Source organism: Tenebrio molitor, unplaced genomic scaffold (genome assembly GCF_963966145.1).
Source record: "Tenebrio molitor unplaced genomic scaffold, icTenMoli1.1 SCAFFOLD_50, whole genome shotgun sequence".
Lineage (NCBI taxonomy): Eukaryota > Metazoa > Arthropoda > Insecta > Coleoptera > Tenebrionidae > Tenebrio > Tenebrio molitor.
This window is the reverse complement of record NW_027184158.1, coordinates 95,993-168,081: the sequence shown is the minus strand read 5'-3', so window position 1 is coordinate 168,081 and position 72,089 is coordinate 95,993. Positions and strand designations below refer to the sequence as shown.

Sequence of the window (72,089 nt, the reverse complement as noted above, 5' to 3'; positions counted from 1 at the left end):
CTACTATCCAGACAGGCGAGGAGACCAAACATAGATCCGACAGACAAAGGTCATCTATAATTAACATACCAAGAGGCCCGCAAAGCTCTTAAGCGGGAGATCAAAGTTGCCAAGGCAAAGGCCTTTGAAAAAATACGGCAGGAAGTTGAGAAGGACGTCTGGGGTAAGGGCAATAAAATATTCATGAGAAAAATGGTAGGGACTCTACCTCCGACGGAAAACGAAGAGATGGCGGCCGTAAGTACTATCGCGGCCATCCAAAAGTGAACGTTTTTATTATAGTTTGATTTCTACTTTAAATCATAGGCGTCCTAAAATGTCAAAGTTTGACACTAGCGTTAAAAAAATTATTGAAACATTTTTTTTAAATGCTACATCTTACTCCGATTCAGACAGCTAAGGCTATTGAAAAGGTAGAAGAAAATTGGTCGTTGGCTGCTGTGGCGAGAGAATTACATTGCAGTAAGACTTGCATCTTCAATATAAAGAGTTGTTGGCAAGAAAACAGGCTTGAGAGGCCAATACGAATAGGTGTTGGAAAGATTTCTTTACTAAAGTTTACTTTCATTTTAATAATGTATTAATTACTTCTCAGCCTCATTTTTATTAAACATTATTTATTACAACTTTTTATTATTAAAATAGTAACGTCTGTTGCACGAACGTCAATGAATACAGCCTGATTTAATCTAATGAAAAATACGGAAAATTTCGCAAGCTATCGTTCACTTTTGGATGGCCGCGATTGTACCTTGTTTCCACAGGCTTCGGCGAATAAGTGGCGAACGATGGGCGGCGAGGATGGACCCAATTTCTCGGCAGAGGAATTGCTCGAGGCGACGGGTAAAATCCGAACTGGGAAAGCGGCCGGTCCGGATGGAGTGGGGCCGGAGATAGTGAGGGCGGTGTTGAGTGCGGTAACGCAGGTTGCCCTGGGTGTGATAAACGGCCTCTTGAAAGCGAGAGCATTCCCAAGGGAGTGGAAGACAGCCAAGCTCGTCCTGAAACCAAAGGGCATGGTTACCTCGGACGGGATGAGGAAATTTCGTCCGATATGCTTGTTAGAATCTCTGGGAAAGCTGTATGAAAAGCTCATCAAGAACAGGCTCATAAAAGAGTTGGATGAAAAAGGAGGGCTCTCGGACGATCAATATGGCTTCCGGAAGGGGCGGTCGACGTCAGGTGCCATAAAAGAATTATGGAAAATGGCAAAGTTTGCCAACGAAGGCTCCTGGGGACGGAAAGATTTCTGCGCCCTGACAACTCTGGATGTACGAAATGCCTTCAATACGGCATCGTGGAGGGAAATTGTGGAAGCCCTAGAAGGAAAAGAAATCTCGAAATATCTGGTGGACCTGGTCAAGAGCTACCTCTCGGACAGGAAACTTATCGTAGGAGAGGGTAGGGTTGTATACGTGACGTGCGGCGTCCCCCAGGGGTCGGTCCTGGGACCTACGCTGTGGAACGTCATGTACGATGCCGTCCTTAGAAGTGAGCTCCCGGTGGGTGCGAGGACCATAGCCTTTGCCGATGACCTCGCCCTCGAGATCATGGCGAGGAAGGAGGAAGAGCTGATGCACCTAACCAACGAGGCACTGAAGAAGATCAAAAAATGGATGGAGAGGGTAGGCCTAGAACTTGCCTCGCAGAAAACGGAGTCGGTGCTCCTGGTGGGCCGAAGGAGACCCGGTGAAGTAAGCTTTTGTCTGGGAGGAGAAACAATCGTCCCCTCGACATGCATCAGATACCTCGGGGTGTGGATGCGGGATGACCTTCCGACCGCATGTCCTGAAAACAGCCGAGAAATCAGAGAGAATTGTGGCGATGCTGCGTTGCCTTATGCCGAATTTAAGAGGCGCGTCCAGCGCAAAAAGAAAGATCTTAGGGACGGTGGCGTACTCCACGCTTTTGTACGCGTCGAACGTATGCGCCGATGCGCTCAAACGGAAGAATAACACAAACTCGTTGGCGACAGTTCAGAGGCGAATCACACTGCGGGTGGTCAGCGCATAGAGAACGGTCTCCACAGAGGTCCTGCAGGTTCTATCGTCGAGCGTCCCTATTGCTCTCATGGTAGAGGAACGGACAAACATCTTTGAATGCAAACAGGCCAAAAATGAGATCAAGCAGCGGACCATGCAGAAACGGCAAGAAAGATGGAGCAACGCCACGAAAGGTGGCTGGACTCGGAAACTAATCCCACACATAGAACCGTGGCTAACGCGAAAACACGGACAAATGGATTTCTACACAACGCAAGCTTTAACGGGACATGGATGTTTCGTCGCATACTTGCACAGGATATGCAAGGCGGACACACCCGCGTGCTGGTACTGTGCGGAAGCCAATGATGACGCGGAGCACACACTGTTCTTCGGTCCGAAATGGGAAAAATGGAGGGAAACTTTTCTGAAGAACGTCTCGTCAGAACCGAAGGAGCTAATAGCGGCCATGCTGGAGAGCGCCTCAAATTGGGAAGAAATGCCAGAAAGCAATAAAAACATCCTGAAAGAAAAAGAGGAATTAGAGAGGCAGCTGGAGAAACAAAAATGAAGGGAAATATCGGTTCAGCTCGCAAGGAATGCTTTACGGCGAGTTCTCGGGTTGAAGACCGTATAGATGAGGAGGGGTTTTTAGTGGGTAGTGTCGCCCCGAACACCACGGCGAGGGGTCCCATACTCCCTAGGGCAACTTGGTGACCTGAGGATTGTACGTAAACGTATTTCCCCCTCCTCTCGAAAAAAAGTCAGATCAGGTCAGGTCAGGTCAGGTCTGGGACTGGGCCAAACTAGCAAACAAGGACTGGCCCCAAAAATATATTTAAAAACACAAACAGGTAACCCTTTCAGGGAAGATAGTGAAGGGGAAACTGCTCTGATTGCAAACCCGAGCGGGGACGTCGAAAAGGGAATTCTTAAGATCCTACTGGAGGCAGAGGAACTGATTACGGCTAGGGATAATGAGGCCAAAGTTGAATACGTGGTCAGGACGACGGAGACCATCACTAGGAGGGGTGGAAACAAAGCAGAAGAAAATATGTATACATACTACCGTACGATGCGAAGGCGGAACCGTATAAGGACACGGAGGAGCTTTAAAAACTAGTTATGCCCTTTAAGGATTTAGTGACACAGCATAATCAAGGAATAGGACCCACTTTAATGCGAGGTAACAGCCACTCATACATAGATGTTACAATTTCTAATGGAAAGTCGGCGAAAAAAATCCAAAGGTGGCAGGTAATGGAGACCGAGACATTCTCGGATCAGCAGTATATTGGCTTCGAAATTGAGGATAAACTTAATAAACAAACACAAATAAGAGCTGAGACCGTAACGGGATGGGGGGTGAAACGACTGAACTCGCAGTCGATGGCCCTAGCCATACGGAAAAAAATCACGCAAAGTAACATAGACCCGGAAAGATATATGGAAACCCTCACAAGGGCATGTAATGTCCTCCTCCCAAAGAAGAAGCAGGGGCGAAGAAGAGAGGTATACTGGTGGTGTGAAAGCATTGCTGAACTAAGACGGAAATGTCTGAAGAAAAAAAGACAAATGCTAAGGAAAAACCGTTGCCACGTTACATCCGACCAAAAGAAAAAACAAGCACATGAATTGTACAAGCTCGGAAGAAACTGCAACTGGAGATTGTCAGAGCTAAAGAAAAGGCCTGGAAAGATGTATGCAAAAGAGGTTGAAGAAGATCCATGGGGACTAGGATATAAAATAGTCACCAAAAAAATAGGCGGCCAGCCCCGCCCTTTATTAAGTGTAACAGAGCACCATGCTGTGGAAAGAGTTTACAAGACTGCAAGACGAGAAATGCAAAGGACCCTCAAGACCAGAAGCCTTTGTGCCATGCTGACGTAAAAACGCATTCAACTCGGCATCATGGCAGGTGATTATAGAGGAGCTCAGAAGAAAGGAAATATCCCACTACCTTGTAGAGGTAATCAAGAGCTACATCAGTAACAGATACGTCCAAATAGATCAAACTCGCAAGATAGAAATGACAAGGGGTGTCCCACAGGGATCAGTGCTGAGCCCAGTCCTCTGGAATTGTTCTGTACAACAAAGGCACGAAGAGCTAATGGAACTGGGAAATGAGGCACTAGAAAAAGTAGCACAAGGCCTGAATCAATGTAGACTTCGAATGGCGCCGGAAAATACTACAGCTATTATGCTTAGCGGAAGGAAAAAGCACAAAACCATAAGATTCGTGCTGAATGCCCGAAAAATCGAAGTAGGCAACAGCGGAAAATATCTAGGAGTTACTCTGGACAGTTGCCTTAGCTTCAGGAGACACCTAGAGGACGTTACAACAAGGGCGATAAGAAGAATGGGAGCTCTCTCAAGATTGATGCCCAGAACCTCGGGTCCGAAAGAGGGAAAGCGAAGGCTTTTGTGTGCGGTCGCTCAGTCGACGGTGTTGTACGCATAGAAGGTGTGGGTGAGTGCCCTAAAAGTTGAAAGATACAGGCAGATGATGGACAAGGTCCAGAGAAGAATGGCACTGTCCATTTGCGGGGCCTATAAAACGACTGCAACAGAGACTGCCAGCGTGCTGAGCAGTTTGATCCCCCTGGATCTGCTCGCAGAAGAGAGGGGTAGAATTAAGAGGAAACCCACCGAACACGAACGAGCCTTGGAGCGCCAAATTACGATCAATAAATGGCAGGCCCGATGGGAGCAACAAACAACGAGCCTCTGGACATACGTAAACTTGTTCGAAGCAAATCAAAAACAGCTAAATGATGCTATTTTTGCTGCATTAAAGGCAGCACATCAAGAGAAAAAAAAGAAGAATGGTATTAAACCATCACGTATAATAAAAATTCCAAAATCTGGTGGTATTTTACCATTAATTCCAATATTTGCTGGATTGAGTGCACTTGGTGCACTTAGTGGAGGTGTTGGTGGAATTGCTAAAGCAATAAATTCAGCCAAAGAAGCACGTAAACAATTAGAAGAATCTCAACGTCACAATAAAACCATGGAAGCTATTGCAATGGGAAAAGGTTTATTTTTGAAACCGTACAAAAAAGGATTGGGTCTTTTTTTAGATTAAAGGATTTTCAACAACATTCAAAGACAATAATGAATTTACCAACCAAACCACTATCAAATGTTGATATAGAATCATTTGTAAAATGGAATAAAATTCCATATTTTCGAGGTGTATTTTCTCGTGACATTCTACCTAAAAAAATACACAAGAATGAAAGTGGTGTGATTAATTTGGATAAAAACAGCGGACGAGGAACTCATTGGGTTGCTTATAAAAAAATTGGAAATGTTGTGAAATATTTTGATAGTTTTGGAAATTTGCAACCACCCCAGGAAGCAGTACAATATTTTACTTCGAATGGTCCATGTAGAATATTTTATAATCATGAACGTTTTCAAAAATTTAATACATTTAATTGTGGCCATCTTTGTTTAACCTTCTTACAAAAAAATAAATAAATTGTTCACCAATTCGAAAAACAACAGTTCTTTTTTAATCCTATAGTCTACAACATGTCTTATTACTTTTTCTTTAGTGATCAAGAAACATCAGAATTATCTGAAGATTCTAATCCTCCTATTATCTTAGAAAACGATGGTTTTTACGAAATTGGTTTGACTAATTTTAGTGTTAACAATGCAATACCGAATGTTGATGAGAAAAATAATACATTCCATTATGGTGATAAGGACGATGTGATCGAAATACCTGTTGGTAGTTATGAAATAGCCGATATAAACAAGTATTTAAAGACTATTCTTACAAATAAAACATCTAAAGAAGAGAAGGAGAAAATATTTTTACATTTGCAAGCAAATTTTAATACTTTAAAATGTGAAATTAAATGTAATAAAACTATAGATTTCTCAAAACCCAATTCTATAGGGCAACTATTGGGTTTTGAACCCCGAAAATTGACAAGTAACAAATTACATACATCAGATTTTCCTGTTGATATTATGCGCGTAAATATAATTAGAATTGAATGTAATATTGCAACTAATTCATATAGAAATGGTGAGCCCGTTCACATCATTCATTCTTTCTATCCAACCGATCCACCTGGTTATAAGATAGTTGAAAATCCTCGAAATGTTATATTTTTACCAATAATACACGCATAATACATAACATTTCTCTTAAAATAATCGATCAGAACGGTTTTCCAGTTAATTTTCGAAAAGAAGTTGTCACGGTAACATTGCATTTGAGAAAAGTGTAAAGTGTAGTGAAGGTTTTTAGATTCAACACACCTTATCAGTATTTTTCACAAGATATAAGAACGTTTCCTGCCAGAAAAAAGAATATTAACGAAAGAAAATTGATCAAGTTAACATCACAGAATATTTTATTTTTGAAATCGATCGGTTTACAACCTAAATAAGAGAAATAATGGCATCCATCAGTTTGTTGAATGTGAATGAAAAAGTGATGTTCGATAATGCAATCACGAATGTTGAGTATCATTCATATCAATCATATATACCAGGTGAATTAAAATACAACGATGAGTGTCGAATTGTTATTCAACAACAAGAATTACTAACTGTTCCAGGATTAAGTCAATTACACATACAAGGAAGGATATTGAAACATGATCAGTCAGCCGTTTCAACTAAAGTTCTACCAATTAATAATTTCATTGCTCATCTTTTCGATGAGATTCGTTTGGAATTGGGAGGTGTTATCGTAGATCGTATAAAAAATCCAGGTATTACAACAACAATGAAAGGATATGTATCACATACACCTAATGAGAGTACAGCATTAATAAATGCCGGTTGGAGTCCCCTCGAAGATACTTATACAAATTTTGATGCACAAACAGGTGCTTTTGATGTATGTTGGCCACTTTCGAATATATTAGGCTTTGCTGAAGATTATAAAAAGGTTGTGTTGAATTTGCGTCAAAAACTCATACTGCTTCGTTCAAGTACTGATTTAAATGCTACTCTCGAAGCAACAGGATTAGAAAAAGCATATATAAGAATTACAAAAATTGTCTGGCAAGTTCCACACTTCACCGTTTCCGATGAAGAAAAATTAAAATTGTTCTTTTTGGTTTGTAGCAAAGCTAGACGTTTGAAGGAATTTTGGGGAACCTTCAGGACTTTCGAGGAGTTTCGCAGCAAAATTGGTTGCCTAAAATTTCAGAACTTTTTATATTCCATTGGGACTTTCGAAGAACTTAAGTTTAAGCCTAGCTTATGCAGTCTTAACTTCAAGAAAAAAATCAGCAGTATTAATTAGCCTCTGAATTAATTAAAAATACGTCAGGCAATTCTCTGCCTATACCGCATTACATTTCGGCCAACTTTATAAAAAAATATTCCTCTTTGTGAATTCACTTTAAAAAAAGATACTTTTGGGGAATTCGTGTTTTTCAAAAGCACCCCTTCGTGATATCAATTTTAAGGTTATATTCTATTGGAAATGATGTTACAGACTATGCTGGCCTATCTGAGATTTTTAAAAGGATCTAATTATTTTGGAGACAAAGCTGATATTAAATTGCTATCCACTGGAATCCCGCTGCAACCCCATTCTTAAAAATGTTAAATATGAAACGGAAACGGGTGACCCTTCTAGTACAATTTGGCGAAATATTTTTTACAACCGATTTTACTTGATTGGTTATTAAAAAATACTCAGAATTCCTTGCAATTGTCCCAAACACAAACAAATAAAAAAGCCGGATTCCGAATCATTTTTCAATTCCCGCAAAGGTACCTTTGGGGAATTCGTGTTCTTCAAAAGAACCTTTACGTGATATCAATTTTCAGGTTATGTTCTATTGGAAATTGTGTAACAGACTATGCTGGCCTTTCTGAACCTTTTTAAAAAGACCTAATTATTTTGAAGTCAAAGTTAACATTGAATTGTTATCAACAGGAATCCTGCTGCTACCCCACTCCTAAAAATGTAAAATATGAAACGGAATCGGGTGGCCCCTCTAGTATTTGGCGAAATATTTTTACAACTGATTTTACTTGATTGATGATTAAAAAATACTCAAAATTCCTTGAAATTATCCCAATCACAAACAAATAAACAAGCCGGATTCCGAATCATTCTTCAATTCCCGCAAAGGTACTTTTGGGGAATTCGTGTTCCTCAAAAGTACCTTTACGTGATATCAATTTTAAGGTTATGTTCTATTGGAAATTATGTTACAGACAATGCTGGCCTTTCTGAGCCTTTTTAAAAAGACCTAATTATTTTGAAGACAAAGTCGTCATTAAATTATTATCAATAGGAATCCCGCTGCAACCCCATTCGTAAATATGTAAAATATGAAACGGAATCGGATGACCCCTCTAGTTTTTGGCGAAATATTTTTATAACCGATTTTACTTGATTGGTGATTAAAAAATACTCAAAATTCCTTGAAATTATCCCAAACACAAATAAATAAAAAAGCCGGATTCCGAATCATTCTCCAATTCCCGCAAAGGTACTTTTGGGGAATTTGTGTTCCTCAAAAGTACCTTTACGTGATATGCCTTTTAGGAGTATGTTCAATTGGAAATGATGTTACAGACTATGCTGGCTTTTCTGAACCTTTTTAAAAAGACCTAATTATTTTGAAGTCAAAGTTAACATTGAATTGTTATCAACAGGAATCCTGCTGCAACCCCACTCTTAAAAATGTAAAATATGAGACGGAATCGGGTGACCCCTCTAGTATTTGGCGAAATATTTTTACAACCGATTTTACTTGATTGGTGATTAAAAAATACTCAAAATTCCTTGAAATTATCCCAAACACAAATAAATAAAAAAGCAGGATTCCGAATCATTCTCCAATTCCCGCAAAGGTACTTTTGGGGAATTTGTGTTCCTCAAAAGTACCTTTACGTGATATGCGTTTTAGGAGTATGTTCAATTGGAAATGATGTTACAGACTATGCTGGCCTTTCTGAACCTTTTTAAAAAGACCTAATTATTTTGAAGTCAAAGTTAACATTGAATTGTTATCAACAGGAATCCTGCTGCAACCCCACTCTTAAAAATGTAAAATATGAGACGGAATCGGGTGACCCCTCTAGTATTTGGCGAAATATTTTTACAACCGATTTTACTTGATTGGTGATTAAAAAATACTCAAAATTCCTTGAAATTATCCCAAACACAAATAAATAAAAAAGCCGGATTCCGAATCATTCTCCAATTCCCGCAAAGGTACTTTTGGGGAATTTGTGTTCCTCAAAAGTACCTTTACGTGATATGCCTTTTAGGAGTATGTTCAATTGGAAATGATGTTACAGACTATGCTGGCTTTTCTGAACCTTTTTAAAAAGACCTAATTATTTTGAAGTCAAAGTTAACATTGAATTGTTATCAACAGGAATCCTGCTGCAACCCCACTCTTAAAAATGTAAAATATGAGACGGAATCGGGTGACCCCTCTAGTATTTGGCGAAATATTTTTACAACCGATTTTACTTGATTGGTGATTAAAAAATACTCAAAATTCCTTGAAATTATCCCAAACACAAATAAATAAAAAAGCAGGATTCCGAATCATTCTCCAATTCCCGCAAAGGTACTTTTGGGGAATTTGTGTTCCTCAAAAGTACCTTTACGTGATATGCGTTTTAGGAGTATGTTCAATTGGAAATGATGTTACAGACTATGCTGGCCTTTCTGAACCTTTTTAAAAAGACCTAATTATTTTGAAGTCAAAGTTAACATTGAATTGTTATCAACAGGAATCCTGCTGCAACCCCACTCTTAAAAATGTAAAATATGAGACGGAATCGGGTGACCCCTCTAGTATTTGGCGAAATATTTTTACAACCGATTTTACTTGATTGGTGATTAAAAAATAATCAAAATTCCTTGAAATTATCCCAAACACAAATAAATAAAAAAGCCGGATTCCGAATCATTCTCCAATTCCCGCAAAGGTACTTTTAGGGAATTTGTGTTCCTCAAAAGTACCTTTACGTGATATGCGTTTTAGGAGTATGTTCAATTGGAAATGATGTTACAGACTATGCTGGCCTTTCTGAACCTTTTTAAAAAGACCTAATTATTTTGAAGTCAAAGTTAACATTGAATTGTTATCAACAGGAATCCTGCTGCAACCCCACTCTTAAAAATGTAAAATATGAGACGGAATCGGGTGACCCCTCTAGTATTTGGCGAAATATTTTTACAACCGATTTTACTTGATTGGTGATTAAAAAATACTCAAAATTCCTTGAAATTATCCCAAACAAAAATAAATAAAAAAGCCGGATTCCGAATCATTCTCCAATTCCCGCAAAGGTACTTTTGGGGAATTTGTGTTCCTCAAAAGTACCTTTACGTGATATGCCTTTTAGGAGTATGTTCAATTGGAAATGATGTTACAGACTATGCTGGCTTTTCTGAACCTTTTTAAAAAGACCTAATTATTTTGAAGTCAAAGTTAACATTGAATTGTTATCAACAGGAATCCTGCTGCAACCCCACTCTTAAAAATGTAAAATATGAGACGGAATCGGGTGACCCCTCTAGTATTTGGCGAAATATTTTTACAACCGATTTTACTTGATTGGTGATTAAAAAATACTCAAAATTCCTTGAAATTTTCCCAAACACAAATAAATAAAAAAGCCGGATTCCGAATCATTCTCCAATTCCCGCAAAGGTACTTTTGGGGAATTTGTGTTCCTCAAAAGTACCTTTACGTGATATGCGTTTTAGGAGTATGTTCAATTGGAAATGATGTTACAGACTATGCTGGCCTTTCTGAACCTTTTTAAAAAGACCTAATTATTTTGAAGTCAAAGTTAACATTGAATTGTTATCAACAGGAATCCTGCTGCAACCCCACTCTTAAAAATGTAAAATATGAGACGGAATCGGGTGACCCCTCTAGTATTTGGCGAAATATTTTTACAACCGAATTTACTTGATTGGTGATTAAAAAATACTCAAAATTCCTTGAAATTATCCCAAACACAAATAAATAAAAAAGCCGGATTCCGAATCATTCTCCAATTCCCGCAAAGGTACTTTTGGGGAATTTGTGTTCCTCAAAAGTACCTTTACGTGATATGCGTTTTAGGAGTATGTTCAATTGGAAATGATGTCACAGATTATCCTGGCCCTTCTGAGCCTTTTTAAAAAGACCTAACTATTTTGAAGACAAAGTTGTCATTAAATTATTATCAATAGGAATCCCGCTGCAACCCCATTCGTAAATATGTGAAATATGAAACAGAATCGGATGACCCCTCTAGTTTTTGGCGAAATATTTTTATAACCGATTTTACTTGATTGGTGATTAAAAAATACTCAAAATTCCTTGAAATTATCCCAAACACAAATAAATAAAAAAGCCGGATTCCGAATCATTCTCCAATTCCCGCAAAGGTACTTTTGGGGAATTTGTGTTCCTCAAAAGTACCTTTACGTGATATGCGTTTTAGGGGTATGTTCAATTGGAAATGATGTTACAGACTATGCTGGCCTTTCAGAGCCTTTTTAATAAGACCTAATTATTTTGAAGACAAATTTGTCATTAAATTATTACCAATAGGAATCCCGCTGCAACCCCACTCGTAAAAATGTAAAATATGAAACGGAATCGGGTGACCCATCTAGTATTTGTGGAAATATTTTTATAACCGATTTTACTTGATTGGTGATTAAAAAATACTCAAAATTTCTTAAAATTATCCCATTCACAAACGAATAAAAAAGTCGGATTCCGAATCATTCTTCAATTCCCGCAAAGGTACTTTTGGGGAATTCGTGTTCCTCAAAAGTACCTTTACGTGATATCAATTTTAAGGTTACGTTCTATTTAAAATGATGTTACAGACAATGCTGGCTTTTCTGAACCTTTTTAAAAAGACCTAATTATTTTGAAGACAAGTTTGTCATTAAATTATTATCAATAGGAATCCCACTGCAACCTCATTCGTAAAAATGTAAAATATGAAACGGAATCGGGTGACCCCTTTAGTATTTGTCGAAATATTTTTATAACCGATTTTACTTGATTGGTGATTAAAAAATACTCAAAATTCCTGGAAATTATCCCAAACACGAATAAATAAAAAAGCCGGATTCCGAATCATTCTCCAATTCCCGCAAAGGAACTTTTGGGGAATTTGTGTTCCTCAAAAGTACCTTTACGTGATATGCGTTTTAGGAGTATGTTCAATTGGAAATGATGTTACAGATTATCCTGGCCCTTCTGAGCCTTTTTAAAAAGACCTACTTATTTTGAAGACAAAGTTATCATTAAATTATTATCAATAGGAATCCCGCTGCAACCCCATTCGTAAATATGTAAAATATGAAACGGAATCGGATGACCCCTCTAGTTTTTGGCGAAATATTTTTATAACCGATTTTACTTGATTGGTGATTAAAAAATACTCAAAATTCCTTGAAATTATCCCAAAAACAAATAAATAAAGAAGCCGGATTCCGAATCATTCTCCAATTCCCGCAAAGGTACTTTTGGGGAATTTGTGTTCCTCAAAAGTACCTTTACGTGATATGCGTTTTAGGAGTATGTTCAATTGGAAATGATGTTACAGACTATGCTGGCCTTTCTGAACCTTTTTAAAAAGACCTAATTATTTTGAAGTCAAAGTTAACATTGAATTGTTATCAACAGGAATCCTGCTGCAACCCCACTCCTAAAAATGTAAAATATGAAACGGAATCGGGTGACCCCACTAGTATTTGGCGAAATATTGTTACAACCCATTTTTCTTGATTGATGATTAAAAAATACTCAAAATTCCTTAAATTCTCCCAATCACAAACGAGTAAAGAAGCCGGATTCCGAATCATTCTTCAATTCCCGCAAAGGTACTTTTGGGGAATTCGTGTTCCTCAAAAGTACCTTTACGTGATATCAATTTTAAGGTTATGTTCTATTGGAAATGATGTTACAGACAATGCTGCCCTTTCTGAGCCTTTTTAAAAAGACCTAATTATTTTGAAGACAAAGTTGTCATTAAATTATTATCAATAGAAATCCCGCTGCAACCCCATTCGTAAATATGTAAAATATGAAACGGAATCGGATGACCCCTCTAGTATTTGGTGAAATATTTTTATAACCGATTTTACTTGATTGGTGTTTAAAAAATACTCAAAATCCCTTAAAATTATCCCAGTCACAAACGAATAAACAAGCCGGATTCCGAATCATTCTTCAATTCCCGCAAAGGTACTTTTAGGGAATTCGTGTTCCTCAAAAGTACCTTTACGTGATATCAGTTTTAAGGTTATGTTCTATTGGAATTGATGTTACAGACAATGCTGGCCTTTCTGAGCCTTTTTAAAAAGACCTAATTATTTTGTAGACAAAGTTGTCATTAAATGACAATAGGAATCCCGCTGCAACCCCATTTGTAAAAATGTAAAATATGAAACGGAATCGGGAGACCCCTCTAGTATTTGGCGAAATATTTTTATAACCGATTTTACTTGATTGGTGATTAAAAAATACTCAAAATTCCTTGAAATTATCCCAATCACAAACGAAATAAAAAAGCCGGATTCCGAATCATTCTTCAATTCCCGCAAAGGTACTTTTGGGGAATTCGTGTTCCTCAAAAGTACCTTTACGTGATATCAATTTTAAGGTTATGTTCTATTGGAAATGGTGTTACAGACAATGCTGGCCTTTCTGAGCCTTTTTAAAAAGAACTAATTATTTTGAAGACAAAGTTGTCATTCAATGACAATAGGAATCCCGCTGCAACCCCGTTCGTAAAAATGTAAAATATGAAACAGAATCGAGTTACCCCTCTAGTATTTGGCGAAATATTTTTATAACGGATTTTACTTGATTGGTGATTAAAAATTTTTTAAAATTCCTTGAAATTATCCCAATCACAAACGAATAAACAAGCCGGATTCCGAATCATTCTTCAATTCACGCAAAGGTACTTTTAGGGAATTCGTGTTCCTCAAAAGTACCTTTACGTGATATCAATTTTAAGGTTATGTTCTATTTAAAATGATGTTAAAGACAATGCTGGCTGTTCTGAGCCTTTTTAAAAAGACCTAATTATTTTGAAGACAAATTTGTCATTAAATTATTATCAATAGGAATCCCGCTGCAACCCCATTCGTAAAAATGTAAAATATGAAACGGAATCGTGTGACCCCTCTAGTATTTGGCGAAATATTTGTACAACCGATTTTACTTGATTGGTGATTAAAAAATACTCAAAATTCCTTGAAATTATCGCAATCACAAACGGATAAACCATTCTTCAATTCTCGCAAAGGTACTTTTGGGGAATTCGTGTTCTTCGAATGTACCTTTACGTGATATCAAATTTGAGGTTATGTTGTAATGGAAATGATGTTACAGAGTATGTTGCCCTTTCTGACCCTTTTTATAAAGACCTAATTATCTTGAAGGCATAGTTGACAATAAATTATTATCAGCATGAATCCCGCTGCAGCCCCATTCTTAAAAATGAATGAACGAATGGAAATCTGATTGAAATAGCATAAACATAACCGACATAACCAAAAATCTTTTTGATGTCATCTCAAGTTAAAAAATTCGGTCATTGCCAATTACGAGACAAAAAACCACAAGTGCTTTTCAATTGTTTTATTGCCAACAGACTCTGTCATTGTTCATCACGTGAAAATAGAAATTGATGTGTCTGAAGATTTTTTTCACAAATTGTTTGTTTACAATTTATGAAATTTAATCCACGGTTAATGGGTGCAGTTTACGTCCAAAGGAGTCCAGGGGTTCTTTTTTCTCAACAGTACCAGTCTGAATGTGCATTTCAACACCTTACTGTACATTATATAAAATAACACACCGATACGTTTTAATTATTATTATTTAAATAAAACAAAATGCATATTTTATTTTCAGTAAACAATCAACTGCTTGTTAGAAATACTGCTCAAAACCTAAAAAATTAACATTTATTTCATCAAAGTACAAGATCGTTCCTAAAAATCTTGCCCGACTTACTCCTCCTTACAACACCTAATTAGGCCCCACATTTTAAACAAAGGATACATTACATTTCGATTCTACATCTATAAATAGTTCATTCTCTGGAAATCAGGATCAAGCACCGATCAGGTGTTCAACATCGCCGTCCTTGCAATGGCTTGCAATAAAAAATATTATGGTTATTTACAAATTACTACAGCTAAAATATACAGCGTGTTTGTTAAATATTCCGCCACATTATGTTAATGCAAAGTACAATCAATTTTCCCTCAATCATTTTTGCCTTAAACCTGAATTTCATTCTCTATTAAAAAAATGTTTGCAAACAACTGATTTTTTTTGCTTATGACTCACATTAAGCCGGAAGCCAAGTATCAGTTTTACAATTCTTGAGGTTATATAGGTATGTTCTACTGGAAATGATGTTACAGACTAGGCTGGCCTTTCTGAGCCATTTTAAAAAGACCTAATTATTTTGAAGACAAAGTTGACATTAAATTGTTATCAACAGTAATCCCGCTGCAACCCCATTCTATAAAATGTTAAATGTGAAACGGAATCGGGTGACCCTTCTAGTATTTGGGGAAATATTTTTTTCAACCGATTTTACTTGATTGGTGATTAAAAAATACTCAAAATTCTTTGAAATTATCCCAATCAGAAACGAATAAAAAGCCGGATTCCGGATCATTCTTCAATTCCCGCAAAGGTACTTTTGGGGAATTCGTGTTCTTCAAAAGTACCTTTACGTGATATCACTTTTAAGGTTATGTTCTATTGGAAATGATGTTACAGAGAATGCTGGCATTTCTGAGCTTTCTAAAAAAAGCCTAATATATTGTAATTAGCATGTACAACATCTCTTCGGTGCAGGCGACTTTTTTTTTTTTTTTATTGTGTGGATGACAGACAATCCTTTTTTTTTCTTTATCCTCGAACGCTACACTTCCGGATTTGCAATTTTTCAAGTTCGTACATTGTCAAAGTGAAATCCGTTAATTCGGTAATTAAATACATAGGATGCTGCAGTTCCGGATATTTTAATCATTTTACGGAAATATTCAATAAAATTCTGGAAGTGCCGCGTTCACGAAGACAAAGTTAACATTAAATTATTATCAACAAGAATTTCGCTGAAACCCCATTCTTAAAATTATTAAATATGAAAGAAAATCGGGTGACCCCTAATTTAAAATATCCTTTTCAGACGACCACTGTGAAATATGACACATTTTACACGGTTTCTCCTTAGTGAAAATTTAAAATTGCAAACGATTTCAACACGAACACGAACGAACAGCCTAACCGTGTACAATGAAAAATTTGAGAAATCTGATTGGCCGACAGCTGTGTGTTTTTATATTGTACACAGGCCGATGATTAACGATGTCTATCTCCCCGCAACGGCATAATTATTTTGTCCGCAGCTCTGTCGAATGATATTTGAAGTTTGAAGGGATGCCGAATATTAGCGTGTTTTTTTTTGTGGTCGTCGGAAAAATATCGTATATACCACGTGTTGAAAATTCGATTTCACACTCGTTTGCTTAAGCCACGCGCCTACGGCTTGTGGCTCAATTCTGCAAACTCGTGTGAAATCTTTCATTTTCAACTCTTGATATACAATATACTATTCAATGGTTAATTATAAGAGAATGCATGTTTTTTGTAACAGCTATTGGCTCCCATTTGCTATTTAAATTCTTTAAAATGAGGGTTGCCAATTGCTTCCTAATGACATTTTAAGGTCAACTTTCTCATTACAATATGTCTTCTAGAAAATAGAATTTGATCTGTCCGAAGATTGTTTTTCAAAAATTGTTTGTTTGCATTTTTTCGAAATTAATCCACCTTTTATGGGCGCACTATACATCCAACGATACTTTCAAGGAGTTCTTGTTTCTCAACAGTACCAATCTGTATCTAGAAGTTGCGCAACAAATTTCGAAAATATAATTTTATGTAAAATTTAATATTTTATAAATTGACGCGGGATGGGGTGTGGAACGTGTGCGGTGGAAGTCCTAAAATACTTTTCATTTTGTTCGTGTCATCTCCAATTAGACAGTTTATAAGCGTAGTACAAAAATAAATCAAAAATGCTACATCAACGGGAGTGGTAAGAATAGCGTAAACATCGGGAAAGGCTCCATTTCAAGCGTTCCCACAGCGAAACAAAAAAATCGAGCGGGAAAGTTTTACAACTTCGGCGAAAACTGATCGTTTGATTTAATGACGCCGGCTATACAATATGTACTTATCAGGCCTGGAATGAAGATTACGTTTTTAAGATAAACAGAAAACACGATCTTAATATTACTTGAAGAGCCGATTCTATGCACTAATATTTTTGTTGAATTAATTTAATTAAAAATAAATAAATTAATCCAAACACATTAAAACACAATCTTGTCCGGGTTAATTATACAACTAGTAATACTTCTTATAATAATGAATTAATAATTAATTGAGAACGAAAGACCAACAATTCCACAATTTCAGAAGAATTGGGATAATATCAATACCAAACGAATAATTGCCAATAACTTAATCTTTAAATCACCTAGAGACTTGGCTCGTTATAAAGGCGGCCTTACACCAAGGCAACAATTGGCAACATGTTGCCTGCAACATTTTTTATTAATGTTGCCGGTCATTACTGAAAAATGTTGCGGGCAACATGTTGCCAATTGTTGCCTTGGTGTAAGGCCGCCTTTAGGCTTTGCAATGCCGAAAATCTTGGTTACATGCAATACCTTCTCCTAATATTGGTACTCTTTTAGGTAACACTTCCTTCCAAGTTTGTATTCGTTTAATATTGGGTTGTAATCTTTGTACACCTCATATTTGCAAATGCAATACGAAAGTTGACTAAATTGGCATCCACGGTCTAAGTTGTTCAAAAAGCAGTGGTAGATTTTCCAGACACACTGAAATTAATTCTATTATCAACCGGGCTTTGACTTCTATTCATGTTAATTCAACTTTAGAACCAAACGGACTGTCTCGGGATGACGGAAAACGCCCAGATGGGATTAAAGGTCAACCTTTGGTTTGGGACGTTACTGTTGTAGATACACTTGCAGATAGTTACGTTTTGAAAACTTCTGAAGTTTGCAAACGCAAACATAGCAAATATAGTTCAATTATTTCATCAAATTACGTATTTAAAGGTTTAGCCTTTGAAACCTTAGACCCTTGGTGCAAAGAAGCCATCGATTTCGTTAATGTCATCGGAATCCGCAAAGGTACTTTTGGGGAATTCGTATTCTTCAAAAGTACCTTTACGAGATATCAATTTTAAGGTTATGTTCTATTGGAAATGATGTTACAGAGTATGTTGGCCTTTCTGAACCTTTTTATAAAGACCTAATTATCTTGAAGACAAAGTTGACATTAAATTATTATCAACAGGAATCCCGCTTCAACCTCTCTAGTATTTGACGAAGTATTGCTTACAACCGATCCTACTTGATTAGTGATTAAAAAATACTAAAAATCCCTTGAAATTATCCCAATCACAAACAAATAAATCATTCTTCAGTTCTCGCAAAGGTACTTTTGGGGAATTCGTGTTCTTCAAAAGTACCTTTACGTGATATCAAATTTGAGGTTATGTTCTATTGGAAATGATGTTACAGAGTATGTTGCCCTTTGTGAGCCTTTTTAAAAAGACCTAATTATCTTGAAGGCAAAGTTGACATTAAATTATTATCAACATGAATCCCGCTGCAGCCCCATTCTTAAAAATGAATGAATGAAAGGGAATCTGATTGGAATAGCATAAACATAACCGGCATAACCAAAAATCTATTTAATGTCATCTCAAGTTAAAAAATCCGGTCAGTGCCAATTACGAGACAAAAAACCACCAGTACTTTTCAACTGTTTCATTGCCAACAGACTAAGAGGTCGATTTCAAGTTGACTTGCAACTTGTATTGTCATGGTAACGGCACAAAATTGCAAATTTGAAAAAGATGACGCATATTAGTAATTAATGTGTACGACAAAGATAGCTACACATTTGCGCTGCGCCACCTATTTGTCACCCTGACTTGAAATCGGGCTCTCAGTCATTGTTCATCACGTGAAAATAGAAATTGATCTGTCCAAAGATGATTTTTTTTACAAATTGTTTGTTTGCATTTTATCAAATTTAATCCACGGTTTATGGGTGCACTTTACATCGAAAGGAGTCCAGGGGTTCTTTTTTCTCAACAGTACCAGTCTGAATGTGCATTTCAACACCTTACTGTACATTATATAAAATAACACACCGAGACGTTTTAATAAAAAAATAAAATAAAAATAACACCCTGTATAAAATAACACACCGATACGTTTTAATTGTTATTATTTAAATAAAACAAAATGCAAATTTTATTTTCAGTAAACAATCAACTGCTTGTAAGAAATACTGCTCAAAACCTAAAAAATTAACATTTATTTCGTCTGAGTACAAGATCGTTCCTAAAAATCTTGCCCGACTTACTCCTTACAACACCTAATTAGGCCCCACATTTTAAACAAAGGCTACATTAAATTTCGATTCTAAATCTATAAATAGTTCATTCTCTCGAAACCAGGGTCAAGCACCGATCAGGTGTTCAACATCGCCGTCCTTGCAATGGCTCGCAAGGTACTTTTGGGGAATTCGTGTTCCTTAAAAGTACCTTCACGTGATATGCGTTTTAGGAATATGTTCAATTGGAAATGATGTTACAGACTGTGCTGGCCTTTTTGATCCTTTTTAAAAATACCTAATTATCTTGAAGACAAAGTTGACATTAAATTATTATCAACAGGAATCCCGCTGCAATCTCATTCTTACAAGTGTTAAATATGAAAGGGAATCGGGTGACCCCTCTAGTATTTGGCGACAATTTTTTACAACTGATATTACTTGATTAGTGATAAAAAAAACTAAAAATGCTTGAAGTTATCCCAATCACAAACGAATAAGTAAGCTGGATTCCGAATCATTCTTCAATTCTCGCAAAGGTACTTTTGGGGAATTTACGTTCTTCAAAAGTACCTTTACGTGATATCAATTTTATCGTAATCACAAACGAACAAAAAAGCCGGATTCCGAATCATTCTTCAATTCTCGCAAAGGTACTTTTGGGGAATTCGTGTTTTTCAAAAGTACCTTTACGTGGTGTCAATTTTGAGGTTATATAAGTATGTTCTACTGGAAATGATGTTACAGAGTAGGTATGTCCGCCTCGCTGAGTTTTTTATAAAGACCTAATTATTTTGAAGACCAAGTTGACATTAAATTATTATCAGCAGGAATGCCGCTGCAACCCCATTCTTAAAAATATTAAATATGACAGGGAATCGGGTGACCCTCTAGTATTTGGGAAATGTTTTTTTACAACGGATGTTAATTGATTAGTGAAAAGAAAAATACTTGAAATTATCCCAATCACAAACGAATTAAAAAGCCGGATTCCGAATCATTCTTCAATTCTCGCAAAGGTACTTTTGGGGAATTTATGTTCTTCAAAAGTACCTTTACGTCATATCAATTTTGAGGTTATATAGGTATGTTCTACTGGAAATGATGTTATAGAGTATGTCGGCCTCTCTGAGCCTTTTTAAAAAGACCTAATTATCTTGAAGGCAAAGTTGACATTAAATTATTATCAACAGGAATCCCGCAGTAACCCCATTTAAAAAAAAATATTAAATATGAAATGGAATCGAGTGACTCTTCTAGTATTTGGCGAAATATTTTTTACATCCGATTTTACTTCATTAGTGATTATTAAACAGTACTAAAAATACTTGCAATTGTCCAAATCACAAACGAATTAAAAAGCACTGATTCCGAATATACCTTCGATTCTCGTAGGTACTTTTGGGGAATTCGTGTTCTTCAAAAGTATCTTTACGTGATATCAATTTTTTAAGGTTATGTTCTATTCGAAATGATGTTACATAAACATGAATTTATATTATTAAAAAAACAAATCTTGAAGACAAAATTGACCCTAAAATGATATTAGAAACTAAAAATTATAAATAGAAAATGGAGTCGACTAACCTTTCGTTTAAAAAGTCTTTTCAAAGTTTTTGATTCAAATCTTTTTTGTAAGTATAGACCACCTGGAGTCTCCTTGACATAGATTAAAGATTGCAAAAGTGGATAAAGTGTCTCTCAATAATTGAAATTTATTTTAATTCTTTACTTGCATTTTTTATTTTCTTAACAGTTTTTACAATAGTTATTTTTGTATTAAGTGCGCAAAGTGATTGTTTTTTGTTGGGGCATGAGAATGAGTTTTTGGTCGAGACCGTCAGGTCGAGACTTCAAACTCATTCGAATGCGCCAACAAAACAATCATCTTGCGCACGAAATACAAACACTATTTTTTCTACAACAGCATTTTAAAATTTTTGAATTTTTTTATTTTTGTAAAATTTTCCTTGGATGCTAAAATATTCGTCAAAAAGTTTCCTTGGGTGCTAAAATATAACTATTTTAGCATCCAAGGAAACTTTTTGACAAATATTTTTTCACTATCAAAAATGACATACTTTGCGACTTGATAACGATGCATAAATGTCACGTTTTTTTGACAGTTGTAGAAAAAAATAATTTTTAATTTTACAAAATTTACAAAAGGAGTAGTTTTTCAAATGGTTGAACGCAAAACGACAAAAAAATATCCTTTCCCGTAAGGGAACAGAAACTCCTTGAAAGTATCATTAGATACAGTCAATGAAGATTATGTACCTAATGAAACTTTCAGGGAGTTTCTGTTTCTCAAAAGTGCCAATTCGTATGTAGGAGGTTGCGGCACAGATTAGTAAGCCAGTTATGAGGAAAACAAAATTTTTGATTAGCCATTAATGTTGTGACAGTTTTTAAGATGATCGCATCATTTTAAAAAACTTCTACGAGATTTTGGATTTTGAAAAAAAAAGTGGAGGGTGAAACTTGAAAAAAAGTTACTGTTTGTTCGTCATCTGAAATTAGACAGTTAAGGTTTGTAGTATTTTCCTTTTTTGTACATAAAAAAGTTTGGGGGTTGAAAGGGGGTGGGAGGGTATTTTCTTGTCACACTGTTAACATTAAAACTAAGAATTCTTAGTGTGAACAATCAATGCTAAAAACAAAAAAATTATGGGAGCAAATTTACAAAAGGGGGTAGTTTTTCAAAGGGTTGAGCGTAAAACAACAAAAAAATATAATTGCCCTTGATAATAGAGTTTATGTATCTAATGATACTTTCAAGGAGTTACGGTTTCTCAAAAGTACCAATTCGTGTGTAGGGGGTTGCGGCACAGATTTGTAAAGAAGCCAGTTATGAGCAAAACAAAATTTTTGATTAGCCATTAGTATTGTGACAGTTTTTAAGATCATCACAACACTTTAAAAAACTTTTACGACATTTAGGAATTGTGTAAGTTAACGCAGGGGGTGAAAATTAAAAAAAATACCGTTGATCATTATCCGAAATTAGACAGTTAACGTTTGTGGTATTTTGCTTTCACAAACATAAAAAAAGGTTGGAGGGTAACTTCTTATCAAAATTGTTAACATTAGAACTAAAAATTCTTGGGGTTAACGAAAAATATTGCTTATTCATTGGATTTATTTCACAAAAAGAGATAGTTTTACAAATTGTTGATTAAAACGGGATGAAGGATATGATTGATCATGTGGAAGAACTTATTTAAAGGCAGATTTTTATGATGCCAAAATAAGAATAATAATAATAATTTATAAACATTTTGTCAATTAAAATAAGGGTTGAAAACCAGTTTTATGGCAATGAAATAGCTGTCCAAATTTGAAAATAATTTCGCAATGTATTTCACCACCTAGGGGACAATAGTCTAGTTAAACTCATTACAGTGTCGATACAGTGTTAGTTCGTGTAGTGGGCAGCACATCCCAATGAGATCTTGATACCTCAAAGGTACCTTTCCGTTGCATGGAATTTCGAGGAGCTCCTCGAAATTCCCAAATTCTCCTCGAAAGTACCATTCCGTGCTACAAATCTCCTCAAAAGTATCTTTCCCCATACATATATATATATATAATGTAATAAAACAATGTATGTAATAATTAATGTTTTCTTATGTATAGAATAAAAGTATTATAAAAAATTAAGTATGTTTCATTTGAACATAATTAATAATAAAATTTAATGTCGTAAAGAGTAGAAAAGGCAGAGGAGGAAATTATAAGAATATAAAGACATAAAGCTGGATAATTTAAAAACATTTGTTACCAAACCAATATTCAGTGTAGTGTGTCCATCTAGAGTACGACTTGTGATAGAGTGCGAAAAAAAGTTGTATTATGGATCAAAGAAATATGGTACTAATAGATATTCAAGGATTTAAAATTACCAATAATAAATTTATACCGAAAGAATTGGCAATTTTAAAAAATAATAAAATGGCTCATTACGTTTTTGCTCCTCCATTCCCATCTACATTACTACCAGATGATGTTCAATATCAAATAAAGTGGTTATCAAAAAATCATCATTGTATAAAATGGGATACTGGATTTGTACCGCATTGGAAATTTCAACAAATCTTAAAGAAAGTAATAAGCGATGGTGATTCAGTCCATGTCAAGGGTAAAGAAAAAGCAAAATTTATCGAAAAGTGTATTAAGATGCCGGTAATAGAATTACCAGAAACTCCTCGATTAGAATCATCCAAACCGATGTGTTTATTTCATATAAGCGAGAATTGTTACTGCAGCATGCAAATTGTTACAATGTTATATAATAAATTGAAACAATAATATAAAAAATGTTTGTTATTTTCATTTTTCAATTATTCAATTATCACCAGTACGGGCGTAGCGGGCGTGTTGCAATACAACGGTAAGGATGATTATGCAACCAACACAACAACTGACCGTTCCACTTCACTTGACCTATATTTGATTTTCCCCACCACATTCATTCCGCATTGTAAGGTAAAACAATTCTTTTATTTTATTTTAAAAAAATAATATAAAAAATGGTTTTTTTTTGAAAAAAAAAAAATTTTTTTTGCTCTTTTTGCTTTTTTTTGCAAAAAAAAACACTTTTTTATATTATTTTTTTAAAATAATAAAAAATTTTACCTTGACCTATAGAATGATTGTGGTGGGGAAAATCAAATATATGTGAACAAACTCGATGGATGGTCAGTTGTTGGTGTAATCTTGGTTGCAGCTGTTAACATGTATTTTCAACAAGAATATGACGGTGGTGATGATATTGTGCAGTGTCCCTACGATAAGTTCCACCGTTGTTTACGTCATAGAATGACGAAACATATGTGGAAATGCCATCGAAGGGAGTACGAAAGGGATCGGAATATTCGATATTTCGAATTGAAGCATAAAATCGAGCATCAACGATCCCAACAACTTCGCCCGGTGCAGCAACTCCCCCAACAGCCGCAGCAACTACCACAACAACCGCAGTAACTCCCACAACAACCGCAGCAACTCCCACAACAATCGCAGCAACCCCAGCAAATTCAGGGGCAAGGGTTACAACCCCCTCATCAAGAACAACAGCAGCAGCAGCAAGAAGAATTCCAGCAGGTGCTACAACAACTGCAGCAGTTGCTACCCAAAGAAGAGGAGGAATCTTGGGATAATTTAAATTATGCTACTTATATCCCACCATGCAAATGTAGATTTGTTAATAAATTATTATAATTATATATTTTAATTTTTTTAATTAATCCGACAATGCATAGATGAATTTATTTCCAACTAATAAACGTGACTGGTTAATTTGATCGTGGTGTTCAAAACGCATAGTTGAAAGTAAAAACAATTTTTACTTCATGTTCATTAATGAACACTAACATATTTTAGAATACATTTTAACATAATGTATCATAAAAAAAAATGTAAACAAACAAGGTAAGTAATTCTGAAATTATGAAATTATAAAAAAAATATAAAAGCGCTAGAGTTAGAAAATAATATAACATGATATATTTAAAATTTCAGAAATGTAATTTCAGATCATCAACCATTAGAGTTTTCAACAGATTTTCTCAAGATTCACGAAAAAGTTACAAGTTTAAAAAAAACCACAAAAAATCTAAATACATATCTCGGAAATGTTTGATGTGAGGAAATGTTTAAAGTATGGTTGGTAATTGTTCACTTTAACTACTTCTGGAATTTTCGCGTTTTTTCTGGCTAGACAGCCTCAGGACGTCCTCCTAGATCGTTTCCCACCAGTCAAACCTTGTGCAAATGAAAATTTTCCTTACCCTTTAGTTATACTAAGACTTGGCGCGACCTTGAAACATAACAAGAGAGAAAAAAAGGCATTTGCACAAGGTTTGAATGGTGGGACGCCCTGAGACTGTCTAGCCAGAAAAAACGCGAAAATTCCAGAAGTAGTTAAAGTGAACAATTACCGTATGGTTAAACATGTAAAACAAAACAAAAAAATCTAAATACATATCTCGGAAATGCTTGATGTAAGAAAATGTTTAAACATGTAAAACAAAACTTTACTTAACCTAACCCGACCTGACCTGACCTGACCTGACCTGACCTTGACCTTTGACACGACCTTGACCTCTGACCTCTGACCTTTGACCCGACCTTGACCTTTGACCTTTGACCCAACCTTTGACCTTTGGCCTTTGACCTGGCCTTGACCTCTCCCCCACTCCACTCCCCACCCAATTCGTTTTCCCTTAAAAATCATGAGCATTCGTGGGGAGCTTCATTCGTGTGGTGTGCTTCATCGTGTTAGTAAAAATGAAACGTGCGTTTGCTGATTTCTGTGGGTGCAGTGGTGACCAGGAGTGTAATAGTTGTGCTCGTCCTGGTACATCTCGCATCCGTAGTCCACCTGCAAATGTAAGTACGAATGATTCTCCACTTTTAAGAAGTCTTTTACATCCCAAAGGACTTTCTAAAATTATTATCCATTCTGACAAACTCATAAAGAAACCGCGAATTGAAACAATTATTATTGAAGACACTCAACCGGAAATTATTGAAATTCCGGATACACAACCCCAAATAATTGAAATTCCTGATACACAACCCCAAATAATTGAAATTCCTGATACACAACCCCAAATAATTGAAATTCCTGATACACAACCGCAAACAATTGAAATTCTCGATACACAGCCGATAGAAACTATCGAAATTCCGAATACACAACAAATTTTAGATTCGGTGTTAGAAAACAATTTTGGAATGGGTAATGAATTTGGGGATATATCCCTACTCAATTTTTTCTCTAATAAAAGTGGAGAAAGTGAGAATGTTGATGTAGATGTGAATGATTATCGTGATGAAAATCTCGATCATTATTCCGAAGTTGTCATCAATGATCTTTACAATCAATGTCAACTCGGCAATAATGATCAGGGTGTTCATGATGATGATTATGGTGATTTGGTACCTACTTTCGATGAAAATCTTTTAAATTCTCAGCAATTAATCGACAGACACCAGATGCGTGACAATAACTACGATTGTCAACGTTTGGTGGATGTGGAAAATAAGAGAAGCCAGATGCGTGATAACGACCAAGGTTATCAACGTTTGGTGGAGGTTGGTGAGGAGTTGGAAGATGTCGACGATATAGGTTCAAATTCACCAGCACCAATCATCGATAACATATTAGAGATTCAATCTGTCGCTGACGGTGTAAATCAGAGGGGTGGTGATGGTGAACTGCATCACCCTTTGATACAAACCGTCGAGATGGATGAGATCAATATGGATGTCGATGATGGTGTTTCGGAAGCATCAAGTATAGCTTCTGATAGATTAGGAGATGTAAACGTCGACAATGATACTGATGATGAAATTCTTGAAGAGTTTTTCAGTATTATTATCGACGCTTATGAAGAACTTAATCGTGAAGAATCTGATCATGAAGAATCTGATCGTGAAGAATAAGTTCTTGAAGATCATGTTCACACTGTTCTGATTCAAAATGTTAGAAATGTATCTCATGAATGAATGAGTAGTGAGAAAGAGTGAGAGAGAGAGTTTAAATAAAAAAAGCACACCCGCGATGGCAAGCGTGACTGTTCCTCCACGTGGTCTTGCTGGATATCTATTGTTTATCAATTATTTTTTTATTATTTTTTTAATTTGATAAATAATAGTAACTAAAGACAGTCTAAATGTAAACCGCGCAACTAAATATGTATATTTTTTCTTTTGTTTATAATATTTAGCAAACCGTTCAATGTGGAAATTGTTTGACACATTTCACTACCAATCGAGCATTTCTGAGACATGAAAAGGAGAGTTGTTCGAGAAGAAAACGTATACGTTCGATGATCACATATGTTACATGTGCAACATGTGATATTCAAATTCCCGCGACAACACTACATTCCCACCGAAAATCTGCACAACATAAAAACAAATCTTTGAAAAAACTCGAAGAGGATGGTGTTCATCAAATGCAACAGCATTCGAATCAAATGTTACAAGTTATAGGATAACCGGTGAAAGAACTTGTGTTGATTTGAATGAATTTATCGAAGAAATCAGGGAGAAAATGATAAATCTCATTCAGGAAAACGTTGAGAAACATACAACTGTAAAATTAAACTTGGAGCTGTTCGGACTGTACACATTGGAATCGCAAAATCTTTTTGACATAAAATCTTTCAACACTAGAAACATCATTATAACATTGGGTTCTAATTGGAGTAATATTATTGAGGATTTTAAGGGGGTTATTGAGAACAAAATGAGCGAATTCTTGGAGAAAGATTCAGGTAAATAAATTTATACATGTATTATTATTTACATTATATTAATGTATTTTTTTTTGTTTTAGGATGGAGTCTAGTAAGCATCATATACATGGAATTAAATTTTAGCAAGTACAACCCACTCAGAGTTTCATCATTTATTCATTTACCTGCATCTATAAAAAAAAGAAATGCTGTAGTCAACGTTCGCAATCAAGATTATTACTGCTTCGCTTGGAGTGCGGTAGCTGCAGTCTGCAAACCGGAAGGACCGGAATGGGATCCGAGATCTTATCCACACTTTACTCAAATTTTCAACTTTGACGGTATCGAATTTCCAGTAAGGTTAGATAGTTTAAATATTTTCGAACAATTAAATAATGCTTCTGTTAACGTTTATGGTATTGAAAAGTTATATCAGAATGGGCAACAAAATTATGAAATTGTCGGACCGTTATACTAAACGCGATGTAAAAAACCGATACACATAAATTTATTATTAATTAGTGATGAATCCTATCAGGTACCTTTTACGGTCGGCTTGGTTTCTCATTTTTTCCTTTGTGGTGCGGCGGGGCTCCGGGGTACTTTCCCCGGCTACCCACGCCCACCCTCTCTCCTCTCCTTTTTCTGGACGACACAACACGAATACCACAACACACAACATCCATGGGAGGCCCATCCGGCCTGGGATTTGAACCCTGCTGACCTCGCTGTGGTGTCGGGAGAGTGTCGCTCTTCCCTCCACCACCCTACCGTCAGCCCCTACTAGACATACACACACATCCATGGCCCGGCGGAGTTTCCTTCCTTTGAAAAAATCCTCCCCCTTCGGTGGGATTCGAACCCACTAACGCCGGGACCGCGACCTCGGAGCACTGTCTCCGACAGCCATGCGGCCACCGAGCTACCTTTTTATTACTTAGTAAGTTAATTTTGTCACTTTTGTTTTTTTTTTTTTTTTAATTTTATTCTTTTTCCCCATAATGGCAAAACTGTATTTATGAATACAGAAAGATACGCTTGTTTGAAAATCACACAAAAAATGTATAGGTGCTATTTAAAAAACCAAAGTTGGTTGCCATAGCAGCGAAACAAAAGAAGATAGGAACAAACTGGAAAGACCGGATGATGCAGGATAAAACACCAATCAACTTTTATATTAAACATTTTTTAATAAATTGTCAAATTAAAAAGTTACAGCCAATATTTGATACTTTTGTTCCACCCTGTATGTATCCTTTCAGAATAAAAATCTTTATCAGAATTGTAAAAAAAATATGTTTTCGCATTTGAAAAAGAATATTTTGACACCTTATCCTTAAAGCCCTTAGGGCTATATGTGAATTTAGGGCCTTTTGTAGACTATTCACAACCATTTCATTTGGTGTATAAATAACTAAAATCCTCCGATAAATAAGGGAGAAATGGACTCGTCTTTTTTTTTTGGCACACCCTGTATATTGTACAGAAATGTTTATCTTTCTGCACTGCTTCTCCATATAAACTTTAACCATGCCAAATCTCACACTCCTCCGTGCGCACAATTTGCTTAAAAAGGGGTACAAAATTTTTCCTTCACGTATTAATATACCGGGTGTTCACTCTCAAAGTCGAACATAGTCAACTAATATTGTGCATTCAGTTTATAGATATTATGCCACTATTTCTATACATCAAAATGTTGTTACACAGTCTGAGACTGGTTTACAAATCTATGAGGGGCATGATGACCAACTCAGTAGACCGGGACCAATGGCTTAACGTGACTTCCGAATCACGAGATAGAATATAGCCTTTTTTTTTTATTATTTTAAATTTCGCCCTGGGTCGGAATCGAACCCGCGACCCTCGCGTCCCTGAGCCGAAACGGACTCCCTTAGGCTATATTCTGCCTAAGAATTAATAGAAAGAAAGAAATAATATTGAAGTAATTAACAGTTTATAAGCAGTTTTTGTTATAATTCTTTGAAAAATTTACAATAAGTACCCAAGAAAGATAAAATTAGAATAAATATTCATATTCGTTTTGAAATACACAATACCCAACAATCCCCAAAACTCAGTCTGTTGTAAAAAGCACTTCTTACACTGGTCAACTGCCTCTCAGTAATTAACGCGTAATTTATAGCACCACCTCTACCAGTCCAATAATCTGGAAATGAATCGTTTAAAAAATTTCTAACTTCTAAGCTGAAATGCTGATTTCCTGAATTTCTCTTGCAACTTCTTCCAATGCAGTTCCTAACTTAGTTACTAATAAATCTAAATAAGTTGCTGAATTAAAATTTTCATCTAAACAAGTCTCCGCGAACTAACACAACTGTCAAAGGCTTTTACCATAAAAATTCATTCTTCATTGGAGTAACTATTCATTTTTCCGTAAATAATTTTGACAGTAATTTACCGAAACCCGCTGACGAGTACAAATTACCAAATGCTGTCCAAATTGGAAATCATGGCATGTCATATTTAAAAACCGCCAAGTTTTATAGTATATTATTATATGAGCGATTATGATAGCCATTATTCACGAAGATTAAGTTTACGAAACGAGCCGTAGGCGATCGAATTGCTGCTTTATCTACACCTAATACATTTTTTGCTTCAATTTTTTTATTTTTTCATTTTTTAAAGTAATACATTTTTTTACGAGAGCGCAAATCCGCCGAGTAAAAGAAAGTACGAGTTGCATACAAAATTTTTTTTGGCGCCCATAAGTTTGAATTACAATTTTTTCTCGACACTGTCAAAAATTTTTCTTTTGTGTGAATTCGTGGGCATTTAAAACGCTCATTTACTCGCGTTTTAAACTGGCCCATTCATGCCAAAAAAAAAACCAATTTACATACGAACTCGTTAAATAAACTACTGTTATGAACGCAAATGAATGAAAAAACTTGCATTTTTTTTGACGGACGTTAAAAACAATAAATCAAATTCAAACTTGATCACTTTAATAAGTACATAGAAGTCTATATACAGGTGTACATTTTATAAAACATGATATACATGGTGTATTTTTAAAATGTGCCGAAATTTTACCTACGAGGTTATTTGGGGTCCCGTTTCACACTGGGCATTATATTCTGCGCAAGCCTTTGCCCAAGTTGCGGTTTTTGAAGATGTCACACAATTTTTCGTAGACTGGTCTTCAATTATTTTTGCATATCTACGCATGGATAAGAAAATGTTACATTAGGATAAGTTTGGATTTAAGTCGATTAGATGGTTAATTGGTGGTAGGTAGATGTATGTAGTATGATACACAGGTATTGGTTATGCAAGAATATTAATAAATTATATATGTAGGTACTTACTTTCCAACAATGGCCAGCAATAACTGCTTATCCAGCTCCGTAAAATTAACCCTTTTTTGAGAACACGAACTCATTATTTAATACGCAGAAAAAACGAAACGAATGGACAACACAACAGTCACTATCAAACGTCAAACGGAGATACTTTTTTAACATTTGACATTAGCGAATACATACGCGATTTTAAATAATTTTCAATGTTGCCAAGAGTACTATTCGTCAACACATCAATTGACGAATCGTTAATTATTTGTAGGGCCCGGATTTTAGGCAATTAAAAAGTCGGAAATAGGTGCCTAAAATAGTCCCTTAAACTACTGCAAATAGTCCCTTAAAAACTGAAAATAAGCCATACTAGGTCCTTAAAGTTGTGGTTAATTAAATTAAAAAATGTGTTTTTAAAGTTTTAAGTAGGTACACACAACAAGATATTTACTAATTATTTTTTATTAATTAATATACAATACTACAAGTTTGTTAGTTATTTACATTGTTACGTATTTACATTGCATACAAGATATTGCTCTAAATTTTCTACTTTAAAACATTGTCGGTTATCCACCAAAATGGACTTATATTTTGAAAAACTTCTTTCTACCTCGCAAGAGGTAATGGGCGCAAATTTGTAATAAATTTCTTCCATTTTGGTGTCATGTTCCGGCACATCTTCACCTCTAAAAATTCTTGCCAATTCCAGAAGAAATTTGTATCCAGGATTTTTTTCAGTAACATCTTCAAGTTTTTTTAATGCTACTGCTGCTACAGGGCCTGGAGATTTTTTTAGGGAGGTAAATACGTTTTCAACAATTTTGATTGAATCGGTTAAAGGTAACCCATTTTTTTCCAATTGAGTAATACTTTCGCAGATTATTTTAAAATTACTGCGAACATAAATTAATTGGTTTTTTATTCCGGGTTTCTTCATTATAGACTGTGCTTTTTGAATAGCAACAGCAGAACTTCCATCAAAGGACATGACAACCTGTGAGTAGTTAAAAACAGTTTAACAATCAATTAATTTGCTTATCTTTTATATACTTACTTCTTTAATGGAATCAAAGTGTTCGCTGTAAAACATAGCAGCCTGAAGCCATGTTCCCCATCGTGTTAAAATTGGCTGTGGAGGCAGTGGCATTTCTTTTAGTTTTTCTTTGTACATTTCAACTCTCAAAGGTGCCTTAACGAAAATTTTTTTCACGTTCGAAATTAAATTATCCACATCTTCATATTGATAGCGAATTTTTTCAGCCACTAGATTTAAAGCATGCGCTAAGCATGTAACATGCACAATTTTTGGATAAAACACCTTAAGGTGTCTACCAGATTTTATCATATATGGTGCTCCATCCGTTACAAACAAAAGAAACTTTTCAGCAACAACTCTGGTACTCCACAAGATTTCTACGCATAGAAATTTTAAATCAAAATAAATTTAAAAAAGTGAAAAACCCTTACCTAAAGATTGATTTACGAATCTAGCTATTGTCTCATGATTTGTTCTTTCTAATTGTTTAGACGCCAAAAGATAAGATTTTCCAGGTTCATCTTCTGAAAGTTTCCCAACCAGACAATTCGCCACATATCGCCCAAGTGCATCTGTTGTTTCGTCAACTGAAACCCATATGTTAAAAGGATCCAGCTCATTCCGAATGCGGTCAATAGTCTAAAAGTGAAAATAATTTTAAATTAAATATTAAAAGATAGTATGTTCATACATCTTTGTAGCATTTTGGTAAATAATTTTTCCGTAAAGTAGACTCATCCGGAATTTTTCTACCACAATATTTTGTCAGAAAATTCTGAAACGCAGGATTTTGTAGTTTGTGCCATGGTATATTGGCAGCTAAAAAGACGTTACAAAGTTCCATATTGAATGTACTATTTGCCGATTCCTCCAAGTTCTGTGTCAGCAACGTTTGCCGAAGCGGTGTCATAATGTTCTCTTTATGGATGGCCGTTTGCTCATGCTGTTGCAAGTGACATTTTTTTTCGCATATAAACTACAAAAAATAAAATTTTCAAATAAGTAAAAAATATAAAATGACATATTTTTAATTATGCTTAACTTACCAGTTTACCACAAGCTTTACAAAACATTTCTCGGGTTGATTTTATTTCATATAAATCTTTCTTGCTTGTCCACTGTAATATTTTTTCGCGTAAACTAATTTTTTGTTTCGGCATTATGTTCACTTTAAACAGGTTCACAAGAAACACGACCACTGCACGGAGATAAAGTAAACGAGAAATGACAAATTTGTAATGCTTATATTTACGTCTCCCACCAAATTTCAGAGGAGATGGTTAATTTTATATTTCTTAAATTTTTAGAAAATGACACCCTTAAGGTTTCTCTTATTGTTTCACTTCGGGATTTTAATTTTCGTTTTTATGGCAAGGACCATTTTATAAACGTTAAAGCTTCTAACAATACCTAAGTATCAGAAAACATTAGACCGCGTATACCTGCACCCCTTCGAACAGAGGCAAACAGATAAACTCTGTAATTTATGCCAGTCCAGTCTAATGGTTTGTGGTACTTAGGTATTGTCGGAGTATTTACCGCTGACATCATGGTCCCAACCGTAAAAGCGAAAAAGTAATTCCTGTATTGTACTGCACTTTGTACATTTCAGTAATTACATCTCCTTAAATTTTAAAATCATAAAGCATTGTAAATTTTATTGAGGTACCACTTTTACATTTTCAATACCGTAAACTTCCCAGAATTCGAAAATTGGGAAAAAACCGCAAAAATGAAATTGATTTTTGGTCAATTTAGGCATGTTCAGGCAGTTAAAAGGTAAAATAGGTATTTAAAGGGCATTTTAGGCCGAATAGGCAGAATCAAATATGGCTCTAATTACTCTAATTAAGCCAGAAATCATTTATAGACAAGTTTCATACATGTGCCTTAAAAAATAAAAATAGTCCATTTTGCCTAAAATCCGGGCCCTAATTATTTGGAATTTGCTTTTGTGCATACGGAAATAAATTTGACGGATTGTCAGATTTGACGATTCATTAGTTGACAAATCGTTAAAGCAAGTTTTGTGCATACGGGCATAAGAGATAGAAGTGACCTAAAAGTAAATATGATCATTTTTAGCGGAATTATTCGCGCGCTATTGGGTGTTGGAACTTAAACTATAACAGATAAACATATGCCTCGAGGGACTTTTTTGTAGAAAATTGCATGCTCTACAAAAAAGGTCTAATGCATTTTTCTCGTATCTAGTACCATTTGAGCTACGTTCTCGGGGAAAGGAAAAAATATCAATCCTGAAAGTTTTTTTTTATGTTATTCTGATTGTTTAAACAAATTAGGAGATCTAAAAATTACCTACAAATACCATTTTCATTGTGCTGAATCGAATTGTCCCAAAAATAAAAGTTTTTGGCAAAAAGGAAGTAAATAAAAGTGAATTTTTTACAACAGCCCGACAATCCAACATTCTACATCGAAATTTCTCTCGTTTGGCGTACAAGAACAGACGATCAACGAGCTCGTCAGATTACTTTAATGTTTAATGTATCCGTGAATTTAAATAACCGTTCCTTAACCCAAAGGTGAATGTTTTAACGATAGATATTAACAGAGATACAGCTAAACTTAAAGTCATTCACTTGAGTCACTTCTGCAATTCTTCATTGAAATTGAACTCATGGAATGCAACTGCCCACTCTACCCCTCCGATGCGCGCGCCGCGTGACGCTCGAACTTGACGAAATTTCGTGACGGTAAACATCGAACCTGGCTCCGTATAAGTGTTTTCAACACTAAAATTCTATATCTTAGTCTCGCTTGTGCATTGGTATGAGCCAGACGTGTTTCCAAGAGCGCTTCAAAATTTAAAAATAAATTTTCTCAGAGCGAAGTCTCAGTTACCCAAGCCGCTTGTCGGCCAAAGTTCTGAGCAAAACTTACAAAATAAAGACAATTAAACATAGTGTTGTGCCACCTGGATGATGGCACCCCACTTGAACCTCACGCCGGGGGACGTGAAGCAGATGATGGAGGAGCTGCAGGTGCTGAGGGAGTTGGTCGTGACTCTCCGCAAGGAGAGAGACGACACCCTGGCGCTGCTCGCCACGTCTGATGTCCGTTCCCACATCGAAGAAGATGACGACAATGACGACGATCCAGAAATGGACGTCTCACCGTCAACACCCCCATCCCCAGAGTCCGACCAGGCCGAACCTTCCACCTCGGTGGAGGAGATAGTCGAGCCTGAAAACGGAGCCCCATTCATCGAGGTCAGGTACCGCAAACGTCACCCCTCACCTCACCCCGAACCCCAAACTTCAGGACCCGACAGGGAACCTCCATCAGAGGTTCCCCGAAAGGTCAAGAAGACCAAGTTGGCCCAGACCCCTCAGGTCTCGCAGCCGACGCCAAACAATCCGGTTCCCACGCCAAAAGTGGCGGGAAACCAGCCGCCCGCCGCGAGCAAGATTCCGCCGATCATTGTTCGGGACGCGGCAAAATGGAGCGGTCTCGCTCAAGCGATGACGCAACGGCGCATCCACTTCAGCAAGGCCAAACCGTGCGTCGACGGCATCCGGGTGAATCCGGTCAGTGTCGACGACTTCCGTTCATTGACGCGACTCCTTGAGGAGAGACGAGTGCCGTTTCACTCGTTCGCTCTCCCCGAGGCGAAAACCCTCAGAGCCGTGCTGAGGACGGTCCCCGTCGAGATCAGCCTCGACGACATCAAGTCAGACCTGGTGGACCAAGGTCTGGCACCAATCAAGGTGACCAGAATGATCTCAGGCAGATCAAAATTGCCCCTTCCGTTGGTACTTCTCGAAGTGCCAAAGGACAAGGGACAAATCTTCGATTTGAGGACGGTTTGCCACCTCAGAATCTCGGTGGAGCGGCCCCACAAGAAGGGGTCAACGGCACAATGTCACCGGTGCCAACGGTTTCACCACTCTCAGAAGAACTGTCACGCACTCGCGAAGTGCGTGAAGTGCGGCGAGGGACACGAGTCAAAGGACTGCAAAAAGTCCAAAGAAATCCCCGCGAGGTGCACCAATTGCGGCGGCGGACACACTGCCAGCTGCCGTGGCTGCCCCAGGTTCCCACGTGGGTACCTGGGAAACAAACCCCAGCCGGGCCAAAATTCAAACCGCGCCCCCGCTCCCAGTCAGGCCTCTTCAAGGCAACAACCCCCTGCAGTTGCCAGGCAATCAGCCCCAGCTCCGAATGCAGGGAACAAGCCCAGCACGGGGAAAAGTTTTGCGGACGCAGCGGCGTCCAAAAAACCCGCACCCGCGCCCGCGCCCCCAGCCCCCCGCCCGACAAGCGCCAAAAACACCCGCCGCGAACGGAAATGCCCTCATGGACATTCTGCTCGCGATCCAGTCCTCGAGCACCAAGGATGAAATTCTTGGGAAAGTGCTCGCTCTCCTCCCCAATCTCCTCTCTGGTTGCTAAATGCCAGCACAAGAGAGGAGAGTGAGGTCGCTGCAGATCGCATTTCATAATGCACGCGGTCTGCGAAACTCCCGCAACGAGCTGGAGATCTTCGCAGACGATCATGAACTCGACGCTTTGTTGGTCAGCGAGACCAACCTTAACGGCGGGATTGCGGACCCTAAAATCCGGGGTTATGAATTGTACCGCAGCGACCGTCCCCACGGTCCTGGAGGAGGAACAGCCATTTACGTGCGCCGCACACTCCCACACTACCAGATCGCGCTTCCCGTGCTCCATAACTTGGAAGCCACTGCGGTGAGAATCGAGACCGTTAACGGTCCATTGACGATCATCTCGTGCTACCACCCGCCGCAAATTCTGCTCCGGGAAAATGACATCACGGAAATATTAGATACCGGCGCCTCGGTCATCGCCGCGGGTGACTTCAACTGCAAGCACCAGATCTGGGGCAGTCGAAGGGCCAACCGCAACGGTCGAATTTTACTCGAGCTCGCGGACAACACAGACATGATAATCGAAGCTCCGCCGGAGCCGACGTACTATGATGCACGCGATTTTCACGCCGACATATTAGACATTGCACTCGTCAAAAATGTTCCATTTCAATTACGACTCCACGCTTCTCAGGCGCTCGACTCAGATCACGTGCCCGTCCTGATGCATATCGGTGACGAGGCAAACGACATTACAAACACACCCGTTCAAAACATCAATTGGCCGCGTTTTACGGAATTATTAATTCTCGAGTACGGACCTGTTCCCCGCATCAGGAATGTCGACGACCTTGAGCGCGCAGCTGGCACGCTCGAGCGTAAAATTACAACAGCGATGACTCACTCAACTCGAATTCGGGTCGAGCCGCGACACAAAAACAAAAACAATGTACCGCAATGGATCGTTGACCTCATCCGTGCGAAAAATCTTGCGAGGCGCCTAGCTCACCGGACTAGCGACGCCGTCGACAGGAGGAAGGCGAATCGTCTCGGCAATGAAGTCAAGTACGCGCTCATTGATCACCGCAATGATCAATGGGAAAGAAAACTCGAATCTCTCACTGCAGAGGACAACTCGATCTGGAGAATGGCGAAAGCGCTCCGCTCAAACAAAAAGCCACTACCACCGATTCACGGTACGCGAGGACTCGTTTTCTCGAATGAGGAGAAAGCGGAGGCGTTCGCCGACAGTTTGGAACTGCAATGCAGGCCGAACATCGAGGACGCCGACGTCGATCACATCGAGCGAATCGAGCATCAGGTGGAAGACATTCTGTCGAGACAAATAGAAACAAGCACTACACCAACTTCGCCGGCGGAGGTCCGAAAAATTATCGGGTCTCTCAAGGTGAAAAAAGCACCCGGACCAGATAACATTCCAAACAAAGCGGTGAAATTATTGCCGGACAGAGTTGTCGTCGCTCTGACCACAATAATCAACGCCAGCCTGCGACTCTGCCACTTTCCTTCTCGATGGAAAAAGGCCAACGTCATTTTCATTCCGAAGCCCGGGAAAGATCCGAAATTTCCCCAGAATCATCGGCCGATCAGTCTCCTATCCTCAATAGGAAAAGTTCTCGAAAAAGTTATTTTGACCCGTCTGGTCAGAGTGACTAACGAGAAACAAATTTTACCTGACGAACAATTTGGATTTCGCCCCCAACATTCGACGTCGGATCAAATCCTTCACGTTACCGAATTCATTGCGAAAAGCAACGGTCAACGGCATTCGACCGGCGCGATTTTTCTTGATGTGGCCAAAGCCTTTGACACAGTCTGGCACGGCGGGCTTGTTTACAAGCTCCACGTTGCTGGCGTGCCACTGGCGATGGTCAAACTGATCAACTCATTTCTTCAAAATCGAAACTTTCACGCAAAAATTGGGAATGTTTTCTCAACGGAACGCGACATCGAGGCAGGCGTCCCACAGGGCTCGGTGCTCTCACCGACTCTGTACGCAATCTTCACTGCCGACATTCCGAAGCCCGATCAAACAAAGATCGCGCTGTATGCAGACGACACTGCAATTCTCACTCCTGGTCGCCCGTAAAAATTACGGAGCGACTCCAGAGGGCGGTAGTGAGTCTGGAGACATGGTTTCGCCTCTGGCGAATCGATGTGAACCCAGACAAAAGCAGTGCGATTCTTTTCACCCGTCGGCGTTTTCACCGTCCGGTTGGCGAAATCGAAATGTTCGAACAACTCATTCCGTGGAAAAACGAGGTCCGGTACCTCGGCATTTCATTCGATAACCACCTCCGGTTCAACAATCAAGTCGAGCACGCGAAAACTCGCGGTCAGATGGTTCGAGGGCAGCTTAACTCGCTGGTCAATCGGCGAAGTAAGATGTCCATCAAGAACAAAATCACAATTTACCGTACAATGATCCGACCGTCCATGATGTACGGCTCTGCGATCTGGGGGACCGTGTCTCACACGCAACTCCAGAAGCTGCAGGTCGTGCAGAACAAATTCCTCCGAGCGGCTTTTAATGCCCCGTGGTTCGTCAGGAACACTCAACTCCATCGAGAAGCGAACCTCCCCACCATCAAAGAATTCCTGCTGGATGATGCACGGAAATTCTATGCGAAAGCGGCTGTACACCCGAACCACTCGTGCGCGAATCCGTCAATTACGACGAGAATGCCCCTATGCGGCACAAGCGGCCAAAATGTCTGCTCCTCCGACAGGACTGAGGCTCCTACACCTCCAGTCCTCCGACAAAATTTCCCCAGATTTTGTTCCAGAGCAATCGCAAGTTCTGGAGCAGAAATTAATGCATCACCACTAAGTGTGTTCCAGATTCCGCACCAGGGCCGACTTCAGTTCCGAGGACCAGGTTAACGGAATCCAAACCGGTAAATATTTGTAGCGATTAGGTTTCGATGTTCCATTGTTGCGTAGTTTCTTCATTTGTTTTCCGAGCGTTCCCCCATTTTTCTTCTGCTCCGACGAGGGTTTTTTTTTGCAGTTTTTTGCCCTCGTTGTCACGCAAAAGCGGGAGCATTCCGACGACGATCTAGGTTCTCTGCAGTCCCCATTTTCTCGCGATTTGTGTCTCTCACAACCCCACCCCCACACCGTAAACTCGACCTGCTGGATTCGCAACTGAAGGCCGATCAGCCAGAGTTTACGGTGACTCGATACTTGACAAGTCTGTCACAGCCCTACACATTACATGAGTAGGTGACTGCCAGCCATATTGGGGAAATAAGAGTCTAGGACTCGAACCCCGTAAAAAGTCAGACATGTTATTCCTTATTCCTTATATTCTATATCTCTTAGATTTGAAGATATGGGGGCTCAAAAGGTGCAGCTTTGATCTCATTTATTTTACATATTAAAAAAGATTTTGACTATTTGTCTTTTACTAGCCAGTGGCATAATAATGCTGAACGATTGTGATTAGGTTTGCAATTATTTTCTTCATTATTTCCAGCATTTCCAAGTACTAATTTTATGTCCGTTTTACCTCAAATAACGTATGGCAACATGGCTTTGATTTTTGTCTCTCATTTCCATGGATACAACAAAAATGAAATATTTGCAGGCTATTGCGATACATAGAATGTTTTTAGACGTTGCCACATTTAGTGTAACGAAGAGGTCCATATCTTCTACAAAAAAGAAGATTGATTTTTGTAAACATTTTTACCTGATATTTTAATAACCACTTAACAACATACTGCTAAGTTGTTCCGCGAATTTTGGGGCACCCAGTGTACAGTGAGCGGCAAAAGTATGGAATAAATTCCTTAAAAATTAAATAAAACCTTTTTCAAAAAAATCTTTGGACAAGTCAATTTTAGTTTATAAAAATACATATTTTAGTACCAAAGAAAATTCCAAGCAGTCATTTGTTTTCGAATGATGACGTCATCGCTAGTGTTTTTAAATCGAAACCCTCTATTTTTTTTCTTGATTCTGATAGCCCTTTTAATTGTCTAAATGACAGTATAAAAAATTTTTATCTTACATAAGGAAATTTTTGAGAAAAAAAATAATAAAGTTGGAAAAAATAAATTTTATAACGAACAAAAACTAGTCAAAAAATCAAGTAGTTAAATCAAACAGTCAAATGTTACTATCAATTTCATTCGTATGTGTTATTTGTTTTACAAAACGTTTCCGAAAATGACTCATTTAACAGAAACACGTCTAGAAATTTTAATTTTGATTGGGTGCGGGGATAAAACTAGATAAAACTAAAACAGGGGGAATTTCTTCATAAACTTGCTTATTGTCAACAAGCTGGGGGATGGCAATTCGAACATTTAATTCCATAATTTTAAGTACTTACTAACACAGTTTTTGACTTGTTTTTGTTTGTTATAAAATTTATTTTTTCCAAATTTATTATTTTTTTTCTCAAAAATTTCCTTATACAGGGTGTCTCAGCACAACTGCTGCACTGCTAAACATTGGATACAAAGTGTCATACTCGGCATTGAAATGTTTGTTAAAGGCTTTGTTTGGGTCGGTGTTGTTTACAACAATTTGGAGCGTTAAAGGGTGCAATTTTTTGAAGCTGCCAGATGTTCGGTTTTGCCTTGAAATTTTCTACCTAACTCGATCCCGACCGGCCGCAGTCCCGTAGCGAAAACTTTTCTAATAATATAATTTTAAAACATAACGGTAAAAATGAATTTCGTATTTGGTTTCTTAAATGATAGGTAATTGTATAAATTTGGCGCAATCCTCCTTATTGACCAACCGTACTCAGCTTTAGCATTATTTCCAACTTAACCAAATTGTTAATGCGGACCATGTTTGATTTTATTGTTTTGGATTTTTTTTTTTAATTTACATAGAGTGCATTTAAAACCGTCACTTTTCTTAAATTTTTATTTCGAGAGTAAGGATGTTTTCTGAATGCAATTAAAACTTTAATTATCGGAATCTCGACATTGTTGACATTGTCGACATTGTTGACAGCTCCCAATTTGTCGACATCTAGCTAATTGTCGACGCGTCGACAATGACATAGTCGACACAAATTGTCGACACCGCCCATCCCTGGTTGCTACGCAACCAACTATACCGAACACCAGAGATTTTGAAATAATATTAAAAATTGTTCCGATTGAAGGAATTGGTCTATCATGTGTTGCATTGGAAATGTCACGCACATTTCTAATGCTCTGATTGGCATAGAATAACTGCATTATGTGTATTTTTTCTTCAAACAACTTGACCATTTTGTTAAACTGTCAAGTACTTAGTTTCGTTACCTTGGTTACGTGATTACATACATGCATTGACCTGTGTTTTTTAAAACTGAACATAGGGAATAAGTATGGGCTATGTTCAATGTTAAAAAATGTCCCGGTATATGACGTTTATCTTGCTAACCATACAAACATTTACAAAGTTAAAGACAACATTTGGACGTAATTTATTATACTGGATGCTTTAACTCTTCCATAAAGAACTAAAACACGATCGGGATATTTTAGCAAGGTAATTTAGTTCACGCACGCTTTCTGTGTCTTCAAATAAATTGACGACTCTCTTAACCTTACATTTTGTAAAGCCTACATTTGGATAGTGTTCCACGAGAAAACGGACTGTGTCAGTGAAGTTCTTACAACACTCTCCATAGGCAAAATTTTTTTCCTTTTTCAACAATATTGAAATTTCTGCCGCTGTAGTCTATTTTTCGAGTACTTTCAATAAATTGTCAATGACGTTTCTAATAAAGCGCGCCCAATTTTGACAGACTTTAAAGGGTGTACAAAATGTCGCTTGGCAATTAATCATCAATTGTTTCAAAAGGTAACTGCTCAAATACGTTCAACTTTTAGATTAAATTTTTAACGACAAAATCTAATCTTTTCGTTGAATCAGACAATTGATTTACTTAATTGTTTGTGTATACCCCTATTTTTTAATGTTTAACAATCTAATAATAATCGCGCATAATTTTCAATAAAGAAAACATGTGTTAAAATTAATTTTTTTAATTTGAGGTAATTTTATTATTACTAACTGAACCTTCACGGTCTAAAATATCAGCATTTTAAATTTAATAAAAATCCGTTGGCAAAAACCCGAGATATTAGGCTCGAAAGTCTTAGCTGAGACAACCTGTATATGGTAAAAAAAAAATTATACTGACGTTTAGATAATTAAAAGGGCTATCAGAATCAAGAACAAAAATAGGGGGTTTCCATTTAAAAAAACTATCCATGACGTCATAACTCGAAAACAAATGACTGCTTGGAATTTTATTTTACATTAAAATATGTATTTTTATAAACTAAAATTGACCTGTCCAAAGATTTTTTTGAAAACAATTTTGTTTAATTTTTAATGAATTTATTCCATACTTTTGCCGCTCACTGTATATAAAAGCGCCTGTTCGTATCTTGGTTCAGGGAAAATTTGACTCGCCTCAGGCAATGGTTTCTTTTTCTGTTACTGAAATGCGACCGACGATGCACGCGCTCGACAAGTCAAACGGCCAATTATTTTTTCAGCGGTGACACATTTATTCTATTTACCTGGTTAATTTGGTCAGTTGGATTTAAGACTGGTATTGTTTTAATACATTTTTTGTCGCGTGTCATTCTCACAGAGTCGGATTCAGAATTAGGCATTACTGCGAGTCGGTATATATTATCTATATCTCGTAATTCTCGTATGTATCTCGTTTATCATTCCGAATGCTGTTAGCAAATGATATTTCCAAAGTATAATCGACTGATCGATTATTTGGTTATAATAATGTTTAAATTATTATTAGCTAAAAGCATTTTTTATAGCTATTTATGCACCAAGGGCGTTACAACGATGATTAAGGCTCCACGATCCCTCACGTAGCGCCTATACTAAATACATGGGAGTTATTTTTTTCGGAATTTTTCTACAAAATCAACTTTGAAGCAATGCTTGACTTTTGGTTGGTTAGTAGGCACCTAAACGGAGGTCGATAGCATATTATTTAAAAAAAAAGTATAACAATTAATTTGTAATTAAATAAAAACGCGAAATCATTTTTTTCGGATTTTTTTGTCCTGGAACGTTTTTTCGCGGTAAGTAAACACTCATTTGATAGATAATTAAAATACGGAGGTCGATAACATTTTATTTTTTCGTTTACTGTCGTAGTTTTTTTGTTATTTATAAAAAATAAATCCGAAAATAGGCAACCAAAAGTACTTAAGACGACGCGGCCCTCGCCGCTCGGACATGGTTTATGGCTAGTGAGAGCGACTTACGCAGGTCCTTATATTATAACGCACTAATACTTTTATGACCGAGGGTTCGGTCAGTCCATTGCTTTGGGCTGTCATTTATTACAGGGGGTCTTCAAGGCATTTGTGCTCTGCAATTTTTGCGATATTATAAAAACAGGTCGCACTGATCAGGATTTTCATTGATTCGCGTGCCATAAATATTATGCGCCATTTTTGATGAAAGAATGAATGAACATGTTTTTGTGCGAGAAATATACAGTGAATTTTTTTTATCAATGAACCATAGGGAACAATTTTATTTAATGAAACATTTATAATCTAAATTATAAATTTTAAAGTAAAGAGGTTGACAAATATTTTAGTATTTTAAATGCTCAAACGCCTCAAACTCTTTACCAAATGCCGCTAAATAGTAACCTAATCGGTCTCCAAATCCGTCGAATAATAATATTTATAAAATTATTACACTGTTTTTCTTTTGATTTTCCTCTTTTGTTAACTGTAGTTGGTTGCAAAAAAAAAAACCGGAAACTGTCAGAATAAAATTGGCACATTTTTATGGTGTGAAACCTTGCGAGAGAGAGGTTAGAATTATGATCAAAATTCAATGACAATTTTAGAAATTATTTGATAGGTATTGTCAAGTAGACAATTAATTGACAAATGGACAAAACCAAATTGTACCAACTGTATTTCACTATTTCTCAAAACTATTTCCTATCTCTATTAAATGTCAAAGTGAGGTAAATATGAAATAGTTTTGAGAAATAGTGAAATACCATTGACCAAAAAAGAAAACAAAAGAAAAACACTGTTATATTATAATAAATTAAAATGGTCCAATAATATGAACTCCCAAAATTCATTCAGTTTTGTTACTTTCACTTTGAGATAGATAGGAATGTACTGTCGCGAGCAATAAATTTTGGTCGTCAATGTCATTTCAAAATTTGGTTAGATTGTCACACATTAAAAATTTTTCCCTGCCTGATTTTGCTCATGTCAACAAAGTGTCAAAAAAATGAGAAAAAATTACAATTAATGTCATACAACGTGATGAGAGGTTATGATATTTACGGCTGTTTTACAATGGAGCATTTTCGATTGCGTCAAAGAATGACCTTGACAATCAAAATTTATTGCTCGCGACTGTAGCTAGATACTGTTATTTTTATTTATTTTTTTTTAATTTTAAACCTACCTCTTCTCACCGTTATTACCGTACCGTACAGTTACTTGGGGATGATTAGTGGTCCTAGGTAAGTACCTAGAAGGACCGGGAAAATCCAATAATCCATTTGTTATCGAAAGAGTCAAAATTCCTGGTACACATTATAAAATTTCCAGTATGGACTATCAAGCTGCAAACGTTTGGAACCATCGAAATCAGGTATTATTTACGACATTTGTGTTGGTTCTTGCTGTTATGAAATAAAAACTTTATTAATTATGATTGAGTGGTTGATTGATCAGAAAATTAACTTGTTTTATAGGTAGGTATAGATAAGTACATGGTTATGATTTATAATTTATAAGTCTTTTTTTAAGATGCTTCTTATAGGTAAATTTCGGCTACTTCTCGAGTCAGTTATTTCGGGCAACATTCCATTCAAATATGTAACATACTCGTATTTCTAAAGTATCTATCATTTTATCGTACCAGTATTTAGAATCATCTTCAATAACACGATACATATTTTAAGTCACATTGTGTAGGTACAATAAAATAACATTTTTGGAGATTGCTCATAAGCAGTTGACCTTGAACCTGGTATATATAAGTGTCATTTTCTTTTAATAATATTTTATTATCATCCCTGGGAATCATTTCCAAATATTTAAAAAAAAATTCTATTGCCGTTTTGATGTCGGTGTTTCGAGCAGCAAATGGACATTTGATTTCAACAATTGAGTCCAAATAAACCAATCCATCTGGTGATGCCCCCAAAACTGTTTTCTCAATGTCTACAAATAAACCGCACGAACATAGACCCGTTATTTCTTCCAATTTTTGTTTTGCTTTTTCTTCGTTGTCAATACCCCATTGCAGTGATTCAGGTAATTTTTTAAATTTTAATTTTTCGAGGCGACATAAAATATCTTTTATCGTATTTGCAGTGTCTGTGGTAATTTTCATATTTATTATTCTTCCAAGAATATAATCTCCAGTGGTTTCTAAGCCAGCCGATTACTGGCAATATCTGGATTCATACGACCATAATGGGTCCTATTAAAATCCTCGAAGATTATCAATATTTTTCTTGTAAATATTCAAGTAACTTCTTAGTGCACAGGACAAAATGCAAAACTTCACGAACAATTGGTAAATGTTTTTTTTTTTACCTACAATATGAAGATGCAGGTATAATAAGTGAAACGACCCTTCCAAATGTTTACCAAAAATATTGCAGGTAAACAAGAAGGTAGAGAATATCGACATCGACATAATGTTATTACTTACTACAATTTTTTCAGATAACCAACTTATCAACTTTCATTAATTAATTTCTTTTATTATTTTAATAAAAATAAAAAAATAGATTTTATCCAACATTCAATAGTAATATCGTGTTTTACTAGTTAGTTTTAATTGAGTAAACTGGGCTATAACTAGTCTGTTGTTATAACCCACGTTGCCATTTGCACCGTGGGTTATAACATACATAACCCACGTTGCCATTAGCACCGTGGGTTATTAACGTCCATAACCCATCGGGAGCAGAATTTCATCAATAATGTCATTATCTAAAAATTTTGGAATATTGGATAAAACGTTGTATGGCATACGTGGGTTATTAAGTACTACCCACTCGAGGTAATAACCTACTCGGGCAAGCCCTCGTAGGTTACAAATACCTCTCGTGGGTAATATCTTAAATAACCCACTTATACCATAAATAACTATTTAACGCCTTATCTAAATGAATAAAAATTCGAATTGAGTTAATTTTAAAATATTAACAATGCAAAATTATAACTATTTTTTTAGTATTTGGCTGACCTCTTTGATGTCTAGGATCCACTAATTCTGGAAGAAAGTCCCAATTTCAAATTTATCAGTTTCATGCCAGAATCTATCGTCCCTTTTAATTATGCAATATTTTAAATCAGAATTGATTTTCTCTTTCGTAGCAGTATATAAACAACGAAGTACAAATATCACGATTGGTGATATTTGTGGTACTCGTACCTAATTATAATAAGGATGCGATGTTTTTAATTTTATATGGTTTTCATGATCCATCGTTAAATAAATCAGTAATGTTATTTTTGATATCTTCTTCAATTGTTAATTCACGTGTGGAATATGGTCACTTTATTGCAAGAATTGCATCCGAATTTATTAATCCATCTCTTTGCTAAAAATGATTTATATTTATCAATAAACATGGCACAACTTTTAACATTCAACCCGATAATGTGCTCCAATTTTTCTGTCGCTTTGTTTTGTCACAGAATTTCGAATGGATTATTTTTCTGAATACAAAATTTCTTTTACCGTATTTGTAGTCTCAGTATTCGGAAATAATGGTTTATGGGATAACGGGAACGGGTTTGTTGGCCGTCGTCAGTGTCGGCATTTCTACCTGACAGAAATGCATGCATTTTATGCATGCATAACTTCTGCTCGAAGGACCCCCGGCAAATTGATTGACACCCGTCAGAATTTACAGAGTATACAACCCACATTCCCCGAAACTGGAATTTTATTTTACTCCACTGGAGCCTTAAGCCCGGAGAACGATGAATCCAGCTCGAGGGCTTTAGTCCGAGAGATGGATATCGCTCGATGGGCGTAATCATTCGGTGACGCCGTGGTGCATACAAGATTTTATTTTTCACTATGGGTGTTCTTTAAAAAAAAATTGGCATCCATGCAATTACGAATTGATGAGGGCGTTATGAATTCATTACGCCGGCTTCTTCTTATTACGTCCGCTTATTCTTATTACATTGAGAGTTGGCAACACAGCCTGGTCTGTCGTTTGCGTTCTGTTTTCTCTGTGATTAATTCTTCTTTTAAGTTATTTAAGTGCGATTTAATTGTTGAATTGTGCTTGATAAGTGAATTGAAGGTAGGCATTTACTATTTATTGTGTTTGAATTGAAGTTTTCGCTTTAATTTTTTCAATAATAACAATTGTTTTTGTACTTCAATTTATCAGCTAGTGCGCGATAAGCGACTGGCTGTGTGTTAATTCTTGCTGGCGCTATTATAACTTGTTATAATAATTTTGTACAAATAGTCTGTTCCGTTTGGAAGGGTGTTGCTAGTTTAAGCACCTCGCTTCGCTTCGCATTCATAGAAGATCTTCTCACTTGAAGTTATTGTGCTTGAACTGTGAAAGCGTTTTTCAGTGCTCTCCTTTGTCTCCGATTGATCCGACTGTTCCTTTAGAAGATAATGTGTTTTTGAAGTATGTGAGGAATATTGTTAATAATGCTATACAGCCCCTTCGAGAAGAAATTTTTAAATTACAGAAATCTGCTGCAATACCACATGAGGTACAACCATCGATGTCTTATGCTGCTAAGGTTCAACAGTCTTCTGATAACAATGTTATCTTCAAGCCCAAATCTGCTAAACAATTTGTAACACAGACGAAGTCTGAAATCTTGAAATCAATTAATCCATTGCATGAAAACATTGACATTACTAGAGTAAAGGTGGCTTCAAATGGTGGGTTAATTATTGGTTGTTCTGGGAGAGAAGATGGAGATAAACTTATAAAAGTTGCTGAAACGAAATTGTCAGCTAAATATGACATTAAGAAGTTGGCTCCGGTTCTGCCTCGTCTTAGAATTGTGGGCATATCTGAGGATATTGGTAATTCCGAATTTCTTGATTACTTCAGGAAACAAAATTCGAGTGTAATCACTAATCACTGATGGCTCTGTCGTCAATTTGCATAGATTTTGGGCTATAAAGAAAAACGGTAAAATTTTTCAAGCTGAAATTTCTGTTGATTTGGATACATATAAATGTTTGCTTGAATGTGGCCATGTGCTTGTTGGTTTGAGTAGTTGTTCTGTTTATGACGCGGTCTCCGTGACTAGGTGTTACAGATGCCACGGTTTTAACCATAGTGCTAAATTTTGTAAGAACAATCCATTGTGCCCTTTTTGTGGTAAATCTCATGAAGAAAATGCTTGCGTAGGTGCTGATAATGAAACTAATCCCAAATGGCGCAACTGTAAGAACATTCGCATGTCGCAAAAATTAGATATTGACTGTAATCATGCAACATTTGAGCATGAGAAATGTTTTGCTTTCAAACTTGCCACGGCGAAGTTCAAAGAAAATCTGTTTGGCATCACAACTGAGCTGCCTGTGAGCAAAATTTCTGATGGACAGCACTCTGTGGCTGGTGATAGCTCTAATAAGTGACTAACTAATCTTTCTTCCAATCAGTGTGATAAAATAATTGACACTTTTTCAATATTTTATCAAAATGTACGTGGCCTTAACACCAAATTGGTGCAATTTTATAATGCTGTATCTGTTCTTGATGTTGACGTGGTTGCTGTGACGGAAACATGGTTAAAAGACGATGTATTATCTACCGAATTGTTTTCCTCTGATTATATTGTGTTCAGAAAGGATCGTAATTTTAGTAGAACTCATCAGTCCAGAGGTGGTGGCGTTGCTCGGGCTGTTAGATCTACATTGTCAGTGAAGCTGATGGATGTAGATTTAGCCTTTGATAATCTACCGGAAATTGATTTCATTTGTGTTAAGGTTCATAATGTCAACTCCACTATCTACATTTGTCTTGTATATATTCCTCCTGGTCTGACTTTGCATAGATATCATGAATTTTCTTATGCTTTCCTTTCCTTGCGGTTTCTGCATGGTTCTAAAATAATTTTCTTGGGTGATTTTAATGTCACTGAATACATTACCTTTTTGAATTTAGATCAACTTCGGGGTAATGCAGTTCCGATTTTTCATATTTTAAGTGAGTTATCTATTCAGCAGCATAACTCTATTACTAATGATAATGATCGGCTACTCGATTTGGTTCTGTCGAATTTACATTGTAGTGTGACCAGGGGTGAGGAGGGTCTTGTCCCTGAGGATCCTCATCATCCATCTCTTTTGGTATCCATTGACGTTAGAATCAAGATAAGGAAGTTCATTTATGGTGTTGATGATGGTGATAATTTTAATTTTAGGGCAATTGATATGGAGATGGTGCGTAACGAACTTCTTCTTATAGATTGGTCTTTTCTTGAGAGCTATGAGGATGTCGATTTGACATGTCATGGTTTCTACAATAAGTTATTTGAGCTGTTTGACTTAATTGTTCCAAAGAAAAAAAAACGTAGGCATAATTATCCGCCTTGGTTTTCGTATGAGCTTATTAAGAAAATTAAGTTGAAACACAGAATATTGAAGAAATTTAGGGTATCTGGCAAACTGTGTGATCTGGAGAAATATAGAATGTTACGTCGAGATATTAAAGGTGATATTAAAAGGCAGTATGATCAATACGTTGCTAAAGCTGAGGCTGACATAAAGAGAGATCCTAATAAGTTCTGGCAGTTCGTCAAATTCAAACAGAACGGTACTGGTATTCCTCTTAATATGACTTTTTCTGGAGCGGAAGTTTCTGGCGCTGATGAGATTACGGGAGCTTTTGCTAATTATTTTGAGTCTGCTTATTGCGAAAAAGCTTCAGTCATACAGTCATCTGTTGAAGAATGGAGTACATCTTGTAATTTCTTCTTAAATGCTGTTAACGAACAAAATGTTTTGAATGCAATATCCAAACTTAAGTTGACCAGTTCACAGCTGGTCCTGATATGATCCCATCATTTCTAATCCGTGAATGTGTTGAGGTTTTCGTTTCTCCTTTGGTAGTGATTTTCAACTTGTGTTTGAAGACTAATGCGTTTCCTGCAATTTGGAAAACTGCAAGGGTTGTGCCGGTTTTTAAGAAGGGTGATCGCAGTTGCATTGAAAATTATCGGCCTGTTTCGATCTGCAGCAATTTTTCTAAAGTATTTGAATTCATAATATCAGATACCTTGTCTTTTCATTTTAAAAGTTATATCACAGAGTCACAACATGGCTTTGTGAGAGGTAGGTCAACGATATCCAATTTATGTACTTTCACACAGTATGTAGCTAATTCAATGGATCTGGGCCTCCAAACTGATGTGATATATACTGATTTTTCAAAAGCTTTTGATAGGCTGGACCATGAAATCCTTGTCAGAAAGCTGGAGACATTGGGTTGCTCTTCTAACTTTGTAAATTTTTTGTATTCTTACCTGAGTGGTCGTAAACAGTTTGTTAGTGTTCATGGACACCGCTCTAATGTTTTTGATTGCTCCTCTGGTGTGCCTCAAGGATCTGTGTTGGGACCGCTACTCTTCAATATTTTTATTAATGACATAATTGAGGATCTTTCAGTATCCTGTTTGCTGTACGCAGATGATATGAAGATTTTTACGTCTATTAAAGAATTTGGTGATTGTGTCAGGTTACAGGATAATATTGATTTAATCTCCACTTGGTGCATACGAAATAGCCTTCAGTTAAATATAACCAAATGTATTGTAATGACTCTTAGTAATAAAAAACAAAAGATTGAATTTGATTATAATATTGATGGTGCTGTTTTGGAGAGACCTGAATTGGTTTCTGACTTGGGAGTGCTGTTTGATAATAAGCTGTCTTTTACAGGCCACATCAACTCTGTTATAAAAAAATCCTGGAAGACCTATGGCTATATTATTAGGAATACCAGAGATTTCTCTAATATCTCCACATTAATATACTTATTTCAATCATTTGTCAGAAGTAAACTTGAATATGCGTCGATTGTTTGGTTTCCTCATCATGCTGTTCACATTGCTAGTATTGAACATTTGCAGCGTAGATTCTTAAAATACTTGTGTTTCAGAGACGATGGACGCTATCCTCCTATTGGATATTCACAGACCATTTTATTAGAACGTTTCTCGTTTAAAACTTTATCTGAACGCAATAAATTAATGAATTTATTGTTCTTGTACAAAATCGTTCATAACTTGATTGACTGCTGTTCTCTGCTCAGTCAGATTAATTTTTGTGTTGGTAAGCATTCTATTACTACTCGTAGTAAAAACTTATTCTATTTATCAACTCCGAGAACGGATTTTCTTAAATTTTCTCCTTTGAACAACATGCTCAATATTTCCAACTCTGTCGGTGATCTTGTTGATCTGTTCTCCTGTAGCATTGAAGTGTTAAAATCGTTGGATTTGTCGGATATTTAATTTGTATAGGTCGAATTATACGTGCTCTTTAATTGGGATTTTCCTGTTGAGCATGAAATTAATAATAATAATAATAATAATAATAATAATAATAATAATTACGCCCTGTTATTATTCCCCGGTTGTTATGGACATGTTTACGTATTTCGTATCCTAGGAGTTATCATGCAATTATACTAAAGTGAAAAATAAAATTATTTGTGGTTCATAAACTAAATCAGTGGTTACATAGACATTATTAGTTACCAACTTACCAATCTAATATGATTTTAAAAGCCGTAATTTTAATATACAGAGTCGCTACAAAGTATGGCAACAGTTAAATATCTCGACAATGGTTTCTTGGAAATCCTTGAGATTGATTTAAATTCTATTCTTTGCAATTTTTTCAGTTTTATACCTTCATTTGTTTTCGAGATACAAAGCTAACTAGAATTTTTTTAAATGGCAACAGGGGTTGATTTTATGATTATTGAAGAGATTTTTTTTCTGAATTCAACGATGTATCACATGTAATAATAGTTTACATAACAACCCTAATTTTTTTTTTTTAATTTAATTCAAAAATAAATAAACGTAGCTACCGTTTGAGGCTCTTTTTATTAAACCTATCAAACCGTTTGTTGAAATTCTTTGAAATTTGCTACGGAGTTAAGGGCATTTAAATTCTATAATTTGTAATTTTTTTTTGAGTTTAATACCTTCATTTGTTTTCGAGATACAAAACTAACTTGAATTTTTTTAAATGGCAACAGGGATTAATTTCATGATAAAGAGTGTTTTTTTTTAATTCAACACTGTATCACATAAAGACCGTTTCATTTTTTGTGTGTCATCAAAAGTGTCATCACTTCAGCACAGCTTCGTTTCCTATCACCATATCCAATCATCATTAGAACTTCTATCCGCTCGGTTTCACTTAAATAAGGCATTTTTATAATAAATAAATAAGTAATAAATAAATTAATAATAGAAACTGTTTTCAAAGATAACTGTTTATTTTTGAATTAAAATTTAATTTTTTTTTTTGACCATTTTTATGTAAACTATTATTACATGTGATACATCGTTGAATTCAGAAAAAAAACCTCTTTTCAAAAATCATTAAATTAACCCCTATTGCCATTTAAAAAAAATCAAGTTAGCCTTGTATCTCGAAAACAAATGAAGGTATAAAACTGAAAAAATTGGAAAGAATAGAATTTAAACGCTCTTAACTCCTTACCAAATTTCAAGGATTTCCGAGAAACCATTCTCGAGATATTTAACTGTTGCCATACTTTGTAGCGACCCTGTATAATTATCTGAGCCGGCCCTGCTTATAGGCTGCAACACAGCGCTTGGTTCTAGTTAGTCAGTGATGGAGTGATGTGGAAATGCATGTTGTCGTACGGAAAACTGAATTGGTCGTGCATATAGCTTTAGGCTACTCCCGGCCAAATAAAGATTGGACCCACTTATACATGTGTGTCCTATTGACTTAAAAACTACTTGACCGATTTTGCTGAAAATTTCACAGTTTGTTCGTATTAGTGCCGGGGTCATTTAAGGAGTGGTTTGAATGAAATCGATGAAAATCTCGGAAATTTTTACAGTTTCTTATTAGTGCTGAGCACAGAAATGGTGAGAGTGGTTTGAATGAAATCCGATAGGTAGCGCTAGCGCTGTTTGATAATTTGACAGTGTTACTCGAAGATTGGATTTATTCAGATTTCGCCTGCTGTTGAATATCGATAAAATTAAGTGATTTTTATACAATTTGACACAATTTTGTAAGTATATTCTGTTGTTAATTCAAAATTGAATAGGTATGCTCCTGTCTTTGTTGGAACTTAAATAAAGTTTGCACATTGCTAAGCACTATTATCCGTTCACGATTGTTTCAAATTCGGGCTGTCTATGAAAATTTGACATTTTGGTTGGCAATATTGTGATTTGGCATAATAAATCTACTTTAGGTTATAATTGAATTGACAACAAGACGAATATTAAATAACGAAACGTCATATGACAGGACCTGACACCAATCTAACAAAAAAATATCGTGGCCTCCTGCGTGTTTAAAACAATCGTGAACGGGATATACTTAAAATTCACAAATGAAGCACCCGCAATGTTTTGTTTCAATGGTTTTGTTCTTATTATTTTCTGGAACTACAACACAATCAAAGCATTTTTTGAACAATATAGGTAATTTTAACACATGCTTGCAAATGACTTCGTTTGCTGCGAAGAATGAAATAACTGATAATTATATGCCAACATTCAAGATTCAAAGATTCAAGTCAAATCTACCACAAAGCAGGCTATTTGTTATCATTTCTGGATCCTGAACACATTTTTGGAAATTTACAAGGTCAGGTTTATTAACGTTGTGGAATTAATAGAACCACAAAATGAGTGAAATTTTCAGTAAACTGGCTTTTGTAATAACGATAAACAAATCACAAAGTCAATCGTTGCAAGTATGCGGATTGAATTTGGAGAATACATGACAAGAACCGAGGATGGAAAAGAAAAACAAATGGAGAGATAACAGAGCTATACAAGGACAGCAATATAGTACAGTATATACAGGCACAAAGAATAAGGTGCCTGGGTCATGTCGGTAAGATGGCAGACCAGAGATATGCGACGGAAACGCTACTGGAGGTAGAAAGAGGAAAGAAGAAGAGGGTAAGACCAAAGAAGAAATGGCTGGAGGCGGTAACAACAGACGTGAGAAAGCTGGGCGTAACGGACTGCAAGACAGCGTCACAAGATAGAGAATGTCTTATGGTTACTAATTAATGAGAGCGTATGTTTTAATCATGCTTTATTCAGCCATCACGATACACTACTCTCTTGCCAACCTAACCTGGTTATCGTAGGGTGGCCAAATTAACATATATTCTAACCCTACTACATCCCCCTTTCTTAACATTACCAAATAATACATTTAAAACTCTAATACAACGTAAACTAAACCAAACGTTTTTTCTTATTCCTTTTGCCTCTACCGAGTTCCTGAGTTGCTTTTTGTAGGGATAAGTCACAATCTAACTGCAGTGTTTCGGATAATTTGGTATCTCTTATACCTACTACTAACCGATCTCTTATCAATTCGTCTTCGAGGTTTTGGTATTTGAACTCTTTCCCTAACGAAATTAAACAGCTGATATACTCCTGGGCCGTTTCACCCGCTTTTTGTTGCCTCAAATTAAACTTTGCACGTGCATAGACCAGATTTGTTGTTACGCAGAAACTTTTGTCAAAAAATTCTTTTAACTCTTTGTACGTTCCAAAATCCGATTCATTACGCTGTTGCGACTCTAAAAATGAGGTTACCTTCGCGCCCATGTGCAGAAGCAAGGAGTTGATTTGACTTTGCTCGGTTCCTGCGTCTTGTTTTGTGGCTTTTCGGTAACGTTCGAAATGCGTTATCCACGACTTCCAGTCGTCTTTGATGAACGTGAATTTTTCTGGGGCTGGGACCGAGTTGATCACCGTTTGTGTTTCACTCTGTTGTCCTGCCTGTGGAGGCCGTTAGTTTTGCAGCTGTGCCAACGCTTGTTGCATTTCTTCTAGTTGTTTGCGGAGTTCCGCCATTGCCGCCATTGCTCGTGGAATTTTTGCAGACACGCCCGCACAACGCTGTTTTCACTTTTCACCGTACAATTCACTTGAAATTGAACTACTACACGTACTTTCACGTATTTTAAACTGTTGCGCCCGTATCCTGGATTTGACGCCGCTATTTATTTTTAACCTGACACCATGTCTTAGGCTAGGGCCACACTACAGACTAAATAATCGGCCGATAATTTAGTCCTATTGGGTAGCTTCCGCGCCCACCACGTAAACTAAACTGTTTTCGATCAATCTCTCGGCCGACTACAATCGCTTTAGTGTGCGCACTCACATAAGTCCTCATACTTATTAAGCAACCAACTAAATTGTCGGCCGACGAAAAGTCTGTAGTGTGGCCCTAGCCTTATGGTTATTAATTAATGAGAGCGTATGTTTTAATCATGCTTTATTCAGCCATCACGATACACTACTCTCTTGCCAACCTAACCTGGTTATCGTAGGGTTGCCAACTTAACATATGGCTCAAAATCACCAAGGGGGCAAATTTGCTTCGCCAGCAAATAAATTACAAAAATTACCATTTTATTGCACAAGTGAACATTAGTAAATACTATAATTAATTTGTTTTAACTGTACATCATACAATATACTTCAAAAGTAAATAATATTTAATATTATTTGAAGATATATGTATGGAAAGTCATTTCGAGAACGCGTCCTAAGGATCGATCCTTAGAAGGGCGCACCCATATTGCCGTCGCGCCAAAGGGATAGTTAATCCCATACCGAAACTGCCGTCAGAAAAATGTTTACCTGTGCCTGTGTGCAGGGATAACTCATGCAAACAACCCTTCTTCAAAAACACTCATTACCCCTGCAGGATTCCTTTTAATTTCGGCAAAACGGTTCTTAAATATAAAGTTAGTACCTATGTAGTTTATTTAACGAATTCCTGTGTAAATTGGGCTTTTTTTTTGGAATGAATGGGTCAGTTTAAAACGCAAGTGAAACGACCGTTTTAAAGGGCTATGAGTGCCAAAAAACCAAATTTACACACGAATACATACAACTTTTTTTGTAATTTTGTAATTGTCAAAAATATCTAAAGTCCATTAAAAAATCAAAAAACCACCAACGTCGCATTTTCCTCGATAATTACTATCGGCAACGCTGTCTAGTGTAAAGTTTGGTGAGACTTGTAATTTTGAGGTTAAATGTTTATAAAGTGTCTTGTTTTTCTGGGCATGTTTAAGTAAAAATAATAAGAATTAATAAATAAATGAAACGTGCTGCTAATAAAACAATATTAACGAAATTCAAAATAATTGAATTTTATTTTGAATCAAATAAATGTCATAATTTATAGTTACCAACATAGTATGAAAAAATATCTACCTAGGGTTTTTTAAATTTTACCAACCTAAAGCAACATGTGGTGTTTTTTAAATTTTTGAATGGACTTTAAGGGATTGCCTCGTTCACTAAACATACACATTAATTTCATGTTGAGGTGTTGCTACAACGAAAGTTAAAATAAAACTAACTAACCTACCCATTTTAGAGATAAAGTCAATTTCCAGAAAAGTGCTAATTACTTACTTACTACCACAGCGGCCTTTACCTGATTGAAGGGATTAAGAACCTTAGGATTAAAGAACCCTTGATAGGGTCAGTATGACCGTGACGGCAGTTTCGGTGAACGATCATGACCATGACGGCAGTTTCGGTGCACCCCCTTAGAAACATACACCAGGAATGCCCATAAAATAAACACTATTTAGCAGTTTCCACTACTTATCAGCGGCCAATTTTATTTACCATCTAATTTTTTTAACTATTATTCAAAAAATCTAATTAATTTAAATAGAAATATGCTTAAATATTTTGTCCGACAAAGTATGCATCATTTCAGTCAACGCAGTTGTAACTAGCTGCAAAGAATTTATAATGAACACAGCCTTTAGGTGCTAGCCGCAATTTATGGTAGGAGATGATATTATAACCGGCTGTCATAAGTGTTTTTCGCCAAATTAATTATAATTAAGTGATAAGTACCTTTCAACTCACTATTTACAAAGCGTACATCAATAGGTCAATCATTCCGGGAATGCGTTTATAAGTTTGGAATATTGAAAAAATACCTTTTAGATTACAACATTAAAACAATATCCTCAAATATTTACATTACCCATGTCAGACCGCGTCGAATATGGCTGCCGTCAAAAAAAAACAGCGTTTAGTTGAAAACGTCATTTCGTGAACGGTCATTTCGGGAACGTTCCCGGACATGATGGCATGTTCTCAAAATGATAATGATGTTCCCAACATGACTATTTCGTTCCTGGAGTGATATCTGCTATTGCAAATTCTCAATAAATGTATTGTTTATGTTGTGTCTACACAATATTCAACAAGATATTATACTTGTTGTTTTTATCATAGCAATATGGCACCACGAGGCTGAAAATACAGAGTGATCAACAAGGACTGAAGCTGTTGGCAACATGACAACATGATGAAAATTTCAGTGAAGTTGGTAGCATTACATTTTCAGTTGTCAATTTTGACGGGCAAATTTAAACTTCAAAATCAAGTGTCATTTTTGTATCAATTTATTAATGAAAATGGTTTTTACACTAGAGCAAGACATTTTTATTGATATGGCGTACTTTCGGGCTGGAAATTTTGATGCTGCTAACGGTTGGCAGTATTCCACGGAGCACCGACAATACATTGCACCAATTTCAACAAATGTTCCCCGAGCCAGTTGGTACTTTGAGCGGGGGCAGCGGAGTTCCTCCCGGCGGTCAGAAATTCGCAGGTCTTGTAGCAGGTAGTGAACGGTAAGGGATTAGCGCTGGTGATAAGAATGATTGGGTTGAGTGATAAAAGTATCATTTTCATAATTGATGTTGGAAAAAATGTTTAGTTTAATTATTTCTTTAAAAGCGTCAGCATGGAAACTGAGTCAAAAAGTGCGAAATTTTATCAAGCCAGAAAGTTATGTAATAAGTGATAACCATATACACGTTGGAGATGTGTTCAAAAGTTTTTTTATTGCAAAAATAGATATACCTTGAGTTTTTTTTTTAATGACTTGATAATATTATTGTTTAATATAAAAACAGTGCTAGGCTGTAATTTTCACAAAAATAAAGTTAACAGGGGGTTGAAAAATGAAAAATTAGCATGTAAAACCCTATGGCCAGTCTTAAAAAAAACTCACTGTATACTCATATCATGTACATAAATAGAGTATAATTTGTAAATGCCGTAGGTATGTCATTTTGCCCTTGTAAATAAAATTGTTTCTCCCTCTCATCAGTGTATTTATTGCCAATTTCAAGCAAAATACTCGCCATAATAATCTAGTCCGGCTACCACTCATCGACTACCTATCGCAGTAATCCCCGATAACCTCGGGAGGAACTCGTCCGTTAAAAAGGGTTATGCAGGTAAAGAAGTGACCACCGGGAGGAACTCGGATACGCCCCTTTGAGCGGCGCGGTACCTTAGTCGCGTTTAGGCAGCATTGCACCAGATTGGTGCAACGTTACCTACAAACAGGTGATGTGAAAAAGGCAAAACCTACTGGTAGAACATCTACACTTACAGAAGATGTATTTGAGAATGTTCGAGGTAGAATGGAACAAAACCCTCGAAAGTCAGTGCGAAAGCTTTCACTTCAAACAGGCGTGATTCTTATGTAAAACACACGCATCCAAAGTTCTTTGTTGGGCACGTTTAATGCAGGTCCTAATAATCCTTACCATTAAAAATCCCTTCATTCCTTTTCCTTACTTTACAGGCTTGTCATATGGAAGTTGCCTAACCATCTTAAAGAAGAAATTAAAGTTCCACCCTTACAAATTTTCCCGGATCTAATCCCTGCATCCCGCAGACTTTCAGCTCGAAAATAATAACGCATAAAACATGTATCTGTTTCCCAGGAGGGGCATGCGGGCACGGCCTGTCGCTTTTATGAATATCGAAACAGTAGACCATTATTAAGTACCGCTAATTACATTTTATACTGTTTTTGGTCGTTTTGTACGTATCGTGTTTTAAAACTACCAACTCGTAACATAACCTAAATTTTTTGACATTCATAACTTGCAGCGGGTGCCAACACTGACGCGCAAAAAAATTTCATACTTTGGGAATATTTTGCTGTCATTTGCTGCCAACAGCTTCAGTCCTTGTTGATCACGCTGTACCAAAAAAAGGCCGAAAAAGTTACTAAAAAAAAGATAGTTCGTCTTATTTGCGCTAATTTGCGCCGAAGAAAAAAGCTAATTCTAGAAAAAGAAAGTTCTCGAAATGACGATTTGTAGCGATGACTTTTTTGAAAAACAAATTAGAAAAAAATTAATGTGTTTTGTGCTTGCCCAATTTAAATATTACATATTTATACACAAGTTTAGTGACGATTTAAGCTAATTTTCATAATCATAGCTTCCAAGTTTTTTCATCATAAAACCAAACTTGTAATTTGCCACCTTGGTGATTTTTACCCATATATTCTAACCCTACTACAGAGAACAATGGAGAAAAATAGTTAAGAATAGTTGTAACGACATGGAGAACGGGATGTAACATACAGAACAGAATTTAATACAATAGGTGCCAGGTAGTGACCTTAACAATGAAATTATACCGTATGTTGTAACCTACCTGAGGGGATGGTCCACTGCCTCGGCATCAGTCGGAGAGCAATTTGTGTATTGGGGGGGTTCCTTATCGAAAAAAATAGGGCGCCACGGATTTGGTTGAAAAAAAAGTTTAAAAATTTAACTCTGTGTCCAAATCCGAAAACCTCAGAAGAAAAATTCCGGAAATTCAATGATACAAGAGGGTTGAAATAAACGTGTATTGATGAAAAATTGTAAAAAATGAACATAAAAAGAGTATTTGGTTTGATAAATGAAATTCTGAAAATTAAATATGAATTATTCTAGCAAGCCGCTACCATTTAAAAATAAAAATAAATTTCGATTCGGTTTTTGACCCGGGAATTTGTCCTATATTAGAGCGCCACGTGTCGTACAGGGCGTTAAATTAGTTCAAAATATTTGAGTGATACGAGCGAACAATCACGCGTCAAGTAGCTAGCCTTTCACAAAATTAATTACAAGTTTGTTTTATAAAGATTCAGCGAACTTGCGCGTCAACTAGGTAGCTTGGATTGCGCAGATTAACGAAACAAATCGTCCGTTCCTGGTGGCAAATTTCCGCTAAGAATTAAAAAGCTCTGACCGTAGTTGCTGCGGTGCTAGTCGCTGCCGGAAGATGGACTCCGGGACTCCGGTGAGGGTGAACTTTGGCGGTGAAGATTGCGCCTGCGCGGAGCGTTGTAGGTAGCTCGCCTCAAGGATCCGGCGGTAGCTCCTGTGGGATCATGGACTTGCCTCTGTAGACTCCGTGGTACGAGGACGATATGTATTTCGAACGACAGATATTCAACTTTCAACGAATCGGGAGTCAGGAATAGTAGTTTATATAACTACTGATAGAGTGACTGGTCAACTTTAGACTAGAGCAATATAGTACTTAATTTTTTTAATAAAATAGTTCTTTGTATGTTAAGGCTGTGAAAGTAAACTTTTACAGCTGATGGTTGTGTATGAGGCGAAGCCGAGGTCCCAGAGACCGAAAAAGAACGTTCACAGCCGAAATATACAGGAAAAATTTATTTTGGCAATTTGAAATTTCTAGTATTGTTTCTTTCTTTCTTAGTTGCAATTCCCAGATGCGGTCGTTTATAAAATCAGCTCTCGTGAAGCAAATTTTGACAGAACCACAAAAAAGTAACGTTTCACAACCAGAGACGTAAAACGATTTATTAAATAAATATGGCTAGATCAAGTCCTATTTTGAAACGTAAAATGAAGAGAAAAAAAGTATTTCTAGATATGTAACAAACTGTGGTGTCATTTGGTTTATAAAAAAAAAATGACTTCTATTGAACATTTCAACAATTGTAACATTTTTATGTAGAACAAATAAACAAAAATATTGTTTTTGTTTAACAAACCGAGTTAAATGTCTTTCTTTAGCTTTAAAAATTGCTTAAACGGAGCGTATATCTGTCTATAGGTAGATGCCTTACATGCCATCATAAGAAAAATGTATTATTTAAGCTGGACATTATGATAAATTCCAAAGAACTGTTGATATAGCCAAAAGCATACGATTTCGGCATTTTTTTGTCATTCACACACAATTTTTACGACTAAATTCTGTGCGCGCATATGCAATCCCTGTCTTATACAGGGTGGTCCCGATATAACCTGCCAGAAGAAATCCAGTAATAGGTGACGATGAGTAGAACTCATACACAAAAAATTTTTCTAATAAAAGTCTTTTCGTTTTATAGATAAAAATAATTGAAAATTTGGTTAAAATTTGCTGTATGCTAATGAGTTAATCGGTTTTAAAAATGCAATTCTGGTTACTTGGCTGCAATTTCTTTAGCAACGGTACCTGTAACACCTATGACATTTGTCAAGTTTAATTTTAAATTTGCGAATCCTTCAAAAAGTTATGAAATTCACAATACAAGAATACGCCGATTTGCATTTACTCTATGGCGAAACACGTGGTAATTCAAGACCGGCAAGGCGACCATACGGCGAGCGTTTTCCTGAAGGAGTCCTTCCGTCCCGTTGTACTTTTGTGGAGCTACATCTGCATTTATGTGATATTGGTTCTAACTGATTCCAATACGATGGCGTCCCCGATCCTCCATTTAACCCCTCTGGATTTTAATTTTTGGGGCCACACAAAAGATTTGGTATACGAAGTTGAAATAAATACAAAAGGCCAACTCCAGAAACGCGTAACAGACGCCGCGAACCAGGGGGTCTATTCTTCAATTTCGAGTGATAAATGTCGCATGCGACATTTGTCAATTCTCGTACAAATTTTGGTTTTTGTATTCTTGAATTTCGTATGCGACAATTCTCTCTCAAAAACCATGCGAGTTCATGTCGGGCGCATAAACGGCGGTCGACTTTGCAAGTCGTATGCGTAATGATGCCCGTTGCCAATCAACATGATGATTCTGTTGATATTTCTGACAAGAAATTGTAGAATCAAATTTTGGCTGATGGCAAACGATGAAGAAATGTTTGTACTTTTTGAAAATTTTGAAAGACAGCGGCGACAGTTTTATCACGGGCAAAGTCCTTTTACAAATATGTACATATAACTGAAAATTGTTTCCAAAAACATTTTCGTTTAACGAAAGTATTGTGGAAACTTTTATTCATCTACAAATCGCAAACCCGCACTTCGCCTATGGACATTTTTTTGCTCTTCTTTGTATGTGAACCTAGGTGAAAATTTCCCTGATAAAAGATCCGGTGCATTTTGTAGTAATTCTACCAATTTACTTTTTTGAGCATTGCTAAAATATTGTGACTTCTTTTTTTATTTTGCCATCGCAAACAGACAAATCGAAAACACAGAAAATTAACAACGCGTGTATAGTCCTACAGAAACTCTAGTAGAATCGACTTTGGTTGTAAATTTAACAACAACAACCGAAGAATAAGATTTTATCATCAAGTAATAACCTTTGCCCTAAATACCACTACCACTACCTGTAACATTGAAGCTAACATTGCGAACCCCAAACCGACGACACCCATTAGCATTTATCAGTAGAATTATTGCTGCAGCACAAAATTCTATTTTTCCAGTGACAAACATAAATTTACAACCAAAGTCGAATTCCACTAGAGTTTCTGTAGGACAAGGTGGGAACAAAATTAATGCCTTCAACATGCCTTCAAATGGCCTTCAATAGATACGTTCAATTGACCTTCAATGATAGATATACCGGGTGTATTATGAAAAACCTTTGGTGCTATAACTTCCTTATTTTTTATCCGATTTTAACAAATGATACGTCAAACAAAATCATTTTAGAAACACTATAGCCCGACATGCTATGTTTTTTTTTTAACATTATATTTTTGGACAGACCGCAGCTAACTTTGTTTTTTTAAGTTGCACTGTATATTTTTTTATCTTTATTCTGATAGATGTTTATCTTCTGAATACACAAACATTAAAATAAAAAATCAAAAATTTGTTTTTAATAAAAAAAATAGAATTTTCAAAAATCAAGTAACCATAACTTTACTATAGCAAATATTTGAAATTACCTGCATTCTCTCTAAGGCACATTCGACACCTTCCACTGACACCCATTGCGGCGTTTAATAAAAATTCTGGTGCTATTTGTTCACATACTGCTACGATTCTTTTTATTAAATCATCTCTGTTATTGACCGGAGTCAAATAGACATTGTCTTGAATGTCCATAGCTGTCTTAGTCACTTTGCAAAATTAGAATGCACTTTTATTACTGTTTAATGTGACTGCTTAATTAAAAAAAATACATCATTTTTTAATTTCTTCTTTTTGTTTCTATGCATGAGCATGGTTGTTTACATTTTCATATTTAGAATAAAAATCTCTATAAAACTGAGCAAAAAAAGTTAATGGTGCCATTTGAAAAAAAAAGTTGACTATCATTTGTCAAAAACAGAACTCAAGAACAAATATTGGAGCAATTCAAATTGTAGCCCATTTAAAACGATTTTGTTTGACGTATCATTTGTTAAAGTCGTATAAAAAATAAGGAAGTTATAGCACCAAAGGTTTTTCATAATGCACCCGGTATAAGGCCTTCAATTTTTAAAAGCTCCATTTCTTGGGCGAGCATGAAAGTATAAAATTACAGGTTTCTGTGAAATATTTTGTCAAATTAATTCATAAATTGCCATGTTGTCAAATAGATCACTCGCCAATATTCCGTGTGCGAGAAATGTTTTTCGCATGGTATTCAAGAATAGAAAATATTTGTAGTGTGCGACAACAACCGTTCGAGATATGTCGTGTGCGACATAAACTAATCGAAATTGAAGAATAGACCCCCTGATTCGTAAAAACTCAGGAATGCTGAATTCTGTTTATGAAAACTGGTACCGGCGTACTCAAATGTGCATAAATGCCAACGGAAGGCACAAAAACATTTATTATAGAAGAATTTTTCTAGTCGAGTTTACCTTTCATTAGTTAGTAGATATTTTCAGTTAGAGTTGAAAGTACGAATGTGTAAAGTATAAATAAAAAAAGCTTATATTAATAACATAATTACATAAAAATAAATGTATTCAATACATTATTTTGACTATTTAACCACAATTAAGACGATACTCTTATTACACAGTTCTTCCACAATTTTGCACACACTACCTCTACATTTATTTACACATTGAGGAACACCACTTTATTTATTACTCATTCATCTCAGTCTACAAAATCAGCTTTTGTACCTAAATAAGCTGGTGAATTAACGCACGCAGTGTACAGCGTTTTCAATAAATGTCATTAATTTAATTGTTTGTCAGATTTGAGATTTGTCATAAACGATTCAGGTACCTATGTTGCTTAGATACTGTCATTCTTACAAACACCAACAATTAATTCCTGAGTAGGTACCTATTTTTGTGGTCAGCAGCGTCGAATGGGTGTTAATAGGGGTTAATTTATCCCCATTAATTTGGACCTAATGAAAAGGGGTTTTTGGACTTGTTAGATCCTTTTAATGACCCAGAATTTTTTTGGCAGGTTATATCGGGACCACCTGTATTGGCAGACTCGTGTCGGTATCACGCCACACGCAACTTCTGCTCAAATTCAAAAGGCTGTATGTTGGAAAATATTAGACCTAGCAACGTGCGGTTTTCACCATTGTTCTTAGGTTTTTTTGTATTATTTTTTAATAAGAAGTTGTTTTTTTGGCTCACACCCCCTTTAAGTTGGTAATGCTGAATTTTATTTTTAAATAGTACAACTGGAGTAACTTCTGGTTGTTGACGGCTTCACACTGACAGCCGCATCAGTGACAAGTCAAATTTGACATTTCAAATTAAATTAAACATGCTGGTGAATCGTTCAAGAGAAGAGTTAATTTATGTTTAGAGCAAATGGGGAGAATTTCCTTTAGTTAATTTTTAGATTATTATTCCGAATTGCAACTTTGATTTCTTTTTGCCGCTAATTTTTACTCTCATAACCTACCATTTTGTCGTTATTAATGCTACGTCAGATATCTGTCAAACAAACCCACAAAACGTATCCGGTTGCAGTGTTGTAAATAGCCGAATAAAAAAATGTTCTTAATTGTTTTGCCAACTTAAACAGTCCTTCTTGATCACCCGGTATTATCAATTTTCGTATCCCACCTCCACCCGGCGGCACGGCAATTTTGCCGGAGTACATACACTATTACGGATATTACTATCAAGTAATAGTGCAGTGCTTATCAACATAATTAGCGGCGTCTCGCCTCCACATTTTGACTTTGTTGTGTTTTATTATGTTCTGTGTCAATGTTAAGGAACTTCCTCACGATGCGACATGAGTATAATAATATACCTTTTTGAATTTCAACTACCAATGTGTTATCTAAATCCAGAATTTTTAAATTTTTAAAAAGAGATTGCGGTACTATTCCCGTTGGTGAAATTACAAGTGGTAAAATCGAATTTTTTTCTAAACACCAAAGATTTCTCATACTACTATCCGTTTATTAAACTCCCGCACTGTCAGTGTCAAATTTTTGATTTTTTTTTGGAGTGTTTCTATGGTGAGATACCTTTTCAGTTGCCTGTACACAAAATCTAGTTATAAAAACGTCAACAAGAAAAGTTTGGTTATGTTAATGGAGTAATTCTCTTCTTATGAAACAATAATTAACAATACCCTTCTCCTATGTGACCGTTAACAGTATTCTTTTACATTTCATATCTTCTTCTTGTTCAGCTATTTCGTGTAAGTAATACTTTGAATGAAAGAAAGCGAATTTATTAAACTTAACTTCAAATTTGAAATTTTAAATTTTTGCGCTAACGTTAAACTAAAAATTACTAGTTTCAGAAGGGCAGTGCGGTAACCATGGCCAACTGTATCAAAACGCTAGGCGCTTATTATGGCCGTCCCACTTGGTTTGAAAAAGTGTTCCCGTCGAGTAGGCCATGGAGCGTACGTACAATGGCGCCCCCTAAATTAACATTAGGAACTGATTTGAAAACGAAATTCGTCACAATGGCAGTATTTACAGTAGTTGCGTTCGTTTATATTATTTTTATGCTAATTTACGTCAAAATCGTTCGGTTATTGTAAAATGAGCAAATTGACGTAAATCTAAATCGTTCGGATATTAGACGTCAGAGTCATTAGAGGAAGCTAGGATTTGCTAGGAGTATTTCGACCGAGGATGTTGAGATTTTGGCGCCTGTCACAATAGTAGGGTTATATCTGGTTATGTTTATGTGGTATGTGGAACAAGAGAGAAAAACGGGCATTTGCACAAGGTTTGAGTGGTGGGAAACGATGTAGGAGGACGCCCTAAGGATGTCTGGCCAGAAAAAACGCGAAAATTCGTTCGTTTATTTCAGATTGATCTCCAATCAGCTGTTCAAGTCTATTAAATTTGTGCTTGCATCTCCGAGGTAGTATTCGAACGCACCTAGTACCTACCTAATCAAAACTTAGAAATAGTGGAAAAAAGGTCAATATGATTTTTTAACGTTCCGCTGCAAAGATTTTTAAATTAAGCTACATTTGATGCAGATTGTCAGTAACAAGCTAAAGAACAATGAAACCATAATCTGTGAAAATTGTGCCGTTGTTAATGTTGAATGGAAAAAGTACCCTGCAGCAATTGTGTATCTAGTTGATAACCCGTGGATAACATAGCAGAGCATTTTGTTGGCTGTGCAAGGTCTTTCACCAATGGTTTCAGATTTGGTATTATCCAAACCATATACAGTATATATCGTTTATAACGACGTGGAAGGGACCGGCGAAATTCGGTCGTTATAACCGTAGGTCGCTATTTCCAAACACCATTTTAATACTGAAAAATCTTTTTATTTTCATAGAAAAGTGTACATTTAAAGGTAAATAAACGTGTCGATACATTTTTAAAGCTTTTATTACAAATTTAGGATCTCATCCTGTGTGTTCCTCCCGTATGCATTTTCCTTTAAACAGAATGTTTCTTTTTGGTAAACGACTTGTTGGCTCTTGGTAACTTATTTGCTAGCTGGGTCGGCCAATCTTTGTATTTATTAAGTCCATTTGGGTTATCCTCTGCAACCATGAAAATTTTGTTCCATTCTAGGAAATTTAGGTACCATTGTCTTGTTGAATTTTTTTCATAGGTGACAATCTTTTTGATGTGCTCACTTATTCTAATGCTGACACGAGTCACATTATCCAACAACACACAGAAAAATACTAAATTCGAATTAAAACAATTTGAGGTTATGTCTGATATTTTGAAGCAATTGGAGTTCGTTTTTTTATGGTTTTTAAGCTATTGACACAACACCTTACCTATTATATGTTTCTTATTTTACACTTTTACTATTTTTATTATTTTGTTACTGCATGCAATTAACACTTGCAGTTAATTTATTTACTTATAAATATTTAACATGGACGTAACCAAGAATAGGACATAACCAATTACAGAAAAAAAAAGACGTTTCTGTCATCCGTTGTCTTTTAATTAAAATAATCGTCACTTGAAGTCTCTACTGTACGTACGATTTTTTTAAATGTCAAGAACAATTTTTCTTACGGAGAAATCATCGAGTGGGACGGCCATAATAAGCGCTTAGCGTTTTGATACAGTTGGCCATGCGGTAACTTGCAAACACTTTGACTGTGCGGGAGTTTAATAAATGGATAATATATTACCAAATGTTTATACGTTCAAATAGTGTCATTGTATGTTTGACATGTAAAAAGTCATTATTGAAAAAATTATTCCGACTATGTTTATAAATATCTAATTGATTTAAATATCCAGAAGTATCATCTCCCTCCTTTAAGGCGAGGTTGTACCTAGAAAAATCCGCCTGTTTTAGGTACTTCCAAAATACCGCCTAGTGGCCTTATTATTCCACCTACAGGAGCAAATTTTTTTGTGGACACAGACAAAAGTTTAAACGAAGTACCGACGGTGCTTTTTTTTGCGCTTTGAAATTAGTTTATTTGAAAAAAAATTACAAAGTTGGTGAAAAATTGTCACTTTCACGGTATAATATTGTTGATGTCTGATGCTTTTTTTCAAATAATAACACCGTCGGTACCACCTCTCATCTTTTACGAAGTTATCCATGTATCATTTTTGTCAAATGATAAGCAAATAAAGTAATGAGACGGAATTTTGCAACACTCTGCAGCCCGAAATTGCACGCTCAAACTTTGCCATCCTCACACAGGCTAGGTGAAGGGGCGACGCAAGAGGGGCCTCACGCCGTCGTGTACTCGCAAAGATCTCTTGTGAATCGTAGTCTCGATCGTAGTGGAATAAATGGTTTTTTCCGCGTTTTCGCCTAACCAATAAATTAATATAAAAATGGGTCGTTTAAGACTCTCAAAAAAGAGACTTTCGAAACGAGATCGTGCTAAACGAGCAAGCCAATACATGTAAAAATATTCACCAATTGCAATAAAAATATTTTTTTCTTCAAACGTCCGTAAACTATGACATTGCACTGCTGCATTGATAATGTTAAAGTGTCACTTCATTGTCATGGAATCTAACGAGCTGACCAGAGTCCGTGAAGTTATTATCTCCGCTGAGGGCGTCCGTGAAGTTATTATCTCCCCTGATGAGCGGCAATAAAGTAAATTCCTACCTGGTTTCTTAACATGTCTTAAATAATTTGTTATGAAGGTTTGAAGAAAAAATTGTATATGTTATTCGGAGCAAAAATGGTTTTATGTGCTTTGGCTAGTTTGTCTACCTCACTGCGTTCGGCAGCCAATCTACCAACCGCAGCACATAAAACTTCATTTTTGCTCCTCATAACATAATATACTATTTTAGAAATAATAGTAAACAAACCTATATGCGTATAATGTCTACATAATCTCTGCTCCCAAAAACAGTTTGTACATCATCTATAAGCCCAAATACCTTATCCGACTTAATAATGTTTATTTCGGCCTTAAATTGAACAGAGTCATAACAATGACACTATTTTATAAACAAAACTCATTTCATTATTAAAATACGAGTATAATATTAAATTACTCTATAAGAAAAGAACATAATGCTTTTCTGCCACGCGAGAGTGCAAAATAAATTTTCCTCTTGAGTAGCATAAAGTATTTTTTCTGCAGCCTCACTTTTCAACCTAAACAAATTGTTCATGTTATTAAGAAGAAAGTACATTTATTTCTTTTCAGTGATTAAATATTTGCTTTGCACTATTTTTGTAATTAAATATTTGACCCCATCAGGCTCTCACTCAAACGTTATCACATCATTAATAATAATATTATACATACCTATATACAGGTGTCCCAAAATTGGCGTACAAACTACTTACTACCTTATCGAGGATGCTTAAATGTACATGAAAAAAATATGGAAAAAATGTTTCCGACAAAAAAATTAATTATTTTTATTATTATTATTAACGGCAATACAATGTCAACAAAGATATATTCGTACATCATTATCATTACCTTGCACTGTTACCGTAGTGGATTTAAAATATTTTTTTCGATTTCCAAAGCTTCTAAATTCTCTATTATGCAGGATTAAATATTGGTAGTGAGTGATCTTGTACTTTGTGATAATATGTACGATTAGAGGTAACTGTCATTACAATTTCATACATATATTTCAAAATAATTGACGTGTTAAGTGCCACTTTCAAAGACCGCCAAATCAGCAAATAAGTTCAATAGAATGTTTTTAACATTTTTCTGACGTTTACGGTAATCTCTTCTACACCGTAGTGCACCGTTAGTACGCCATTTTTGGGACACCCTGTATTAATAAACGTTAATTAAAACAAAATAATTTTTGTTTAATTTGTCTAATTGCATATTAGATCTCAAAGCCGTAAAAATAATAATGAGACTCAAGGAGAGCTTTCAAGTTTTACAAATTGTGATGAGTAAGTTTTCTATTTGTCTTTATACACATGGACAACTCTTATTACTTTAGCAACAACTCCGAGAGCAATAGCACTCAAAGCATGATTTCATGGAGACATCTTTTCAAGACAATAGTAGTGATTCTCTATCTAAAAAAGAAGAAGTTGAAAGTATTACTTCTCAAAATAGGTATGATGGAAAAGTTATTATAAAAATTTAAATAACAATTTGGCTCTCCTTAGTAATGATAATGAACTATTAAATTTGCCATATGATACAGAAATAGTAGAATCGGATCATGCTGTTTCTGCTACAATTGAAGGCAGAAGGATTTTCGACGTTGCGTTCCTTGTGGAACAATTAAAAACATTTGGACACCATTCAGAAGGTTTATTTGGTTGTAGTGGAAAGAACATGAGTTTTCAAAAAGAAATTAGACGAGGAAGTTGTTTTGAGTTGGTGTTCAAATGTGATATGTGCCACAAGGTAGAAAAACTTTTTTCTGAGCCTAAAGACGGATCTTATATGGATGTCAACACAGCCACTGTGAGTTACCTGTTGTAAAATTTGTTAGTGTGCTTATTTATTTCAATATCGTCTCAAGGTACTAGGAAACATTTGTACCGGACAAAGCTTTTCCCAAATGGAAGAGCGCTATGCCGTTTTGAATATGCGTTCTATGTCTCCAAAAACGTATTTTAAAATAGAGGCACGTCTCCAGAAGGTAATTGGTGAGAGAGCTCTAGAGGAAATGAAGGAAGCGATTGATGAAGAGAAACAACTTGCAATAAAAAGAGGAGATGTAGACGAAAACGGGGTACCTCTTTTGACGGTAGTTGCTGACGGATCGTGGGCTAAATGGTCCTATAAATGTAATTATAGCTCTTTGTCGGGAATGGTAAATTATTTAGAATGTCAAGGTTTTTCTATTTTTGATCTTGTGGTTCTTCATAGGCTTCTATAATAGGGTTCCATACGGGAAAAGTTTTGTTTATTGGTGTACGAAACATCTTCTGTTTGCTTTGTACATTGGCGGAAAAAAGGCAAATTGACACACCAACCCATACTTGCTTCAAAAATTGGTCGGGCTCTCCAAATGCAATGGAGTCCGACATAATTGTTGAAGGTTTTCAACAAAGCCTTCCAATGCATGGAGCCAAGTATATTCGTTTAATAGGTTTGTAAGAACATCTGCTACGATGGGTCTTATAAGACGAAAATTAATTTACAATTTTTCTACTTTTGGCTTCTATAATGTAGTTATTCTAAAATTTCATCTAGTGAATAATAAATTATTATAAAATATTATCAATATTTTCGTTTTTATAAATTATAAGTATAGGTACAATATAATGACTACATTATAGGTACATATCCAAACTAGAAAAATTTTACTTTTCTATTCAATTCGTATTTATTTGGCTTTTTTCAAAGGTGACGGTGATAGTAGTGTCACCGAAAAACTGAGGAGGGCTAAACCTTATGGTGTAGATTCACCAATTGAAAAAGTTGAATGCACTAATCAGATCTGTCGGAATTTTAATAAACGCTTATCAGAATTATCGAAAGACAGAACTTATCCACTAGAAATGCGAAAACTATTATCAAAAAACTTGGATCGCAT

The 72,089-nt window shown here is 36.2% G+C and overlaps 2 long non-coding RNA genes across 2 annotated transcripts; one reads left to right on the top strand and one right to left on the bottom strand.

Moving 5' to 3' along the window:
* Window positions 1-26,943: 26,943 nt before the first annotated feature.
* Window positions 26,944-28,467, top strand: LOC138140875 (uncharacterized). Its single transcript, XR_011162785.1, has 2 exons — window positions 26,944-27,714; window positions 27,777-28,467. It is a non-coding gene; the product is annotated as an uncharacterized lncRNA (long non-coding RNA).
* Window positions 28,468-31,975: 3,508 nt separating this feature from the next.
* LOC138140876 (uncharacterized) lies at window positions 31,976-35,760 on the bottom strand. Its single transcript, XR_011162786.1, has 3 exons — window positions 32,726-35,760; window positions 32,466-32,673; window positions 31,976-32,411 (listed from the first exon to the last, which is right to left on the bottom strand). It is a non-coding gene; the product is annotated as an uncharacterized lncRNA (long non-coding RNA).
* Window positions 35,761-72,089: the final 36,329 nt, after the last annotated feature.